A 72,089-nucleotide genomic window follows, 5' to 3' on the forward strand; every position below is an offset into this window, starting at 1 on the left:
TTTCAATACACCGATGGGTCATTTCGAATATCTGGTGATGCCGTTTGGATTGACCAATGCTCCTGCAGTGTTCCAGAGCATGGTTAATGACGTATTGAGAGATATGATCGGTCTGTTCGTGTTTGTTTACCTGGATGACATTTAGATTTTTTCCAAGGAGCATTCCAGCCGCGTCCAGCATGTCAAGCAGGTTCTGCAGCGATTGCTGGAGAACCGCCTGTTTGTGAAGGCCGAGAAGTGTGACTTTCATGCCCACACTACATCCTTCCTCGTGTACATCATCTCCCGGGGAGAGATAAAGATGGACCAAGAGAAGGTTAGGGCAGTTCTGGATTGGGCCCAGCCTGATACGAGATTGCAGCTCCAGAGGTTTCTGGGGTTTGCGAATTTCTATCGTCGGTTTATCTGAGACTACAGCCGTGTGGCCGCTCCATTAACTGCTCTGACTTCTAGCACCAGGACCTTCAGTTGGAATCCGGAGGCAGATCCTGCGTTTCTGGAACTGAAGAGTCGATTCACCAATGCCCCGATTCTCTCTCAACCTGACGCTGCCCGACAGTTTGTCGTGGTAGTGGACGCGTCTGATGTGGGGGTTGGCACCATCCTCTCCCAGCGAAGCTCCACTGACGGCAAACTCCATCCCTGCGCTTTCTATTCTCGTCGTCTGTCGTTGGTGGAGAGGAATTACGATGTGGGTAACCGGGAGCTTCATGCAGTGAAACTGGCATTGGAGGAGTGGCGCCACTGGTTGGAGGGAGCGGAGCAACCGTTTATTGTCTGGACTGACCACAAGAATCTAGCGTACGTGCAATCGGCTAGACGTCTCAACCCGCGTCAGGCCAGGTGGGCTTTGTTTTTTGGAGGTTTTACTTTTCCCCTGACATTCCGACCTGGATCTAAGAACGGCAAGGCGGACGCCTTGTCCCGGATGTTCTCCAAGACGGAGGAGAGTGGGGCCAAGACCGGGACGATTCTTCCCCAGAACTTCGTCGTGGGAGCTGTCACTTGGAGGATTGAGGAGGAGGTTCTGGCAGCCCTTCGGACACAGCCGGTCCCGGTAACGGTCCACCCGGTTGGTTGTTTGTGCCTGAGTCTGTCCAGTCTGCTGTCCTCCAATGGTCCCACATCAGTAAGATGGCTTCTCACCCTGGTGTGGCTCGGAGATGGCGTTACTACGCAGACGATTTTGGTGGCTTGTCATGGGAGAAGATACCCGGAGGTTTGTTGCTGCATGCCCAGTATGTGCACAAAATAAGTGTGCCAATCGGGCCAGTTCTGGACTTCTTCACCCCCTACCTATACCCCGGCGACCATGGTCGCATCTGGCTCTGGACTTTGTTATGGGATTGCCCTTTTCTGAAGGGAACACGGTCATTCTGACTATTGTGGAGAGATTCAGCAAGTTTGCCCACTTTGTACCCATCTCCAAGCTTCCCTCTGCCTCCGAGATGTCCGAGATCCTGGTTAGGGAGGTTTTCAGGGTCCACGGGTTGCCCAGTGACATTGTTTCCGACCGTGGTCCTCAGTTTACCTCTGCTGTCTGGAAATCCTTCTGTTGGCCATTGGAGCTACAGTCAGCCTGACATCTGGATTTCACCCCCAATCTAATGGTCAGGCGGAGAGAGCCAACCAGAAGATGGAATCCACGCTGCACTGCCTTGTCTCCTCCAACCCCGCCTCTTGGGCCTCTCAGTTGCCGTGGGTCGAGTATGCCCATAATACTCTCCCTACATCTGCTACTGGGATGTCTCCCTTCCAGTGCCTGTATGGTTACCAACCTCCCTTGTTTCCTTCTCAGGAGAAGGATCTCGCGGTACCCTCGGTCCAGGCCCACATTTGTCGTTGCCACCGGACCTGGCATAGGGCCAGAAAGGCTCTCCTTAGAGTTTCTGACCGTTATCAGCTCCAGGCGAATCGTCGCCGGATTCCAGCTCCAGTTTATGCTATTGGAGAAAAGGTATGGTTGGCTACACGGGATCTTCCTCTGCGGACGGAATCAAGGAAACTGTCACCTAAGTTCATTGGTCCGTTTGTGGTGGAGAGGGTGATTAATCCCGTTGTGGTTCGACTTAAGTTGCCTAGAACTCTCAGAGTCCACCCCACCTTTCATGTGTCCTGCCTCAAGCCTGTGCACCTCAGTCCTCTGCTACCCCCTCCTCCTCCTCCACCTCGGATGATCGGAGGTGGTCCAGTCTACACGGTGCGCCGCATTATGGATGCCAGACGGCGGGGTCGGGGTTTTCAGTATCTCGTGGACTGGGAGGGGTATGGTCCTGAGGAGAGGAGTTGGATTCCTCGGCGTCAAATCCTGGACAATACCCTCCTTACTGACTTCTACCGCTTCCATCCTGGTGCTCTGGGTTGTCCGCCCGGTGGCGTTTGTCGGAGGGGGGGTACTGTCAGGAATCCCGCTTCCTGAGTCTGTTTCTGCCTGAGATTACTGTTTTGGTTTAAGGGTTGTCTAAGGTTCCTGTACGCACCCTGTCTGGTTGCCAGGCAACGAGGTTAGGCGGGAGATCTATTTATTACCCGCACCTGCATCTCATCAACCTTCTGCACACCTGGTCCTGATCTTCACCTCTTCTTAAACCCTGAGCTGACATCCATTCCCTGCCGGATCATTAGCAACGAACAGTATGTTGTGCCGGCGTATCAGCCTCATGTTTCCTGAGATAGTTTTGTTGTTTTGTGCTTGTTACTGGTTACTCACTCCCGTTTACTCTGTCTACAGTCATTCTCCCGGAACATTCAACTCCCTTGCCTGGCCGTCGGTGGATTCAGTGACTTCATTGGATCAACTCATTTACTCTCATCAACTCACCTCCGCTGCCGCTCTGTTTCCTGGATCACTCAAATTACACATCAAGACTACCAATAAATACTCACCTTAATTTTACTCACCGTGTCCTGGTCTGCTTCTGGGTTCTGTCTTAGAGAATCGTGACAAAGAAGACTTGACTTGTTAGATAGTTATAGAAACAAACTGAGAAAAAAGTAACTAAACTGAACATGTTTTACTATCAACGGAAACTGAAATGCTTCTCCTGTCTGGAATGAAAAGGTCAGGTTTTGCAATCTGTCAAAGTAAATGTGATCTCAGATGAGAGACAAGGCTTTCCCACCATCTTGTATTTCATTGTGAGACCATATACTCTCCGGCCAGAAGCGGAACGAAATTCAATGAATTTGACTTACGGCATAATGAAATATGTCACGATGAAAAAGGTGGCATTATGCCCACATTCGTGTATGTTAGTAAGCTAGCTATTTACACATGTAATTGTTTATTACTGAACAATAATATAACGTGTTACCGGAAGGTGTTCGGTGAATGAGGAGAGGAGAGTAGAGTTGCTGTCCACGGAGTTGTTCATCTCTTCTCATTCGTTGGGGTCTGTGAATATACAAGAAAAATATTATTCTTGGAGTGATACATCCGTACGTTTTCTTATTGGATATACGATCACACACTACAGTAAACGGTATACTTTGGCTAGTTGAATAACCATTGGAATTGCCAGTCTAGCACTGTATATGGCGATAAATATATGGTACTTAATCTAATCACTGCATCTTAGATATATGGTACCATAAATATATGGTACTTAATCTAATCAGCTCATCATAACAAAACTTTAGAAACCTTCCTAATGTTGAGTTGCACCCCCTTTTGCCCTCTGAAAAGCCTCAATTTGTAGTAGGAATGGACTCTTATAAGGTTCCACAGGGATGCTGGTCCATGTTGACTCCAATGCTTCCCACATTTGTGTCAAATTAGATGGATTTCCTTTTGGATGGTGGACACACACGGGAAACTGTTGAGAGGTCAAAAACCCAGCAGTGTTGCAGTTCTTGACACAAACCAGTGTGCCTGGCACCTACTACTATACCCCGTTCAATGGCACTTAATTATTTTGTATTAACCATTCACCCTCTGAATGGCACGCATATGCAATCCATGCCTCAATTGTCTCAAATTCTTCTTCAACCTGGCTCCTCCCCTTCATCTACAGTACACTTATTGAAGTGGATTCAACAAGTGACATCAGTAAGAGGTCATAGATTTCACCTGGATTCACCTGGTCAGTCTAGGTCATGGAATAATCAGGTGTTCCTAATGTTTTGACACTCAGTGTACGTGGTACTTAAACTAATGACTGCGTTACAAATCATGCTACTACAGTACAAAGACACTCTGGATAAGTGTGTCTGCTAAATGATTGAAATGTAATGTAATTGTACATGAAGAAAAACACATATTTCAAAATGTAATATAGACATTCACCATATATTAGACATAAACAATTCACTCTTTGTTCGTATTCCAGTTATCATTACATTTATATTTGCATTGTATATCATTACATTTACATCTGTACTTTACTGTATGAGCTTTTCTATTTTTCTATTATTTGTTTATATTTTAAAGAACAAAGAAAGAGGGAGAGCTACAGAGAAAGAGAGAGAGCTACAGCGAAGGGGAGTGAGAGAGAGGGGAAGGGAGAGGGAGAGGGAGAGGAGAATTGTTCTACAGCCAACAGGATCAAATGTTTCTCACACTATAATTGCAGTCTTTACTCATTTTAAAACATGCACATATAATCATTATGTAACCACAGCAATGGGGTTTTAATCTGGTAAAGACAGTTTTTACCCTGTTTAAAAATGTAATTTTAAATGCTGAGTACCGTAGGTGTGCAGCTAGGTGTGCAGCTGTGCTAACATCACAATGAAGCATACAGTAAACCTGATGAAGCTAAATTTAAATGCTCTCTTACAATCCTTTGTAGGTAATATATGAACTACACATGATCCCTTTGTAAATCAGACAAAAAATAAAAATGTATCCATATGTTTTCATAAATTGCCAAATATGTATATAAAAACAAAATTTTTTCATATTATGTTTTTGTTCACCAGCTATCTATACTGCTCAAAAAAATAAAGGGAACACTTAAACAACACATCCTAGATCTGAATGAAATAAATAATCTTATTAAATACTTTTTTCTTTACATAGTTGAATGTGCTGACAACAAAATCAAACAAAAATAATCAATGGAAATCCAATTTATCAACCCATGGAGGTCTGGATTTGGAGTCACACTCAAAATGAAAGTGGAAAACCACACTAGAGGCTGATCCAACTTTGATGTAATGTCCTTAAAACAAGTCAAAATGAGGCTCAGTAGTGTGTGTGGCCTCCACGTGCCTGTATGACCTCCCTACAACGCCTAGGCATGCTCCTGATGAGGTGGCGGATGGTCTCCTGAGGGATCTCCTCCCAGACCTGGACTAAAACATCCGCCAACTCCTGGACAGTCTGTGGTGCAACGTGGCATTGGTGGATGGAGCGAGACATGATGTCCCAGATGTGCTCAATTGGATTCAGGTCTGGGGAACGGGCGGGCCAGTCCATAGCATCAATGCCTTCGTCTTGCAGGAACTGCTGACACACTCCAGCCACATGAGGTCTAGCATTGTCTTGCATTAGGAGGAACCCAGGGCCAACCGCACCAGCATATGGTCTCACAAGGGGTCTGAGGATCTCATCTCGGTACCTAATGGCAGTCAGACTACCTCTGGCGAGCACATGGAGGGCTGTGCGGCCCCCCAAAGAAATGCCACCCCACACCATGACTGACCCACCGCCAAACCGGTCATGCTGGAGGATGTTGCAGGCAGCAGAACGTTCTCCACGGCGTCTCCAGACTCTGTCACGTCTGTCACATGCTCAGTGTGAACCTGCTTTCATCTGTGAAGAGCACAGGGCGCCAGTGGCGAATTTGCCAATCTTGGTGTTCTCTGGCAAATGCCAAACGTCCTGCACGGTGTTGGGCTGTAAGCACAACCCCCACCTGTGGACGTCGGGCCCTCAATCCACCCTCATGGAGTCTGTTTCTGACCGTTTGAGCAGACACATGCACATTTGTGGCCTGCTGGAGGTCATTTTGCAGGGCTCTGGCAGTGCTTCTCCTGCTCCTCCTTGCACAAAGGCGGAGGTAGCGGTCCTGCTGCTGGGTTGTTGCCTTCCTACGGCCTCCTCCATGTCTCCGTATGTACTGGCCTGTCTCCTGGTAGCGCCTCCATGCTCTGGACACTACGCTGAGAGACACAGCAAACCTTCTTGCCACAGCTCGCATTGTTGTGCCATCCTGGATGAGCTGCACTACCTGAGCCACTTGTGTGGGTTGTAGACTCCGTCTCATGCTACCACTAGAGTGAAAGCACCGCCAGCATTCAAAAGTGACCAAAACATCAGCCAGGAAGCATTGGAACTGAGAAGTGGTCTGTGGTCCCCACCTGCAGAACCACTCCCTTATTGGGGGTGTCTTGCTAATTGCCTATAATTTCCACCTGTTGTCTATTCCATTTGCACAACAGCATGTGAAATTTATTGTCAATCAGTGTTGCTTCCTAAGTGGACAGTTTGATTTCACAGAAGTGTGATTGACTTGGAGTTACATTGTGTTGTTTAAGTGTTCCCTTTATTTTTTTGAGCAGTGTATATCAATTGAGATATAATTCAAAATGAAAAGGTATTATTTAACTTTTTTAACTCACCTGTAGCCTATTGATTCAGTGTCTCTGTCCTCTGAGGTGTGGTGGGTTGTGTCTGTCACAGGTGCTGGACCCGATGACCTCATACTAAATATCCAAATACCTGCCCTGCTCTGCCACACCTGAGTGTCGTGTCAGGTCAACCTGGTGATGTAGACCACAGTGTATCTACAATGGCATCATATTCCCTATGAAGTGAACTACCTTTGACCAGAGCCCTTTGTACCCTGAACAAAATAAGTGCACTTTATTGGGTATAGGGTGCATTTCAGATGTCGACCAGAACACCAACAAGAGGAGTGTCAGATTGTAGAAAAATAACAAGTATACATGTTTTGTTAAGCTTGCATTCAATTGTCCCTCCCTGCTGCTCACAACAAGCTTCCTTTCACAAGCAGAGTTATGGCTGATATAAGATGAAATGGTCCACCCTGTTACAGACAACCCTGTTACTTTCATTGTCACATTTTATTGCCATTTGTTAAATTTAACCTCTGCAGATTGGAAAACATGTTTTTGTTTATGAATGTTAACATTTGTTCATTATGACAGAATATTACAATTTGGTTTTAATAAATTATGATTTTGTACAAGTGCCCCAGTCCTGTGGAAATAAAGGGCTGCAGAAACCCAGTGATCACAATGATAGAGAAAGACATGGATAGTTACAAAAACAACACTGTACAAAGATACACAATCATAGGGAGGTAGTTCACCATCATAGACACAAGGATAATCACAATGTTATTTGTCCTTTCCCTGTTCCTGTCCCCTTCCCTCTGTCAGGGACATTTCAGAGCCCTGAGAACTCACAGGCAGCAGAATGACATCGCGGACATCATGATACGGTAGTCAACCAAGAAAGTCAGGCAGTATGTTGAAGTACCAAGCAAATGTACCCCCTCCCTCCCTCCCTCCAGTCTGTAAACTGATGCTGCCCATAACCTGGCTTAATGGACCACACCTGACATGCAAATGTTTTCCACTGGTTATGACAACACTAAGTGATGTTTAGTATGGTTGAAGAGTATATGCAGTGCTGTGTAGAATGTGTTATGGATGGATAGGGCCCTGAGTTTTTCCAACCAGGTCAGTTCAAAAGGTAAGGAAAAACTCCAGGACCTAGTTTCACAATATGGTGGTCAATGCAGAAGCATTAAATACAAATGTTCTGAGACCATTATAGCTAGAACTGTCCATTCATTTCAAGGATACAAATATTGAAACATTATTATTTTACTGCCACCACAATGAAATTGGGGAGTGGTCTGTGAATCTGCCTCCGTCCGTCCCATAAGGTTCTCCATTATGGATTTTAAGCCATTAAGAATTTTGTGAAAAACACTTACTCTACTCCTCTGGCACCGAATGATCGATCAGCAAAAATGTTAATATGTGTCATCTACGGACGAAGGTCTCTCAACAATTTTTTTCTTCAGAATAGTACATAAAACAACATGGGTGCTATTGACCAATAAACATTCACATGGGCATGGTCTGACACATAAATAACTCTAATTCATTTAAGGATATTCATATTGTAACACAATTTGTTAGACATGTTACGAACACTGTCAAGACTCAACATATGCAAGAACATTCCTATCGACCAAATTATGACACATGACCCCATGGCGGCACTATTAACGGGCACATATTTATATCTCTTGAACAGTTTGACTCAGAGTGCTGAAATTTGGCACACGTGCTCAGGGATTTGAGTCTAGTTCACACAAACAATATCTCAGACACCAGTATAATCAACTGAATTTTCAATATATCCTGTCCCAATTGAGTTTGAATTGTTTTAACAAATTGCTTGGCTTGAGGCACTGGGCATCTTGTTTTATGACATGCATTATCTGAATTATCCCACAGAATTATACCTACGTAGGACCGGCATCTATGAAGAAACTTTGAATGTCATTGAAATTCCAAGATTTAGCTTAATGTTGGACCAGCTAGCTAGGTTAATCCATGAATCTGTAATAAAAAATATCGCTCTCTAATTTCTGAATCACACTTGTAACTTCAGTAGTAGGCAAGTAGAATAGACTTTGGAGGTGGAGGGGAAGCTTGCCTACACACTCACTGGCAGGCAGGCAACACTGGAATATGTTTCTGAGTGATAGAGTGAGGGATTTGCAAAAGCCATTTGCTGTGTTTTTTGTTAACCTGAAAGAAAATTCCTGGAACAAAAAATAATACTATTAACTGGTTCCCATGTATTTACAATAATGGTTCTGTTCCGGAATAGTATAGATCACTTTCATCTCCGGTTTTTATTCTGTTCCTCGAAAAATTTTGTTCTTTAAATTTTTTTCTCTTCTGTTCCCTGAACCGGTTCCTAACTCTAGTTTGTAGGCCACTGACTACATTGGAAATACATTCAAACATCAAGAATGGGAAAACAATAAAATACCCCTTTTCTCCCCAATTTTGTGATATCCAGTTGGTAGTTACAGTCATGTCCCATCAATGTCGAGAGCCAACGGTCCTCTGAAACACATCCCGCCAAGCCACTCTGCTTCTTGACACACTGCTCTCTTAACACAGAAGCCAGTCACACCAATGTGTTGGAGGAAACATCATACAGCTGGCTACCAAAGTCAACGTTTATGCGCCCAGCTGCACAAGGAGTCTCTAGAGCACGATGGGACAAAGACATCCCAGCCAGCCAAACCCAGATCTCCTCAGCCAATGTGAGCAAGACCTTTAAACAGGTCAACATTCACAAGGCCGCAGGGCCAGAGTCATTACCAGGACGTGTACTCCGAGCATGCGCTGACCAACTGGCAAGTGTCTTCACTGACATTTCAACCTGTCCCTGACTGAGTCTGTAATACCAACATAATTCAAGCAGACCACCTTAGTCCTTGTGCCCAAGAACACTAAGGTAACCTGCCTAAATGACTACCGACCCATAGCGCTCACGTCTGTAGCCATGAAGTGCTTTGAAAGGCTGGTCATGGCTCACATTAACATTATCACAGAAAACCTAGACCCACTCCAATTTGCGTACCGTCCCAACAGATCCACAGATGATGCAATCTCTATTGCACTCCACACTGCCCTTTCACACCTGGACCAAAGGAACACCAATGTGAGAATGCTATTCATTGACTTCAGCTCAGTGTTCAACACCATAGTTCCCACAAAGCTCATCGCTAAGCTAATGACCTTGGGACTACATACCTCCCTCTGCAACTGAATCCTGGACATCTTGACGGGCCACCCCCAGGTGGTAATAGTAGGCAATAACAAATCTGCCATGCTGATCCTCAACTCCGGGGCCCCTCAGGGGCGTGTGCTTAGTGCCCTCCTGTACTCCTTGTTCACCCACGACTGTGTGACCAAGCACGACTCCAACACCATCATTACATTTGCTGACGACACAACAGAGGTGGGCCAGATCACTGACAACGATGAGACAGCCTGTAGGGAGGAGGTCAGAGAGCTGGCAGTGTGGTGCCAGGAAAACAACCTCTCACTCAACGTGAGCAAGACAAAGGAGCTGATCATGGACTACAGGAAAATAGACTTAGCCTCATTTAGTACAACATAGACTTACAATTTTAACAATTATTTAATTGAACCTTTATTTAAGCAGGGAGTCATCTTGAGACCTCGGCCTCTTTTGCAGTTGAGCCCTGCATGAACACATCAATTAAACAACAATTACACTATGCATTTCTACACATCAATTACACAACTCTCCCTTGGAATCAGATGGTAGACCTACAGAACTAGATAAAGCCTATTATCTATCCTCTATTATCTCTTAGAGACCTCTGATACAGGGAAGTTTCCCAGCCCTGTGGAGGTAGAGGAGGGGCTGCACCAACCCAGTAATCACATTGATGGTGAAACAAATGCTTAAGGCTGACAAACACTCTTCAAAATTCAAGTAACATTTGAAAGGTATTGTTATCTCATAAGGAAGATAATTCACCATCATAGCCACCATGATAATCAAAATTATCCTGAAGGCCCTCATCTTCATGTTATTTGTCCCCTCCCCCTCCCCTCCCCTGGCCCGGGACGTTTCAGAGCCCTGAGAACTGAGAGGCAGCAGAATAGCTTCAACAAAAACAACATCAGAAACTCACACCAGTAAACATGAAATACAAAATGTTTTTCACTCCCAATCATAAAGAACAGACAGGACCCAAGCACCATCAGCCAGACAACACTACAACACCCCACCCTGTATCTCAGGGGTTTGTACTTCAAGAAGACCACAGGGTGGACCACTGCCAGGTAGCGCTCTACACAGATACAGCACTGGAACATTGGGCGGCCTGTCATTAGAAAACCGTAAGAAAATTCCATGATGTACGAGACAACGATTGTGGGGTGGTTTAGCCAGACAAAATACAAAATGGAAAACAGGCAGAAGAGGATCTCAGACACGGCCAGGTTGAGAGCGAAGACCTCTGAAGTCATTGTCCCTCCCGCTCCGGTCAGTATCAGCCACAGGATGTAGATATTGGTGGGGAGGCCCAGGATGAAGTTGATTGCATAGGAAGCAGTGCTGATTGATTGGTCTTGGGACAAGTAGGCAGCAAATTGATTTTCAGGCAGGGAAGAGTTTGTAGCTGAGGATGAAGTATTCATCTCTTCACATGGTGCTGTTCTGATGTGTAACATGGTGCTGTTCTGATGTGTATCTCCTGATGTGTAACAGGAGATATAGACAGAGAGATAGATTAATGCTTTAAAACACCATTATGAACAGACAATCATAAAGTATTGATGCAATTGTGGAATATTACAATTACAATGTAGTACTACGATATTACCTAAAGCCCAATACATTCATTTTCAGCAATCCAGAATTTCAGAACTTGCATTGAAAATAAAGGAAATTGTATTACTTTTGTATAGGGTACACTCCCTTGACCCCCCAAGAAACTCAAAAGTAACTACAGCAATAATTCTGATTTTTAGGACAAAATACCTTGACTGATGGACCTCTTCTCTCTCCTGGAAAGTTTCTGTGTCAAGAAGTGAATGCTTGGTCATACACAACAGACACAACATAACAGGGGTGAAACATATGGAAATGAAGGAGGTACTTCCTAACCTTATCCAATGAGAATTCTCGTCTTTGTTTTTTAACCCCATTCAAAACCTTTTCCAATTGCTGTGTCCTGAACACAAGCCAGGTCTATGGGGCCCAGCTTGTACACCTGTGCGTCACAAACAGGTGCAGCAGGTCATTACACCTATGCAAATTATTGTGTTTGTCAGGACCTAATGTACATGCACAGTCTATGATTGATTGAAGAATTTTGTAAGTGACCACACCTACACAGTAGCAATGGACAGGAGACTTCATAACCATGTGACGTGATCGGAATAATACTGAATAAATATATAAACCTAACATGCAACAATTTCAAAGATTTTACTGAGTTACAGTTGTCCGTAGCTTACACCTGACTATACCATAACCCCACCGCTACCAATGGACACACGGTTCAAAATGTTGACATCAGCAAACCGCTCACCCACATGACGTCCTACACGTGGTCTGCACTTGTCAGGACGGTTGGACATACTACCATATTCTCTAAAATGATGTTGGAGGCAGCTTATGGTAGAGAAATGAACATTCAATTCTTAGACTCTGGTGGACAGTCCTGCTCTCAGCATGCCATTTACACGCTCCCTCAAAACTTGAGACATCTGTGGTGTTGTATAGCGTGACCAAATTGCACATTTTAGAGTGGCTTTTTATCTACCCCAGCACAAGGTGCACCTATGTAAAAACCATGCTGTTTAATCAGCTTCTTCTTCAGGGCTAAGCTGCCTGCCCTCCAGGACCTCTACACCAGGCGGTGTCAGAGGAAGGCTTTAAAAACTGTCAAGACCCCAGCCACCCCAGTCATAGACTGTTCTCTCTACTACCGCATGGCAAGCGGTACCGGAATGCCAAGTCTCAGACAAAAAGGCTTCTCAACAGTTTTTACCCCCAAGCCATAAGACTCCTGAACAGGTAATCAAATGGCTTCCCGGACTATTTGCATTGTGTGCCCCCCAACCCCTCTTTTTACGCTGCTGCTACTCTCTGTTTATCATATATGCATAGTCACTTTAGCTATACATTCATGTACATACTACCTCAATTGGCCCGACCAACCAGTGCCCCCGCACATTGGCTAACCGGGCTATCTGCATTGTGTCCCACCACCCACCACCCACCACCCACCAACCCCTCTTTTAGTCTACTGTTACCCTCTGTTCATCATATATGCATAGTCACTTTACCCATATCTACATGTACATACTACATGACTAACCGGTGTCTGTATGTAGCCTCGCTACTTTTATAGCCTCGCTACTGTTATAGCCTCGCTACTGTATATAGCCTCGCTACAGTTATTTTTCACTGTCTTTTTACTGTTGTTTTTCTTTCTTTACTTACCTATTGTTCACCTAATACCTTTTTTTGCACTGTTGGTTAGAGCCTGTAAGTAAGCATTTCACTGTAAGGTCTACCTACACCTGTTGTTTTCGGCGCACGTGACAAATAAACTTTGATTGATTTGATTCTTGATATGCCAAAACTGTCTGGTGGATGAAATATTTTGTCAAAACAGAAATGCTCAATAACAGGGATGTGAACAAATTTTTTGAAATAAGCATTTTGTGCTTAATAACATTTTCAGGGATATTTTATATCAGGTCATGAAACATGGGACCAACACTACGTGTTGCATTTATATTTTTGTTCAGTATAGTTTAGTTTAGGGATGAGGTTAGGGGTTAAGTTTATGCTTAGGCGGATGGGGTTAACTTTAGGTCTAAGGTTAGGGTAAGGTTTAAGGTTAGCGCAAGGGAACAGTTTGGGCTATGCAGGGTTTGTGTAACCGCGATTCTGAACCACAGTATAGTTATGTTGTCTCTTCATTACACATACTGTTTAGCCTTGGCAAGTCCTGTTGTTTTGGATTTTGCGCCCCATTGGCTTAAAGGGATAGTGCAAGATTCTGGCAATAATTAGGTCTTTTCGAGAGTTAAGGCGTATGCATGCTTCCCATCCGTAACAGTACAGAACTGTTTGTGCAGATATTAAATCAAAGCAAATCACATTTTATTGGTCACATACACATGTTTAGAAGATGTTATTGTGGGTGTTGCGAAATGCTTGTATTTCTTGCTCCAACAGTGCAGTATTATCTAACAATTCACAACAATACACACAATACACACAAACCTAAAAGTAAAAGAATGGAATGAAGGAATATACAAATACTAGGACGAGCAATGTCGGAGTGGCATAGACTAAAATACAGTAGAGTAGATTACAGTATATACATATGAGATTAGTAAAACACAAATATGTAAACATTATTAAAGTGAACAGTGTTCAATTATTAAAGTGGCCAGTGATTTTAAGTCTATGTATATAGGGCAGCAGCCTCTAAGGTGCAGGGTTACATAACTGGGTGGAAGCCGCCTAGTGATGGCTATTTAACAGTCTGAAGGCCTTGAGATAAATGATGTTTTTCAGTCTCTCGGTCCCAGCTTTGATGTACCTGTACTGACCTCGCCTTCTGGATGATAGCAGGGTGAACAGGCAGTGGCTCGGGTGGTTGTTGTCCTTGATGACCTTTTTGGATTTCCTGTGACATTGGGTGCATTAGGTTTCCTGAAGGGCAGGTCGTTTGCCACGGGTGATGCATTGGGTAGACTGCACCACCCTGTGGAGAGCCTTGCAGTTGCGGTCGGTGCGGGATGCTCTCAATTGTGCACCTGTAAAAGTTTGTGAGGGTTTTAAGTGCCAAGCCAAATGTCTCCAGCCTCCTGAGGCTCTTGCGCCTTCTTCACTACACTGTCTGTGTGGGTGGACTATTTCAGATCTTCAGTGATGTGTACGCTGAGGAACTTGAAGCTTTCCACCTGGTCCAATGTGGTCCCTTCGATGTGGAAAGGGGTGTGCTCCCTCTTCTGTTTCCTGAAGTCCGCGATCAGCTCCTTTTTTTTGTTGACATTGAGTCAACATTGAGTTTTTTTCCTGGCACCACACACCCAGGGCCCTCACTTCCTCCCTGTAGGCTGTTTCGTCATTGCTGGGAATCAGGCCTACTACTGTTGTGTCATCTGCAAACTTGATGATTGAGTTGGTGGCGTGTGTGGCCACACAGTCATGGGTGAACAGGGAGGGAGTACAGTGAGGGGATCCCTTGCTGATTTTGTATGTTTGCCCACTGACAAAGAAATCATCAGTCTATAATTTTAATGGTAGGTTTATTTGAACACTGAGAGACAGAATAACAACAAAAAAATTCAGAAAAACGCATGTAAAAAATGTTATAAATTGATTTGCATTTTAATAATGGGCTATGTACAGGTGCATTGATCTGTGAGCTGCTCTAACAGCTGGTGCTTAAAGCTAGTGAGGGAGATATGGGTCTCCAGCTTCAGTGATTTTTGCAGTTTTTTCCAGTCATTGGCAGCAGAGAACTGGCAGGAAAGGCGGCCAAAGGAGAAATTGGATTTGGGGATGACCAGTGAGATATATCTGCTTGAACACATGCTACGGGTGGATGCTGCTATGGTGACCAGTGAGCTGAGATAAGGCGGGGCTTTACCTAGCAAAGACTTGTAGATGACCTGGAGCCAGTGGGTTTGGCGACGAGTATGAAGTGAGGGCCAGCCAACGAGAGCGTACAGGTCGCAGTGTTGGGTAGTACATGGGGCTTTGGTGTCAAAACAGATGGCATTGTGATAGACTGCATCCAATTTGTTGAGTACTTGAGGATCGGTAGGATGGTCAGCTTTACGAGGGTATGTTTGGCTGCAGGAGTGAAGGATGCTTTGTTAAGAAATAGGAAGCCGATTCTAGATTTGTTTTTGGATTTGAGATGCTTAACATGAGTCTGGAAGGATAGTTTACAGTCTTACCAGACACCTAGGTATTTGTAGTTGTCCACATATTTTAAGTCAGAACCGTCCAGAGTAGTGATGCTGGATGGGCAGGCAGGTGCAGGCAGTGACCGGTTGAAGAGCATGCAGTTAGTTTTACTTGCATTTAAGAGCAGTTGGAGGCCACGGAAGGAGAGTTGTATGGCATTGAAGCTCGTTTTGAGTTTAGCTAACACAGTGTCCAAAGAAGGGCCAGAAGTATACAGAATGGTGTCATCTGCGTAGAGGTGGATCAGAAAATCACCAGCTGTGAGAATGACGTCATTGATGTGTACATAGAAGAGACTCAGCCCGAGAATTGAACCCTGTGGCATCCCCATAGAGACTGCAAGAGGTCCGGACAACAGGCCCTCCGATTTGACACACTGAACTCTATCAGAGAAGTAGTTGGTAAACCAGGTGAGGGTATCATTTGAGAAACCAAGGCTGTTGAGTCTGCCGATAAGAATGTGGTGATTGACAGAGTCGAAAACCTTGGCCAGGTCGATGAATACGGCTGCACTGTAATGTCTCTTATCGATGGCGGTTATGATATCGTTTAGGACCTTGAGAGGGGCTGAGGTGCACCCATGACCAGCTCTGAAACCGGATTGCATAGCGGAGAAATTACGGTGGGATTCGAAATGGTCGGTAATCTGTTTGTTGACTTGGCTTTCGAAGACCTTAGAAAGGCAGGGTAGGATGGATATAGGTCTATAACAGTTTGGGTCTAGAGTGTCTCCCCCTTTTGAAGAGGGGGATGACTGCGGCAGCTTTCCAATCTTTGGGAATCTCAGACGATACGAAAGAGAGGTTGAACAGGCTAGAAATAGGGGTTGCAACAATTTCGGCAGATCATTTTAAAAAGAGAGGGTCCAGATTGTCTAGCCCGGCTGATTTGTAGGGGTCCAGATTTTGCAGTTCTTTAACCTCTTACAGCCCTTTAGGGATAGGGGGCAGTATTGACAATTTCGAAAGAAATATGTGCCCATATTAAGCTGCCTCCAACTCAAACTCAGAAGCTAGGATATGCATATTATTAGTATTATTAGATTTGGATAGAACACACTCTGAAGTTTCCAAAACTGTTTGAATGATGTCTGTGAGTATAACAGAACTCATATGGCAAGCAAAAACCTGAGAGAAATCCTACCAGGAAGTGGAAATCTGGATGCGTGGGCTCTCTTCAAGTCAAGAACATCAGCTATCTAGATTTGGGTGAAGGAGAAATGGGGGAGGCTTGAGCGAGTTGCTGTGGGGAGTTGTGGTGGTTCATTTCTTTACTATCAAATGAAGAGAGACAAACTTATCACACAAGTCAGAGTTACACTTAAACTAAATCTTTAATAGTGAGAGCTTTGCAATAGCAATGACTTGTCAACGATTCACCAACACAATCACTACTGAGATCTTTTATAGCAAAGATCCACTCCCTAGTCGACATAACAAACCACAGATACAGTGGGGCAAAAAAGTATTTAGTCAGCCACCAATTGTGCAAGTTCTCCCACTTAAAAAGATGAGAGGCCTGTAATTTTCATCATAGGTACACGTCAACTATGACAAACAAAATGAGAAGAAAAAAAATCCAGAAAATCACATTGTAGGATTTTTTATGAATTTATTTGCAAATTATGGTGGAAAATAAGTATTTGGTCACCTACAAACAAGAAAGATTTCTGGCTCTCACAGACATGTAACTTCTTCTTTAAGAGGCTCCTCTGTCCTCCACTCGTTACCTGTATTAATGGCACCTGTTTGAACTTGTTATCAGTATAAAAGACACCTGTCCACAACCTCAAACAGTCACACTCCAAACTCCACTATGGCCAAGACCAAAGAGCTGTCAAAGGACACCAGAAACAAAAGTGTAGACCTGCACCAGGCTGGGAAGACTGAATCTGCAATAGGTAAGCAGCTTGGTTTGAAGAAATCAACTGTGGGAGCAATTATTAGGAAATGGAAGACATACAAGACCACTGATAATCTCCCTCGATCTGGGGCTCCACGCAAGATCTCACCCCATGGGGTCAAAATGATCACAAGAACGGTGAGCAAAAATCCCAGAACCACACGGGGGGACCTAGTGAATGACCTGCAGAGAGCTGGGACCAATTTAACAAAGCCTACCCTCAGTAACACACTACGCCGCCAGGGACTCAAATCCTGCAGTGCCAGACGTGTCCCCCTGCTTAAGCCAGTATATGTCCAGGCCCATCTGAAGTTTGCTAGAGAGCATTTGGATGATCCAGAAGAGGATTGGGAGAATGTCATATGGTCAGATGAAACCAAAATAGAACTTTTTGGTAAAAACTCAACTCGTCGTGTTAGGAGGACAAAGAATGCTGAGTTGCATCCAAAGAAACATCATGCTTTGGGGCTGTTTTTCTGCAAAGGGACCAGGACGACTGATCCGTGTAAAGGAAAGAATGAATGGGGCCATGTATCGTGAGATTTTGAGTGAAAACCTCCTTCCATCAGCAAGGGCATTGAAGATGAAACGTGGCTGGGTCTTTCAGCATGACAATGATCCCAAACACACCGCCCGGGCAACGAAGGAGTAGCTTCGTAAGAAGCATTTCAAGGTCCTGGAGTGGCCTAGCCAGTCTCCAGATCTCAACCCCATAGAAAATCTTTGGAGGGAGTTGAAAGTCCGTGCTGCCCAGCGACAGCCCCAAAACATCACTGCTCTAGAGGAGATCTGCATGGAGGAATGGGCCAAAATACCAGCAACAGTGTGTGAAAACCTTGTGAAGACTTACAGAAAACGTTTGACCTGTGTCATTGCCAACAAAGGGTATATAACAAAGTATTGAGATAAACTTTTGTTATTGGCCAAATACTTATTTTCCATAATTTGCAAATAAATTCATAAAAAATCCTACAATGTGATTTTCTGGATTTTTTTTCTTCTCATTTTGTCTGTCATAGTTGAAGTGTACCTATGATGAAAATTACAGGCCTCTCTCATCTTTTTAAGTGGGAGAACTTGCACAATTGGTGGCTGACTAAATACTTTTTTGCCCAACTGTATTAGGAACAGTTCACAAAGTGAGACTTTAGAAATGAGAAAGGAGTATCCCGTAGCCAGATAGCATTCGCTATAAATTATCGTTTAGTTTTGCCCCTAAGACGAGGTTGCTATCTTGTTCATGTTACTCCTAGCACACAACACCAACTCATCCAATGGCATAAATCAATTGTCAACTCTAGACATTACGACACACATCCACCAAGGCCAAAGGAGGGAGTGACTGGTGCACAGACATTGTGGAAACCAGTAATTGGTTCCCCATTAATCACACCATCCCTTCACATGATTTAACAGATACATTCACATATGAAGACAATGTTCCCTCCAGTCCTCTTCCCTTTCTGATATTCTGCATAGCACCAGGGACATGTGAATGACAAGCCTGACCGCTCCCCTCTCTGGGCCCCAGGTGACTGAACCCCAGCTGAGGGAAGAAGTGCAACTGCCAACACCAGAGTCCGAAGGGATACATTCTAATAACAAGTATATCACATAAGCATACAGTATTATGCAAATAAGACATCTTAATTATCTATGTTACCCAACTAATTCTGATTCATCCACCACAGGTGCAGGGCTGTTGACCGGGGTAGGGGTAGCCAGGTGGAACGCATGGCCAGCCGTAGTAAAATGCTTATTGAAATTCTCAATTATAGTGGATTTATCGGTGGTGACAGTGTTTCCTAGCCTCAGTGCAGTGGGCAGCTGGGAGGAGGCGCTCTTATTCTCCATGGACTTTACAGTGTCCCAGAACTTTTTTGAGTTTGTGCTACAGGATGCACATTTTTGTTTGAAAAAGCTAGCCTTAGTTTTCCTAACTGCCTGTGTATATTGGTTCCTAACTTCCCTGAAAAGTTGCATATCACGGGGGCTATTTGATGCTAATGCAGAATGCCACAGATGTTTTTTTGCTGGTCAAGGGCAGTCAGGTCTGGAGAGAACCAAGGGCTATATCTGTTCCTGGTTCAACATTTTTTGAAAGGGGCATGCTTATTTAAGAAGATGAGGAAGGTACTTTTAAAAAATGGCCAGGCATCCTCTACTGACGGGATGAGGTCAATATCCTTCCAGGATACACCGGCCAAGTCGATTAGGAAAGCCTGCTCGCTGAAGTGTTTTAGGGAGCGTTTGATAGTGATGAGGGGTGTTCGTTTGACCGTAGACCCGTTACGGATGCAGGCAGTGATTGCTGAGATCTTGGTTGAAAACAGCAGAGGTATATTTGGAGGGCAAGTTGGTTAGGATGATATCTATGAGGGTGCCCGTGTTTATGGATTTGGGGTTGTACCTGGTGGGTTCATTGATAGTTTCTGAGAGATTGAGGGCATCAAGCTGAGATTGTAGGATGGCCGGGGTGTTACGCATGTCCCAGTTTCGGTCACCTAGCAGCATGAGCTCTGAAGATAGATGGGGGCAATCAGTTCACATATGGTGTCCAGGGCACAGCTAGGGGAAGAGGGTGGTCTATTGCAAGTGACAACTATGAGAGACTTGTTTCTGGAGATGTGCATTTTTAAAAGTAGAAGGTCGAATTGTTTGGGTACAGACCTGGATAGTAAGACAGAACTCTGCAGGCTATCTCTGCAGTAGATTGCAACACCGCCCCCTTTGGCAGTTTTATCTTGTCAGAAAATGATATAGTTAGGAATTACATTTTCAGGGTTTTTGGTGGTCTTCCTGAGCCAGGATTCAGACACGGCTAGGACATCCGGGTTGGTAGAGGATGCCTGGTACCTTCCTCATCTTCTTAAATAAGCATTCCCCTTTCAAAAAATGCTAGGGCAGTGAATAAAACAAACTTAGGAAGGAGGCTTCTAATGTTAACATGCATGAAACCAAGGCTTTTACAGTTACAGAATACAAATGCTAGCGCCTGGGGAATGGGAGCGGAGCTTGGCACTGCAGGGCCTGGATTAACCTCCACATCACCAGAGGGACAGAGGAGGAGTAGGATAAGGGTACGGCTAAAGGCTAAAATAACTGGTCGTCTAGTGCGTTCAGAACAGAGAGTAAAAGGAGCAGATTTCTGGGCATGGTAGAATAGATTCAAGGCATAATATACAGACAAAGGTATGGCAGGATGTGGATACAGTGAGGGTAAACCTGTGCATAGAGTGACGATGAAAGAGATATTGCCCTTAGAAATATAATTTAAACCAGGTGATTTCACTGCATGTGTGGTGGGTGGAACTAAAGTGTTAAATAAGGCGTTTTGAGCAGGGCTAGAGACTCTACAGTGAAATAAGGCAATAAATACTAACCAAAAATGTTAGCGACAGGCATGTGTAGCCGAGTGATCATAGGAGTCCAGTGAGTGGCTTCAGGTAGCTTGAGGGCCGGGGTTAGCAAGATAACAGAAGGGCCTCGGAGGGACGTCGCGACGGATGAAAGTCTGTTGTGGCCCCCTCGTGCTGTAACATCGGCAGATGGATCAGCATGGCTCCGTGTGGTAAACCAGGCCAATTGGCAGAGTAGGTATAGTGGCCAGAGAACATGTCCGGTGGGCCTCTTAATAAATCCTGTTAGGGACAGACGTCCCACTAGCGGAACGCCTCACCAATATCAAATGGTATAGCGTGGCGCTAATTACAAATACCTCAAAAATGCAAAAACTTCAATTTCTCAAACATGTGACTATTTTACACCATTTTAAAGACAAGACTCTCCTTTATCTAACCGCATTGTCCGATTTCAAAAAGGCTTTACAACGAAAGCAAAACATTAGATTATGTCAGGAGAGTACCCTCCCAAATATAATCACACAGCCATTTTCATGTCACAAAAACCAAAACCACAGCTAAATGCAGCACTAACCTTTGATGATCTTCATCAGATGACACTCCTAGGACATTATGTTATACAATACATGCATGTTTTGTTCAATCAAGTTCATATTTATATCAAAAAACAGCTTTTTACATTAGCATGTGATGTTCAGAACTAGCATACCCACCGCAAACTTCCGGTGAATTTACTAAATTACTCACGATAAACGTTGACAAAAAAACATAACAATTATTTTAAGAATTATAGATACAGAACTCCTTTATGCACTCGCTATGTCCGATTTTAAAATAGCTTTTCGGTGAAAGCACATTTTGCAATATTCTGAGTAGATAGCCCGGCCATCACAGGCTAGCTATTTTGACACCAACCAAGTGTGGTACTCACCAAACTCCGATTTACTATTAGAAAGTTTTGATTACCTTTGCTGTTCTTCATCAGAATGCACTCCCAGGACTTCTACTTCAATAACAAATGTTGGTTTGGTTCCAAATAATCCATAGCTATATCCAAATAGCGGCGTTTTGTTCGTGCGTTCAAGACACTATCCGAAGGGTAAAGAAGGGTGACGCGCCCGACGCATTTCGTGACAAAAAAATTCTAAATATTCCATTATCGTACTTCGAAGCATGTCAAACGCTGTTTAAAATCAATTTTTATGCTATTTTTCTCATAAAAAAGCGAAAATATTCCGACCGGGAGTCGTTGTTTTCGTTCAAAGAGAGAAAAAGTAAACATGGTGTCGGCTCGTGCACACGCCTCCAGTCTCATTGTCCTCTGATAGACCACTTAGCAAATGTGCTAATGTTTTTCAGCCAGGGCTCCAAAGACATCATTCAGCTTTTTCCCACCTTATGGGAGCGTTAGAAAATGTCACGTTATGCCAGAGATCCCGTTTTGGTTAGAGATGATCAAGAAGGCCAAGATATAGTCAGAGAGAGCGCTTCCTGTTTGGAATCTTCTCAGGTTTTGGCCTGCCAAATGAGTTCTGTTATACTCACAGACACCATTCAAACAATTTTAGAAACTTTAGGGTGTTTTCTATCCAAATCAAACAATTATATGCATATTCTAGTTACTGGGCAGGAGTAGTAACCAGATTAAATCGGGTACGTTTTTTATCCGGCTGTGCAAATACTGCCCCCTATCCCCAACAGGTTTTAAGACAGACAGAGAGACAGACAAACAAGGAGACCCATAAATATGCATTTAATTTCATCAACCCAACAATATCCACATTGTAACTTTCAAGCACAATCATCATCCATAATTTCAATAAAAAACGCATGTGAATGGCAGTAAAATAAAATCATACTAATGACACCATTGACACCAGGTCTATTTACATACAAGGATTTAGTACAAAACCATACTATATCACGCTTGACATTTAAAGGCAATTTCCAATGTAGCCGACACGTGCAGCATTTACCTTGAATGCTATCTCCACAATTTTTTTCCTGTTGCCTTTAAAAGCCGCATTGTCTACAAGCGCGATCGGTTTAAATCCTGGCCCAAATTACTATATGTGTACGATTTGAGGAGTTCTTAGGTTGGTTTACACTGTATGTGGGTACATAAACGGAATAACCAATATTATCAAAAGATAATCTACAGGGGGGAGAATCAATCCAACACTTTCTAGGCTACTGATTACTATGAAAATACATAAATTGGGAAGCAAGCAAATCAAATCAAATGTTATTTGTTACATGAGCCAAATACAAAGGTGTAGACCTTACAGTGAAATGCTTACCTACAAGCAGTTAACCAAGAATGGAGTTTTAAGAAAAATACCAAAAATAAATAAATAAAAGTAACAAATAATTAAAGAGCAGTAGTAAAATAACAAGAGCAAGGCTTTTCCACATGGAAAGAAAAATCATTAATTCATGTAAATTCCCTAATTAATATGAAAAAAAAGAACATGGAAATAGTAATATATACTACTTTTTAAAACACTGACGGGTTAACGAGATTTTGTCTATTTGTCTTAGACCTCTCATGAAGGGCAGCTTCCCCAGCTTTCCAACCCTGTGGAGGTAGAGGAGGGGCTGCACAAACCCAGAGATTACAATGATGCAGAAACAAATGGACATGGCTGAAAAAAAGTCCACATATGGAATGTAAATTTTAGTAGATATCACCAGTACTATTGGGAGTTGAGACAAAGTAGCATACACCAGGAATATCAAAATGATCTTAAAGGCCTTCATCTTAATGCTGTGTGTCCCTTCCCTGTCTCCATCCCCTGGCCCTGGACGTTTCAGAGCCCAGAGAACTGAGAGGCAGCAGAATGACATCAGCAAAAAATAGATCAGAGACTGGCCAAGAACAGAGTAGTGTGACACTAGTGAAAAGTTATCAAACATACGTAGAAAGCATGACCCAAGAACCATCAGCCAGACAACACTACAACACACAACCCTGTATCTCAGGGCTTTGTACTTGAGGAATACCACAGGGTGGACCACCGCCAGGTAGCGCTCCACACAGATACAGCACTGGAACAGGGGACGACCGGTGTTCAAGAAACCAAGAGAAAATGCTCCAAGGTATGCAAGTGCAGTTTTAGGGACATGCCGGTGGACAAGGGCAAAAACAGAAAATAGGCAGTAGAGGACCTCAGACACAGCCAGGTTGAGAGAAAAGAACTCTGAGGCCATCGTTCCTCCTGCTCCAACCAGGATCAGCCACAGGACGTAGACATTGGTGGGGAGACCCAGGATGAGGTTGATTGTATAGGAGGCAGTGTAGATGGATGTGATTTGTGCATTGAGAGCAGCTACTGAAGAACTGTTTGTCAATGAGATGTTCATGTCTTCACCTTATGTGCTGGTGTGATGTGCTTCAGTATTCTATAACAATAAAGAGGTTTCACAAGGATTTGTTCTGTTGCAATGCAGCAGTAAAACTTGAAACAATCAAAGGTATCAAGGTTGGGTTCAATTCCATTTCAACTCAGTTAATTCAGGAAAATCATCAATACCAGCACTAAATAAGTGACTTTGGGTCCTTGAAAAGTACTATAGAAGTATCATGTATTATTATTATTACTAAAATGACATGTTATTAACTCAATGTCTTTTTAATGACATCGAATGATATTGTCACATTTTAGTAAATCTAGCATATATTCTCATTGGTTCTTAAATCAGAGATACAGTCAGAGACAAAATGAACAAACCTGAATAGACGGTGTTCTCTTCTTGTCTGAAGGTGAAGGGATGACGTTAGGTTGACAAGCTGAAACAGGAGTGCAGACATTAACACACCCTCACTCAGTCTCTCAGTGAGTTAATTTTGCATCACCTGGTGCCCTGGTGGGTGGAGATTTCACTTTAGGACCAGTAAAATGGAAAAGGTACTCACCAAGTCACCCCGTCTCTCCCCTTCCCTCAGCCACAACCACACCCTCAGCCACGCCCACCAAGACACCTGCGTTGCTCAGGTCTGTAAACTGACGCTGCCCATTACCTCACTAGGTGGACCGAACCTGACATGCAAATGTTTTTCACTGGTTGTGGCAGCACTAAGTGATGTTTAGCATGGTTGAAGAGAATATACTGTGCTGTGTAGAATGTGTTATGGATGGATAGGTACCAAAATTCACCCAACTTATTGTGGGAAGCTTGTGGAAGGCTACCCAAAACGTTTGACCAAAGTTAAACAATTTAAAGGCAATGCTACCAAATACCAATTGAGTGTATGTGAACTTCTGACCCACTGGGAATGTGATGAAAGAAATTAAAGCTATTTCTCCTGACAGAGCAGGTGTAACTGAGTCCAGTTTGTAGGCCTCCTTGCTCCACACGCTTTGTGATGGTCACTCCAATACCTTGACTTTGTTGTCCTTAAGCCATTTTGCCACAACTTTGGAAGTATGCTTGGGGTCATTGTCCATTTGGAAGACCCATTTGCGACCAAGCTTTAACTTCTGACTGATGTCTTGACATGTTGCTTAAATATATCCCCATAAATTTCCTCCCTCATGATGCCATCTATTTTGTGAAGTGCACCAGCCCCTCCTACAGCAATGCATCCCCACAACATGATGCTGCCACCCCCGTGCTTCACGGCTGGGATGGTGTTCTTCAGCTTGCAAGCCTCCCCCTTTTTTCTCCAAACATAACGATGGTCATTATGGCCTAACAGTTCATTTTTGTTTCATCAGACCAGAGGACATTTCATCAAAAAGTATGATGTTTGTCCCCATGTGCAGTTTCAAACCGTAGTCTTGCTTTTTTATGGCGGTTTTGGAGCAGGGGCTTCTTCCTTGCTAAGTGGTCTTTCAGGTTATGTCGATATAGGACTTGTTTAATGTGGACATAGATACATTTGTACGTGTTTCCTCCAGCATCTTCACAAGGTCCTATGCTTTTGTTTTGGGATTGATTTGGACTTTTCGCACCAAAGTACGTTCATCTCTAGGAGACAGAACGAGTCTCCTTCCTGAGCGGTATGACGGCTGCGTGTTCCAATGGTGTTTATACTTGCATACTATTGTTTCTACAGATTAACGTGGTACCTTCAGGCATTTGTAAATTGCTCCCAGGGATGTAACAGACTTGTTGAGGTCTACAATTGTTCTTGGATGATTTGTTTTTATTTTCATATGGTGTCAAGCAAAGATGCACTGAGTTTGTAGGCCTTGAAATAAATCCACAGGTACACCTCCAATTGACTCAAATTAGCCTATCAGAAGCTTCTAAAGCCATTACATCTTTTTCTGGAATTTTCCAAGCTGTTGTAAGGCACAGTCAATCTTCTGACCCACTGGAATTGTGATCCAGTGAATTATAAGTGAAATAATCTGTCTGTAAACAATTTTTGGAAAAATTACTTGTCATGCACAGAGCAGATGTCCTAATCGACTTTGCAAAACTATATTTTGTTAACAAGAAATTTGTGGAGTGGTTGGAAAATGAGTGTTAACGACTCCAACATAAGTGTATGTAAACTTCCGACTTCAACTGTAGGTCTTCCTTTTGTCCAGGCGTGAAAAGGCAGTGTGGATCTTTTGGGGCGGTATGCAAATTGGAGTGGGTCTAGGGTTTATGGGTTGATGGTGTTGATGTGAGCCATGACCAACCTTTCAAAGTATTTCAATAGGGACAGACTTCAGTGCTACGGGTCTGTAGGCGTTTAGGCAGGTTATCTTAGTGTTCTTGGGTACAGGGACAATGGTGGTCTGCTTGAAACATGTTGGTATTACAGACTCAGACAGGGAGAGGTTGAAAATGTCAGTGAAGACACTTGTTAGTTGGTCAGCGCATGCTCATAGTACAAGTCCTGGTAATCCGCCTGGCCCTGCGGCCTTGTGAATGTTGACCTCTTTAAAGGTCCTACTCACTTTGGCTACGGAGAGTGATCACACAGTCGTCCCGAACAGCTGATGCTTTCACGCATGTTACTTGCCTCGAAGCAAGCATCGAAGTTATTTAACTCATCTGGTAGGCTCGTCTCACTGGGCAGCTGTCGGCTGTGCTTCCCTTTGTATTCTGTAATAGTTTGCAAGCCCTACCACATCCGACGAGCATCGGAGACGGTGTAGTACGATTCGATCTTAGTCCTGTATTGACTCTTTGCCTGTTTGATGGTTCATCGGAGGGCATAGCAGGATTTATTACAAGCTTCGGGGTTTGAGTCCCTCTCCTTGAAAGCGGCAGCTCTACCCTTTAGCTCAGTGCAAACGTTGCCTGTAATCCATGGCTTCAAGTTGTGGTATGTACGTACAGCCACTGTGGTGACGACATCCTCAATGCACTTATTGATGAAGCCAGTGACTGATGTGGTGTAACATCGGAAGAATCCAGGAACATATTCCAGTCTGTGTGTCACGAATACTGCCGAGGGTAGTTCCTCTCCCTGTTCGGGTGGCGCTCGGCGGTCGTCGTCACCGGCCTACTAGCTGCCATCAATCCCCTTTTCGTTTTTCTGTTAGTCATGTCTTTATTAGTTGCACCTGTGTTCTGTTAGTTAACCTGTTTAGGATAGGGGGCAGTATTTTCACATCCGGATAAAAAACGTACCCGATTTAATCTGGTTATTACTCCTGCCCAGAAACTAGAATATGCATATAATTATTTGATTTGGATAGAAAACACCCTAAAGTTTCTAAAACTGTTTGAATGGTGTCTGTGAGTATAACAGAACTCATATGGCAGGGCAAAACCTGAGAAGATTCTTTTTGGGAAGTGCCCTGTCTGACCATTTCCTGTCCTTCTATAGCCTCTTTATCGAAAATAGAGGATCTCTGCTGTAACGTGACATTTTCTAAGGCTCCCATAGGCTCTCAGAAGGCGTCAGAACAGGGAATGATAACTCTGCAGTCCCTGGGCGAAAAACAGAAGGGGTTTTGGAAAGTGGTCATTCTGAGAACAATGACACTGGTGCGCGCATGCATGTGAAGACTCCATTTTCTATTTTCAGTGTTTGAATGAAAACAAGGTCTCCCAGTTGGAATATTATCGCTATTTTACGCTATTTTGTGTGATTATTTTTGGCAGGGTACTCTCCTGACATAATCTAATGTTTTGCTTTCGCTGTAAAGCCTTTTTGAAATCGGACAATGTGGTTAGATTAAAACCTGTTTGGTCTAGGGGGCAGTATTGAGAATTTTGGAAAAAATATGCCCATTTTTAACTGCCTCCTACACCAACTCAGAAGCTAGAATATGCATATTATTGTTCAGGTTTGGATAGAAAACACCCTAAAGTTTCTAAAACTGTTTGAATGGTGTCTGTGAGTATAACAGAACTCCTATGGCAGGCAAAAACCTGACAAGGTTTCATGCAGGAAGTGGCCTGTCTGACAAGGAGTCGTGCGTCTTGCATCTGTTTATTGAAGAGTAAGGATCTTAGCTGTAACGTGACAATTCCTAGGCCTCCAATAGACTCTCAGAACCCGGGAAAAACCTGAAGGATGACGAGGCGGCCTCTGGCTGAAACAGATTATCGCCTTTGCCAAGTGGCCGATCAGAGGGTCATTGAATGAGGCGCATGCACGATTCGCCCCCGTGGAGAAATTTCATTCGGCTGTTTAGGCGGGGGGTATGCTTTTTCTGAACGTCACATGCTAACGTAAAAAGCTGTTTTTTGATATAAATATGAACTTGATTGAACAGACATGCATGTATTGTATAACATAATGTCCTAGGTGTGTCATCTGATGAAGATCATAAAAGGTTAGTGCTGCATTTAGCTGTGGTTTAGGTTTTTGTGACATTCTATGCTAGCTTGAAAAATGGGTGTCTGATTATTTCTGGCTGGGCACTCTCCTGACATAATCTAATGTTTTGCTTTCGTTGTAAAGCCTTTTTGAAATTGGACAGTGTGGTTAGATTAAGGAGAGTCTTGTCTTTAAATAGCTGTGAAATAGTCATATGTTTGAGAAATTTAAGTAATAGTATTTCAAACGATTCAAAAATTGCGCCACTGGATTCAGGTGGCTGTTACGTAGGTGGGACGAATTTGTCCCACATGCGCCAGAGGTTAACGAGAGTCTTGTCTTTAAAATGGTGTAAAATAGTCATATGTTTGAGAAATTGAAGTTATAGCATTTTTAAGGTATTTGTATTTCGCGCCACGCTTTACCATTGGATATTGGTGAGGCGCTAGCGGAACGTCTGTCCCTAACAGGTTAATCGTGTAACCAGAGGGAGAAAACTCCAGACTACCTTTACTCCACACACAGAGATGCGTAAAAAGCTCTCCCTCGCTCTCCATTGGGCAAATCTGACCATAATTATATCCTCCTGATTCCTGTTTTTAAGCAAAAATTAAAGCAGGAAGCACCAGTGACTGGGTAAAAGAAACGTGGTCAGATGAAACAAATGCTAAACTACAGGACTGTTTTGCTAGCACAGTGTAACGCTTGGATGTCGTGGGTGTGGAGTGAGGTGGAGAGGCAGAAAAATGTTTGGTACAATATACACTGCTCAAAAAAATAAAGGGAACACTTAAACAACACAATGTAACTCCAAGTCAATCACACTTCTGTGAAATCAAACTGTCCACTTAGGAAGCAACACTGATTGACAATAAATTTCACATGCTGTTATGCAAATGGAATAGACAACAGGTGGAAATTATAGGCAATAAGCAAGACACCCCCAATAAAGGAGTGGTTCTGCAGGTGGAGACCACAGATCACCTCTCAGTTCCTATGCTTCCTGGCTGATGTTTTGGTCACTTTTGAATGCTGGCGGTGCTTTCACTCTAGTGGTAGCATGAGACGGAGTCTACAACCCACACAAGTGGCTCAGGTAGTGCAGCTCATCCAGGATGGCACATCAATGCGAGTGGAAAGAAGGTTTGCTGTGTCTGTCAGCGTAGTGTCCAGAGCATGGAGGCACTACCAGGAAACAGGCCAGTACATCAGGAGTCGTGGAGGAGGCCGTAGGAGGGCAACAACCCAGCAGCAGGACCGCTACCTCCGCCTTTGTGCAAGGCGGAGCAGGAGGAGCACTGCCAGAGCCCTGCAAAATTACCTCCAGCAGGCCACAAATGTGCATGTGTCTGCTCAAACGGTCAGAAACAGACTCCATGAGGGTGGTATGAGGGCCCGACGTCCACAGGTGGGGGTTGTGCTTACAGCCCAACACCATGCAGGACATTTGGCATTTGCCAGAGAACACCAAGATTGGCAAATTCGCCACTGGCGCCCTGTGCTCTTCACAGATGAAAGCAGGTTCACACTGAGCACGTGACAGACGTGACAGGGTTTGGAGATGCCGTGTAGAACGTTCTGCTGCCTGCAACATCCTCCAGCATGACCGGTTTGGCGGTGGGTCAGTCATGGTGTGGGGTGGCATTTCTTTGGGGGGCCGCACAGCCCTCCATGTGCTCGCCAGAGGTAGCCTGACTGCCATTAGGTACCGAGATGAGATACTCAGACCCCTTGTGAGACCATATGCTGGTGCGGTTGGCCCTGGGTTCCTCCTAATGCAAGACAATGCTAGACCTCATGTGGCTGGAGTGTGTCAGCAGTTCCTGCAAGAGGAAGGCATTAATGCTATGGACTGGCCCGCCTTTTCCCCAGACCTGAATCCAATTGAGCACATCTGGGACATCATGTCTCGCTCCATCCACCAATGCCACGTTGCACCACAGACTGTCCAGGAGTTGGCGGATGCTTTAGTCCAGGTCTGGGAGGAGATCCCTCAGGAAACCATCCGCCACCTCATCAGGAGCATGCCCATGATGTCCCCAATGTGCTCAATTGGATTCAGGTCTGGGGAATGGGCGGGCCAGTCCATAGCATCAATGCCTTCCATCAATGCCAAATCGGCATACTCGGGGGGAATGCGCACAATGGAAACCTGGTCTGGACTCTCCACCGACATGGCATCGATGGAAACACCCAGACACCTACCTGAACACTCCTCTGACCATCCCTGGAGAATCCTCTGTTTCCACAAAATCTTGGGATTGTGAATGGCTAGCCAGGGCACCCCCAGCACCACTGGAAACACAGGTGAATCAATAAGAAAAAAACTAATTCACTCCTTATGATTCCCCTGCTTTACCAAGTCCAGTGGCACCGTGGCCTCCCTGACCATCCCTGACCATCCCTGACCCTAATGGTCAGCTATCTAAGGAGTGCACGGGGAAAGGGGAATCTAGCGGTACCAGCGGAATTCCCAACTTAAGGGCGAGTCCGCTATCTATAAAGTTCCCAGCTGCACCTGAATCGACTCTTGCCTTATGCTGGGAAAAGGGAGCAAAATCAAGAAAAAAAAGACAAACATGTGACCAACAGAGTATTCTGGGTGAGTTTGGTGCTGACTCACCTGGGATGAACAAGGAGTGTTCTGCCTGCCTTCTCGACTCCCAGAGGGACCCCCACAGCACCCGTCGGCCGTGTGTCCTCGGCGACCACAAATGGTGCAGGAGAGGCGCCCTCCTCCGGTTCCCCTTGACGCAGTTCCCCCTAGCTCCATAGGAATGGGCGTAGGTAGGCTAGGAGATGATACTGACAGGACCCTTTCTGAACGCCCGCGGGCAGCCAGCAGATTGTCCAGTCATATAGACATGTCGATGAGTTCATCTCGGGAGAGTGTAGTATCCCGACACGCTAGCTCCCTGTGGACGTCCTCCCGGAGGCTACACCTGTAGTGGTCCATTAGGGCCCTGTCATTCCACCCAGCCCCAGCCGCCAAGGTCCGGAACTCTAGGGCAAAGTCTTGCGCGCTCCTCATCTCCTGTCTGAGGTGGAACTTCGTCCTTCTGGGGGGTGATTGAATACAGCCCTGAAACGGCGGGTAAACTCAGGGTAGTTATTCCTTAATGGGTCTGGTCCATTCCAAACAGCGTTGGCCCACTCCAATGCTCAACCCTTCAGGCAGGAGATGAGGAGGCTCACACTATCCTCCCCCGAGGGAGTCGGCCTCACGGTCGCCAGGTATAACTCTAGTTGTAATAGAAATCCCTGGCACCCTGCCACTGCTCCATCGTACTCCCTCGGAGGCAAAAGACGCAGTGCCCCAGATCCAGATGGGGAAGGGAGTGGAGGAGGTGAACTCGTCGGGTGAGCCGGAGGTGAAGGGAGGAAACCACTCCTCTCCCATCGATCCATCCTCTCCATCATCTGGTCCATGGCAGACCCATGGACCAGACGGTGGTGTGGTGGAGGACCCATTCTTCCATTGATGGTAGAGGAGTGGTGGCTGCTTCTGCTGACTCCATGTTGGTGCGGGCTTCTGTAACACTTGGACGTCATGGGTGTGGAGTCAGGCGGAGAGGCAGAAAAATGTTTGGTACAATATATATATATTTAATAAGTACCACAAAAGAGGAAAAAATGCCCAAACATAACAGGGCGTAACATATCCAAAGTCCAACATGATACACAACACGAACACAGTGAAAACACGTAACAAGCCCGCACACAGAACAGATGGAAAGGCGGGCTTAAATAATATCACTAATTAAAAAATAAATGTTAGTCTAAAAGAAATGTGAGATAATGTCTAGATGCTTTTTATAGTGGAGATCAAGTTCATAAAGTGCCTGACTGGGCTGATGAGTCAGTGGATTGCGTAGTCAGATGGAACAGAGTAAATAGGCATTTTAACGTCATAGATTTAGCCGGTGGTATTTTGTAGAATAGACACTGTCTGGAAATGCAGTTCTAACCAATAATCATTAAGGATTAGGCCCCTCGTTGTATAATGGCACGTAAATCCCAGTGTCCAGATGAATAGGAAGAGGCAAGTTACAATCCCTCCATGGACTTTTTTTCAGGCATGGCCATTTGTTATAGCTCTGGATTTGTGCAGCACATAGCTCTACCTCCACAGGGTTGGAAAGCTGCCCTGTATCAGAGGTCTGTAAGAGAAAAACTATAATGTTCTAAATCCATTAGTGCCTTAAAAATGTTGTACTGTATATCATTATATTTATGTTCTATGTTTTTCCATAATCATTTGTGAATTGAAGTGTATGATTTTTTTCCATATGGATTTTATTGTTTCCCAATTCCTGATGTTTGAATGTATTTCCAATGTAATCAGTGGCCTAAGGAGCAGGGGTTGGAACCAGTTTAAAGAACAGACCTGAGATCTGGAAAACAATACATTTTTCAAGCAACAGAATCCAAACCGGGAACGAAATGTAGCTATACTGTTCCGGAACAGAACTGTAATTTTAAAAGCATGAGAACTGATTAATTGCACCCTCTTCCCGAGCATTCGGTTTGCATAAAACGCATGAAACCGCTTTTGCAAACCTGTCAATCTGTCACTCAGAAATGTATTCCAGTGTTTGTCTGACTGCCAGCTGAAAATCATTGCCAGTGAGTCTGTAGGCAAGCTGCCCCTCCCCCTCCTAAGCATAGTCTAGTAGTTTACCGATGTTGCAAGCGTGATTCAGAAATTAGGGAGAGAGATGTTTAATTAGAGGAAGAAAGGATTAACATTTTCAATGCTAGTTAAGGATTTCTGAAAATCATTGGATTTACAAACAACAAAAAGATAAGACGTGTTTTTATTTTAATTTGTGTACCACTTTGCAAACACAAGTTTGTTAGCTAACTGGTGAAACATTAGGCCAACTCTCAAATTTTCTCCAACCTTTCTCACTCTCTCCTATCTCGCAAATTGTAGTCGCATCCCGCATCCTACACTCTTCTGTCCAATGCATGTAAATATCATGCCCGCTCCATAGTAAGCTGCTCTATCTGCACTGATTGGTCAGGTAATTTAATGTCGAGTTAAATGTAAAAAATATATATTTCAGAAGTTTAAAAAAGGGATAACAAATCTCATTATTTTGTTTTTGGTTCAAAAGGTTTTTTAGTTTTGCCTGTTGGAGCAGTGGAACAGGAGCTAAAAAGTTATGGATCCGTTCAGAACGAAACATTCAGTAAATTATTTTCGTTCCAATCCCTGCTATGATTTTGTTTTGATAATAATGGGTTTGCAGTACCCACATAACTTCTCAAACTGTTAAAACTTCTTAAGGCTAGGGGGCAGTATTTTGACGTCCGGATGAAAAGCATGCCCAAAGTAAACTGCCTGCTACTCAGGCCCAGAAGCTAGCATATGCATATGATTAGTAGACACTCTGAAGTTTCTAAAACTGTTTGAATAATGTCTGTGAGTATAACAGAACTCATTTGGCAGGCGAAACCCTGAGCACAACCCATCCAGGGGAAAAAAATGCAATTTCCGTTTTCCATTTGTTTTCTATGGGAAGCCCTTTTTAATAGGAATATGGTTGCAGTTCCGATGGCTTCCACTAAATGTCAACAGTCTTTATAAATTGGTTGATGTTTTTCTTTTGAGAAATGACGAAGTAGTCCTGTTCTTTCCATGTGTCACTCAGAGTGACTCAAATCTTCTGGTGTGCGCAGCCTGGAACGCGTTTCACTTTGTTTTCATCCTGTATTGAACACAGTATATCCCTTCGTAAATTTTAACGATTATTTACGTTTTAGGGTACCTACGTTTGGAACAGGAAAGTTGTTTGAAATGTTTGGACCAAGTTTACAGGTAACTTATTAGATACTTTGTAGGCATGTTGGGCGAGTTGAAACCGGTGTATTTCTGAGTCAAACACGCCAAATAAATTGACATTTTGGGGATATAAAGAAGGAATTTATCAAACAAAAGGACCATTTGTGATATTTCTGGGACATTTTGGAGTGCCAACAGAAGAAGATCTTCAAAGGTAAGGCATAAATTATATAGTTATTTCTGACTTTTGTGTCGCACCTGGCTGGGTGAAATATGACTTTCGTGTGTGTGTATGCGGGGTGCTGTCCTCAGATAATCGCATGGTCTGCTTTTGCCGTAAAGCCTTTTTGAAATCTGACACTGCTGCTGGATTAACAAGAAGTTAATCTGTATTTTGACATATAACACTTGTATTTTTTCTGAATTCTTATTATGAGTATTTCTGTTTATGAATTTGGCGCGCTGCAATTTCACTGGATGTTGTCAAACCAATCCCGTTAACGGGATTCGAGCGGGAATGGGGGTGAAGGGATCCTTAAGAGGTTTTAACCACATCATTCCAACACTATCTACAATGTAACTTTCAAGCACAATCATCATCCATGATTTCAAGAGAAAACACATGTAAATGTTTGGTGCCATTCTTTCTGCATTAGCCAGCTGAATGATCTCTGCCAATAAAATATCATGCTAAAGTTGAAACAGAAAGACACCAGGTCTATTTACAAACAAGTACATTATGGTTGGGATTCCCAGTCTATATATCAAAATGTTCTTGCGAAACTGTCTGTCTGTATTCTTCAAAGAGGACAAGGAAAGGATGTGTCTGTATATTTATAATAAATACATTATTAATAACAAATAACAAAATAATAATAGTAACTATAATAACAAATAAAATATACATATTTATCTTTGATATCAATGGGGAGTTTCAGCTGTAAATGTGTCACGAAATTGACATTGAATACTTCTGTATTGAGTACCATCTTGTGTAGCCATAGCCTGGAGTTTTTACTGACCTTTTGAACTGTTCCATAACACATTCTACACATCACTGCATATACTCTTCAACCATACTAAACACCACTTAGTGTTGTCTTAACCAGTGGAAAACATTTGTTTGTCTAGTTGTGGTCCATTAATTGACGTGATGGGCAGCATAAGTTACAGACCGGAGCAACACAGGCGTATTTGTAGGGGTATCTGAGGGATTGGTGGCTGAGGGGGTGGTTGTGAGTAAGGGAGGGAAGGAGGGAGGGACAGACATCTGCATGGTACATCAACATACCACTAGACTTTCTTGGTTGACTACCTCATCCAGATATTTGTGATTTCATTCTGCTGCCTCAGTTCTCAAGGCTCTGAAACGTCCCAGGTCAGGGGAAAGGAACAGGGAGAAGGAGGGGAAATATAACATGAATAAAAAAGTTTTATTAGCCTGTTGTCTGTTATGGTGAACTACCTCTCAATGATTGTAATTATGTCTTTATACAATGTCCTTGATCAGGTTTGGTTGTTTTGTCAGTATCCATTTATTTCTCCTTCATTGTGATCTGTGGGTTTGTGCAGCCTCTCCTCTACCTCCACAGGGCTGGGACACTGTCCTGTATCAGCCCCTCCTCTACCTAAACATGGATGGGACACTGTCCTGTGTCAGCCATTCCTTTAACATCACAGGTCTGGGACACTTGTCACGTCCTGACCAGTAAAGGGGTTATTTGTAATTAGAATTTGGTCAGGACGTGGCAGGGGGTATTTTTTTTATATGGTTTTGAGTGTGTGTTTAGGTAGAGGGGCGTTTGATTGATGTTTTCCGGGGTTTTTGGTTTAGTTCTATGTTGTATAGTTCTATGTCTGTTTCTAGGGTGTTTATTTCTATGTTTAGTAATTGGGATTGGGGCCTTCAATTGGAGGCAGCTGGTTATTGTTGCCTCTGATTGAAGGTCCTATAATTAGGAGTATGTTTGTTTTGGGAATTGTGGGAGGTTGTTTTGCACTGCTAGGGTTAGCCTGCAAACTGGTATGTTGTCGTCCGGGTTTCTTGTTTTCGTGGTTATTTAAAATAAACGTCAAAATGAGCACTCAACCCGCTGCGCCTTGGTCCAATTCATACGACGGCCGTTACAACACTGTCCTGTATCAGCTCCTCCTCCACCTCCACAGGGCTGGGACACTGTCCTGTATCAGCCCCTCCTCCACCTCCACAGGGATGGGACACTGTTCTGTATCAGGGGTCTCTGAGGAAGAGATGAATAGATTGTCTTTTGGGTTTTGTAATATATTAAAGTTTATTTCACCAAATTTGGAAATTCTGTCATAATGAACACATGTTCAACTTCACAGAAAAACTTGTTTTCCCATCTTCAGAGTTTAAATTAGAAAAATTGCTATTAAAGGTAACAATTAAAGTTGACCAGGGTGGACCATTTCATATTAAATCAGCCATGACTACCCTTGTGACAGGGGGAAGGGAACTTGTTGTGAGCACCAGGGAGTGGCAATTGATTTCAAGCTCAACAAAAAATTTGAATGTATTTGCCTACAATCTGAGACTCCTCTTGTCAGTGCTCTGGTCGACGTCTGAAATGGCACCCTATACACTATATAGTGCACTAATAGGACTCTGGTCAAGGGTAGGGAATAGGGTGCCATTTTGGATGCACAATGGTTTACATCACCAGGTTGACCTGATTCGACACTCAGGTGTGTCAGAGCAGGGCAGATATTTGGATATTTAGCATCAGGTTATCAGTTCCAGCATCTGTGAGAGACACAATCCACCACACCTCAGAGGACAGAGCAACTTCATCAAGTTGCTACAGGTGAGCAAAACAGTTTTATCTTTATATAATAGTTTTTTTTCATTTTGCATTTAAATCAATTGATGATTTATTTTTATGTAGCTTATGAGCAAAAAGTTGTATAAAAATGTCTATTTTTTAATCCGAACAGTGGCAATTTATTAAAATATATAGACACATTCTGATATTTCATAAATTTAAAGTAATCATCACTTGTGCATATATTATCTACAAAGGATTGTTAGAGATTATTTTACTTAATTTAGCTTCTTCAGGGTTTTTTTGTGCTTTACTACACACCTCGTTGACATTAGTGTTTACATAGTTTTTTTAACCCCCAACAAAATAACACTTCCCCAGGGTAATACCTAACACCCTGTTGTAGAAGTTACAGAATGACTGTATGTGAAGATAGAGAAATACTTTGCATGGTCCTGTTGCTTGTATAACTTTCATCCTCTCCTCCTCCCTTTCTGTTTCTGTCTCTCTCACCCCATTCCCTCCCTATCTCACTCTCACTCCCTCTCTCTGTCTCTCCCTCCGCTGTCTCCCCCTCCCTCCCTCCCTTACAGATCTCAAGAACTTTGACACATTATAGTTACATACATCGTTGAGATGAATTTATCTACAGTCAATGACACGTCCACATCTCCTCCTATCTCCCTAAATGAACCTAAGGGTGTCCTTGCGGCACATATTGTCCCAATGCTTACTACCTCCTGTGCAATCAACATCATCTTGGGTCTCCCCACCTATGTCTACATCCTGTGGCTGATACTGACCGCAGGAGGGACAATGTCCTCAGAGTTCTTCTCTCTCAACCTGACCGTGTCTGAGATCCTTTTCTGCCTCTTTAGTCCCTTCAGCATAGCTGACGTCTATGTCCAGTCTGATTTTGTCCACAAAGCTAATGCTTTTTCCACTGGGTTTGTTGTCACCAGCCGGCACCTGTTCCATTGCTGTATCTGTGTAGAGCGCTACCTGGCAGTGGTCCACCCTGTGGTCTTCCTGAAGTACAAACCCCTGAGATACAGGGTGGGGTGTTGTAGTGTTGTCTGGCTTATGGTTCTCGGGTCCTGCTGTCTGTCTTTGTTTGATAACTTTTCACCAGTGTTCTTCTACTCTGTCTTTGTCCAATCTCTGATCTATTTTTTGCTGATGTCATTCTGCTGCCTCTCAGTACTCTGGGCTCTGAAACGTCCAGGGCCAGGGGATGGGGACAGGGAGGGGAGAAACAGCATTAAGATGAAGGCCTTCAAGATCATTTTCATTATCCTGGTGTATACTACTATCTCTCAACTCCCACTAGTACTGATGATATCTACTAAAAGTTACATTCCATATATGGACTTTCTTGCAGGCATGGTCATTTGTTTCTGCATCCGTGTCTTCTCTGGGTTTGTGCAGCCCCTTCTTTACCTCCACAGGGTTGAGAAGCTGTCCTGTATCAGAGGTCTCTAAGACAAAAAATGTAAATCTCTTCAACCCGTTAGTGCTTTAAAAATGTATTGTCATTATATTTCATTTCATATGTTATTTCATATTAATTTGTGAATTATAATTTTTGATGTTTTTCCGTATGGATTCTTGGTTTTCCAATTCCTGATTTTTTTTAAAATGTATTTCCACTGTAATCAGTATCCTACAAAGTGATGGTAAGATTTCCCCGTCTGTAGATTTTGTTTGAATAATATTGGGTTTGCCGTTTATGTACCCACATAGGGTAAACCAGCCCAAGAACTTTTCAAATCGTCCATATTGAGTAAGAAAAATGTTTATTTATGGTCTGTGATTCAATCGGATCACTCTTGAAGACAATTCCGTTTTTAATAAAGGTAGTGGTATCGCAATGTAAACGCTGCCCATGTCGGCTCAATTGGAAATGATCTTTAAATGTCAAGCGTGATATAGAATGGGTTTGGATTGAATCCTGACCATAATGTAGCACTTAGTAAAAAGACCTGGAGTCATTTTGTTTCAACTTGAGCATGATATTTTATTAGTAGAGAGAAAGACCAGGAAGGGTTAGCATAAGTGAGAGGAGAGCACATACAGTTGTTACCGTATCACAGATACAGCTCATAGAATGCATCTCTCTGCATGTTTTCTATAGGAATGTGTTTTTTGAGCTGTTTATATTTATTTGTGCAATAAATGGGAACTTCACCAAAAAAGAGTAATGTTTGGAAAGCTGATTTTTGTGGACGTGTTATGGACAGCTCTCTCCGGTGCCAGTGGCTTTTCATAGGGAATCACCCCTACTACTACTGTCTATAGGAAGACGCCTCATTCACCCAAATTTCATCAACATCTGGCCAGTGGTATCTGAGATATTGCATGGATTAGCTATACTCATGTCCCTGAGCATGTGTGCCAAATTTCAGCACAGTGAGTCAAACAGATGAAGAGATGTAAACGTGCAGTTGTTTTGCCACTGTGTGGTCGATATGAATGTTCTTGCATATGTTGAGTCTTGACAGTGCTTCCAACATGTGTACGAAAGCGTGTTAGAATATTGTAAGAATATTTCAAAGATAAATACACAACCCAGAGGTCAATAGAGTACTAACGATCAATAGAAAGTGTTTTTTTCTGTAATAGGGTTTTAATGATCAATGGGTAAGAGACATGGGAGGAATTTCAGTCCGGGACTCATAGCTACATGGCAAGTTTTCATTGGTCCAAATTGTTTATACATTGAACCTGAAATAGGACAGTTGTTATTTGGCCATCGGCCCAGTTTTATTGCAAGGAATTCTAATTGGTCAACTACAGGCTAGGGCTGGGTTATAAAGTACATCCTGTCCCTTTCTTCTGTGGAGAAAATCACAGGAGAGAATCACTGAGGACAGGGGAGCATGGACATCAACCATCTGCTTCCAAGCATGATTTGTCCGCTTTGAATACACCCATTATCCTCCCCCTGATGTGCTTTGGGGTCTGTGTTATTGAAGAGTAACATTAACTGCTAACAATATGAATGTTCTTGACTGATTTATGTGTTTACGAGCCAGACCACGCCCATGTGAATTTTTATTAGTCAATAACAGCCATTTTCTTTTTAAAAATTGCATTGAGATACCTACACACACTAAATCTCTTTTCATAGCGCCACCATCTGGCCAATCAGAAACTTTGTAAACGAAGGGTCCCTATGGCAAGAGGCATCATTCACCCAAGTTTTGTCAAAATCGAGCCAGTGTTGTCTGAAATATTGTCTGTGACTACCGGATGTGCGGAGATAGATCCTCCACCCCACAAACACACACACTATTTCATAGTGCGGGCAAAAAATGTGTGTTTCAATGTATTAATCCTTGAAATCAATGGTCAGTTCCAGCTACAATGGTGTCTTAGAATTGCATTGAATTATTTTGCATAGACCACCATACTGTGTAACTAGGTCTTAGCTTTTTCCCTGACCTTTTGACCTGGACTGGGAAAACTCAGTGCCCTCTCCATCCATAACACATTCTACACAGCACAGCATATTCTCTTCAACCCCTTAGTATTGTCATAACCAGTGGAAAACATTTGCATGTCAGGTGTGGTCCAATAAGTACTGCCCATAAGTGATGGGCAGCATCGGTTTACAGACGGGAGCAACACAGGTGTATTGGTGGGTGTGGCTGATACAAAAGCATCAGCTACTCTTCCTGAGGTCCACAAGAAACATGACATAACACATAGGACAGAACATCATTAGTCAAGGACTGAAAAACATACATTTAACTACCTCCCTATGATAGTAATTATGTCTTTGTCCAATGTCCTTGATCAGGTTGTGTTGTTTTGTCACTATCCATTTCTTTCTCCATCATTGTGATTTTTTGGTTTGTACTCCCCTTTGATTTAAGATTTAATCTTAAATCATTCAGAACTCCCATTTTGACATGGGGAAAGTAAGCTTGTTGTGAGCAGTAGGGAGGGGCAATAGCAATGTGAATTTATTTGCATACAATCTGACACTCCTCTTGTTGGTGCTCTGATTGACGTCTGAAATGGTACCCTATACCCTATTAGGTATAAAAATGTTGATCAGGGCACTTAATCCTTTGGTGAAAGGTAGTGCCCTTTATAGGGAATAGGGTGCCTTTTTGGATGCATCATGGTTTACATCTCAAGGTTGACCTGACACGACATTCAGGTGTGGAGATTTGGATATTTAGTATGAGGTTATCAGGTCCATCACCTGTGACAGACACAATACAACACACATCAGAGGACAGAGAAACTGCACCAATAGGCTACAGGTGAGCAAATTAGTTGTCTTTTTTATTTTAAAATATACATTTTTTTATGTTTATTTACATCTCAATTGATATATATTGATGTAGCTTGTGAGCAAAATCTTAATATTGGCAATTTATGTAAACATATGGTCACATTTTGATATTTTGTCATGTGTACAAAATGATAATCTATAATTCATTATTTACAAAAGAATGTACGAGAGTATCTTAATTTAGCTTCATCGGGTTTTTTGAGTGATTCATTGTGATTCTGGCAAGGCTGCACATCTAGTTGACGGTACTCAGCATTTTACGTTTATTTTTCACCCACTGTAAAAAAAAAAGGTTTTTATCACAGCTATACATAACACCCTACCAATGTGGTTACAGAATGATTGTATGTGCATATATCTGTCAGGTGTGTGCGTACTGGTAGCGAAGTCAGGTGCAGGAGAGCAGAGAGCTGTGAACAGGGTCACACTTTATTGAGGCAGGAGAAGCCAACAGACGGACGCAACTGCGTCAAAACCTCCAGCACATAGGCTCAAGTGCAAAAAATGCGCAAAACAGTCACAATAATTTATGTTTAACAATAAACATCTTCGTGAACAACACGGTATAAGCAAACCAGTCTGGCACATCAACAATAACACATAATACAAACAATTTCACACAAAGACATTTAGGGGAACAGAGAAATGAATACATGCAGTGTGATTGGGGAATGAAAACCAGGTGTGCAGGGAATAAGACAAAACAAATGGATCAATGAAAAATGGAGCGGCTATGGCTAGAAAGCCGGTGACGTCGACCGCTGAACGCCGCCCGAACAAGGAGAGGAGCCGACCTCGGCGGAAGTCGTGACAAAATCAGATGAGAATGCAATTATAGCTATAAATACCTTGCATGATCATGTTGCTTGTATAACAATCCTCCTCCCCGCTCCCTTGCTCTTCTCTCTCTCCCTCTCCATCTCACTTCACTCGCCCCCTCCCTCCCACTGTCCCCATCTCTTTCTTTCTCTCTCTCTATTTATCTCTCTTTGTCTCTCTCTCTCATTTTATTTCTGTTTGTCTCTTTTCTTAGAGATCTCAAGAACTTTCAAACAAAGCAGTTATGTAAATCGTTAAGATGAACTTGTCTAAAGTCAATGATATGTCCACATCTCCTCCTGTCTCCTTCATTGAGTCACATTTACAGGCTGTCCATTTACTGATTCCTATTCAGTCAACAGCATCCTGGGTCTCCCCACCAATGTCTACATCCTATGGCTGATACTGACCCCAGCAGGAAGGACTATGGCCTCAGAATTCTTCTCTCTCAACCTGACCGTGTCTGAGATCCTCTTATGCCTCTTGAATGCCTTCAGCATAGCTGACGTCTACGTCCTGTCTGAGTTTGTCTCTGATTTTGCCTATGGGTTCATTTTCTCTGGTCGACCTCTGTTCCAGTGCAGTATCTGTGTAGAGCGCTACCTGGCGGTGGTCCACCCTGTGATCTCCTGAAGTACAAACCCCTGAGATACAGGGTTAGGTGTTGTAGTGTTGTCTGGCTGATGGTTCTTGGTTCTTGCTGTCTATGTATTTTTGATAACTGTAAACCAGTGTTCGTCTACTCTCTCTTTGCACAGTCAATTTTTTTGTTTGTTGCTGATGTCATTCTGCTGCCTCTGAGATCTCTGGGCTCTAAAACATCCAGGGCCGGGGTATGGGGACAGGGAGGGGACAAATAGCATGAAGATGAAGGCCTTTAAGATCATTTTGATTATCCTGTGTACGCTGTGGTGTCTCAACTCCCAGTGGCAGTGATGGCACTGGAGTTACGTTACGTGCATGGTGTTTTTTTCAGTCATGTCTATTTGTTTATGCATCAGTGTGACCTCTGTGTTTATGCAGCCCCTCCTCTGTCTCAGTCAGTATTAAAGGTGGAGACAGGGACAGGGGAGATACTAAACAGGAGGACTAAATGTCTGTCAGTATTAAAGGTGGAGACAGGGACAGGGGTTGATACTAAACAGGAGGACACACTGTCTCAGTCAGTATTAAAGGTGGAGACAGGGACAGGGGACGATACTAAACAGGAGGACACACTGTCTCAGTCAGTATTAAAGGTGGAGACAGGGACAGGGGACGATACTAAACAGGAGGACTCACTGTCTCAGTCAGTATTAAAGGTGGATTCACAGACAAGGGGTTGATACTAAGGTTGAAGGAGAGGAGGCTCAAGGGATGAAGGTTGATGGAGGGGTTCAAGCAGAGCTTCAAGAGGTGGACGAAGTGAAGGTATTCGGAGAGGTTCAAGCCACAGAGAAGGAGTCCCCAGTATTAGGACGAAAGGAGCAAGTGGAGGAGCCTGAATCGTCTTCATTATAGCCAGCATAAGTGAAGCAGAGAGAAGCTACAGACCCTAACACAGTCCAGCCTGGAGATCATAGTGGAGAGGAGGTCACAGACCCCAACACAACCTGTAGGTCAGGGTGGAAATGAGGTCACGGAACCCAACACAGATCAACCTGTAGGTCAGGGTGGAAATGAGGTCACGGAACCCAACACAGATCAACCTGTAGGTCAGGGTGGAAATGAGGTCACGGAACCCAACACAGATCAACCTGTAGGTCAGGGTGGAAATTAGGTCACGGAACCCAACACAGACTGACCTGGAGATCAGGGTGGAAATGAGGTCACAGACCCCAACACATACCAACCTGGAGGTCAGGGTGGAGATGATATCAAACACACTATCCCAGTCCACCAACACTGAAGAATGATGTTAAGTCAATGAGGAGACTAGGTTGTGTTCAGTAATGAAAAGCTTTGAAATGGAAAACAAATTATTGTTTCAAGGTAGTCCCTCCCTCATTCAGTCCATTCTTCCATGTGTTGCCTATTGAACACAACCCTGATCTGCCCTTTATTCTGAGGTAACTAGCCTCTGCCTTTCCACAGGAGGAAATACAACAGGCAAGCGAGCTCTTAGATTAGTGATTGAGATATGGTAGCCAGCCCACTGTATATATATTGTAGTGGTTGAGATGGCCACCCGCCTTTTGTTGATACGTGATCAATGAATAGTTACCTGGTTTACATAAATTAGTGGTTGTGGTCATTGTAGATGAGTGGTTGTGGTAAGGTCACATAACCAACTGTATCTAGATAAGTTGTTTATATGGTAACCGCTAGATGGCTAGATGTTAAATAGTGGAAGATATAGTAACCACAATATGGCTAGATCAAATCAAATCAAAATTAAATCAAATGTTATTGGTCACATACACATATTTAGCAGACGGTGTAGTAGAAATGCTTGTGTTCCTAGCTCCAACAGTGCAGTAGTATCTAGCAATTCACAACAATACACACAAATCTAAAAGTAAAAGAATGGAATTAAGAAATATATAAATATTAGGACGAGCAATGTCGGAGCGGCATTGGCTAAAATACAGCAGAATACAGTATAGACATATGAAATAAGTAAATGGTATGTAAACATTATTAAAGTGACTAGTGTTCCATTATTAAAGTGACCAGTGATTCCATGTCTGTGTACATAGGGCAGCAGCCTCTTAGGTGCAGGGTTGAGTAATAGGGTGAAGACTGTTGATGTTAAACAGCTGTAGCTATAGTAACAACTAGATGGCTATATGTTAAACAGTGGTAGCAATGGTATCCACCAGATAGCTAGATGTTAAACAGTGGTAGCTATGGTGAACACTAGATGGTAAGATGTTAAACTTTGGTAGAGGAAAACTCAGCCATGGCAGGTAAATCAATGGTGGTAGCAAGCTCATGTTAGCCTAAGTACCAGTCTGTTTGTGCTCTTATTCCACTCATAGCCACTCTTCGTCATGCCAAACATGGCAAGGAGTGTCATGATGGCACAAAAATGTCTGTTCTTTGAGAGGTTGTAGAAAAAGATGATTGGTTGACAACCTGAAACCACATTAGATTGTTTCCAAAGGTTCAGGGAATGTTTTTGTGACTAACGTTTTATAGATTGTTCACTTATAAACACACAAAGTCCTGACTTTATCAGCTATAATCAACTAATTGTTGTAATTGATTAGGGTATGTCAAATGATAAACTATTATATTATAGTTTATGTTAAACTTACCGCCTGCTTCTCCACTCCCAGTGTCTACGTTACACTGACTGATTCATTCCTGTCTTTTAACTCTTTCCTCCTAATTTCCCACTCCCTTGTTTTTGTTTTTCTTGCAGATGGGTCCAAAAACACTTCACATGATCATTTTGCTTGTATAACAATCACCCCCCCATTTATTTTCTCTCTTTCCCCTCCCTCTCTCCTCTCTTCCCCTCCCTCTCTCTTCTCTTTCTTCCTCCTTCCATTCCATTCCTCACTTCTTCATTCTCTCTCTCGATCTCTGTTTTGAGATCTTTTCCCATGATACAGAACAGAAGTGACCCCAGAGCGATTTTAATATATAAACCAGTGTACAGTGAAAATAAAGTATTTATTTATTCAATTGACTTATGCAGCATCCTTCTGATTTGAATACTGCTAGTTCAGCAGTGTGGTTTCCTCTCGGCCACCATGCGCAACAAGGGAAATGTACTGATTTCCATGTTTAACTCATGCATGGCCATTATCTTCCCCCAGCAATAGCTACTGTGCTAAAACAGCTACCCTTCTGTTAACATGGAAAGTATAAGGTGTAAGGTTCTGCTTTTCTTTTCTTAGTTAACTCTGTTATTTTTCTTTGTGTTATTGAAAGTAGCCCTGTTTCTTTGTGTTCTGGAACGTAGCCCTGTCTTTCATTTTTGTTCATTGATTTCACCTGTGTTCATTTCTCATCTGGTCTCATCATCTCCCTATTTAGTTCAGTTTTTTTCTGTTTGTATAGTTGTGAGGTATTGTTTGTTTTTGACTGCCTACCTGTGTTTGAACATTGCCTGCCTGTGACCACAAGTCCTGCCTTCTGCGAAGTCGTAATAAACATCTGCCGCGCTCTGCATGTGAATCTACACATTTTTCTCCCTGAGTATTCATTACATAAGGCTTGGCTTGAGTTAAGGGGTCTTGCTCTTTCATGTACAGTAGCTATTTAAAATATACTGTATACATTTCAATGACTAACTACTTAACTGCAACAGTTGATTTCTGTAAAAGGGAATTCTCAGTCAACATTAAAAACAATATTAAAATAATAATACATGTATTGATAATACATAATGGGATAAGCAACATTTAATAATAATATATTGAATCCATACAGTGCTTACACTACAATAAGATTCTCAACAACTCTATTTACCTAAATTATCCCTTGACTTCTGTGACACACCCAGAGTTTTACATCACAGCTCCAGTCATTTGCATTAACAGCCTCAGCTGCTGGCCATGTTTGTTTCTCCTTGTAGCTCAGCCACTTTGACTGTCTAATCAGAACACATTTGGAGCAGCACTGACCTTGGTTGTCTCCTAAATGGCACCTCATTCCCTTTTTAGTAAACTAATTTTGAGCAGGGCCCAAAGTACTCTGATTGAAAACAGTGAACTGTATAGTGTCGTGTCTTTGGGCACCATTAAACTGAAGACATGTTTATCAAAATAACTCCCTGTTATTATTATTATGCGATTAAACTGATTAATCGTTTAACTGTAATTAACTAGGAGATCGGGGCACCAAGGAAAATATTCAGATTACAAAGTTAAAATTTTCCTAATATAACTTTCCTATATTATAACATTATATATTGTATTATAGTATAGGCCGATTATCTTCTGGTTTAAATGGTGTATTTTACCTCGTGTCCAGTCTCATTCCAAACGTCGTAAATTGTTGTATCTGCACGAATCCAGCCTTTACTAAAGGTCATCCATACATCAATTGTCTTAAAATAATTATTTACTAAACTAAGTAATTCACAGAAAGTATACAAACAGTGATTATCGTCACAAAGAATTGGTAGAATAATGTACCCTAGTGGGCTAAACAGGCATGGCTGGTGTCTTGTTAAACAAAGGGTCATAAAGGGCAGCTGAGAAGACACTACAGAGTTGATAAATATTAACAATTGATATGCTAATCCTTTGCACATGAACACTCACTCATTCGGGAACAATTGCAATCAATATATATTTACGCTCAGTGTGTCGTCGGGATCCTTGTTGGAGAGTTTTTGTCCTGTTCTCTCTCTCTCGGTTTGAATGGATCTTTCAAAGCGACATTCATTAATGTCGTTATAGAATGGATGTTTTGTCGGTCTTCGCGTTCAATGATATAATTTACTTAGCTGCAGACTAATAATTAATATCAAAGACTTGTTCTTATTCTGTCGGTATCGATAGTCTAAAAGTTTAACCACGTGGTATAGTTAACTTTCAGTAGAGGATTTGGATGGTCAAACCTTGGCTCTCTCTTCTGAGGTAAGCTGGTCTGATGAAAGAAAATCAGGGTGGGGGTTTTATACGTGAACATAGAACAGGCTTGTCACATGACGTCTGGTCCTGTCTGTGTCCCTGGGGGCGTGCCGATGACTGATTTAAGCTTTGAACAGAAATACATTCTATCACATTAACATCAGTACATAGCATCTCAACGTATTCCAAATAGCTTTATCCTTATTAATACATTTTATACAACCATTTAGATGCAAGTCCCATAGCTGAGGCTATTATATAAACAGTTTTATGGTAATATGGCTATATTGTCTCTTCTGAGTATCAAACAATTGTACCAAGCGGACCAGTTCGTAGCTGGATTCTTCACCAATCTTTTATACCTTCTCCAGAACATAAATGTCGTTCGGTTCCCCAATTCTGTGAGTTGGAAGAATTTCCTTGTCTCTCTATGAAACCCCTCTCTGTCTCAACTGGGCCTGTTAGGCAGGACATTTCCTTTGGAATTTACGACCGCCTTGACAGGGCCTGAGTAGGGAGAGGTAGGTAGGGGGATGGTGCAAGGGGGAGGGGGTCAACTGTGCTCCCTGTTCCCAGAGAGAGGGCAACGTCATGACGATAGGGAATAGGGTGCCAATTAGGACATCACTGCTTTTACCTTCAAACAAAGACCTAAACTAAAACTAAACCACATTGCCACATACGTTTAAATCACTGTTCAGATTTGCCGTGTCATTAGGAATGATAGTGAAAACATTTAAACATGTTGTTGAACCTTTGATATGAATGGGTGTAATGCATCAATAACATTACTGAAACATTATGTAGATACAGTATTATATGTTTCACGGAAACATGGCTGACTCGGGATACGTCATCAGAGTCGGTACAACCACCTGGCTTCTTCACGCATCGCACCGACAGAAACAAACATCTCTCTGGTAAGAAGAAGGGAGGGGGTGTATGCCTTATGATTAACGAGACGTGGTGTGATCATAACAACATACAGGAAGGCAAGTCCTTTTGTTCACCTGACCTAGAATTCCTTACAATCAAATGTCGACCGCATTATCTACCAAGAGAATTGTCTTTGATTGTAATCACAGTCGTGTATATTCCCCCCCAAGCAGACACATCGACGGCCCTGAAAGAACTTCATTGAACTCTATGTAAACTAGAAACCACATATCCTGAGGCTGCATTTATTGTAGCTGGGGATTTTAACAAGGCTAATCTGAAAACAAGGCTCCCTAAATTTTATCAGCATACGAATGTGCGACCCGGGCTGGCAAAACCCTGGATCATTGTTATTCTAACTTCCGCGATGCAAATTAAGCCCTCCGCCACCCTCCTTTCGTAAAATCTGACCACGACTCAATTTTGTTGCTCCCAGCCTATAGACAGAAACTAAAACAGGAAGCGCCCATGCTCAGGTCTGTTCAACGCTGGTCCAACCAATCGGATTCCACGCTTCAAGATTGCTTCGATCACATGGACTGGGATATGTTCCGCATAGCGTCGGAAAATAACATTGATGAATACGCTGATTCGGTGAGCGAGTTTATTAGCTAGTACATCGGTGATGTTGTACTCACAGCGTCTATTAACCTGTTTGGGATAGGGGGCAGTATTTTCACGGCCGGATAAAAAACATACCCAATTTAATCTGGTTACTACTCCTGCCCAGAAACTAGAATATGCATATAATTAGTAGATCTGGATAGAAAACACTCTAAAGTTTCTAAAACTGTTTGAATGGTGTCTGTGAGTATAACAGAACTCATATGGCAGGCCAAAACCTGAGAAGATTCCATACAGGAAGTGCCCTGTCTGACAATTTGTTCTCCTTCTGTGGCATCTCTATCGAAAATACAGCATCTGTGCTGTAACGTGACATTTTCTAAGGCTTCCACTGGCTCTCAGAAGGTGCCAGAAAGCGTAATGGGGTGTCTGCAGTCTCTGGGCGAAAAACAGCAGGAGTTTTTGTGAGGGGTCAGGCTGAGAACAGTGACACTGGAGATGCGCGTCCACGAGACGACTCCATTTTTTTCTTTCATCCTTTGAATGAATACAACGTCGCCCGGTTGGAATTTTATCGCTATTTTATGACAAAAATAGCATAAAAATTGATTTTAAACACTGCACATGTCGGACCAATTGGAAATGACCTTTAAATGTCAAGTGTGATATAGCATGGTTTAGTATTGAATCCCAGACATAATGTTCTTGTTTGTAAATATACCTGATTGTCACGCCCTGATCTGTTTCACCTGTCCTTGTGATTGTCTCAACCCCCTCCAGGTGTTGCTTATTTTCCCCGGTGTATTTATCCCTGTGTTTCCTGTCTGTCTGTGCCAGTTCGTCTTCTATGTTCAAGTCAACTAGCGTGTATTTCCTGTACGCCTGCTTTTTCTATTTTCTTTTTGCTAGTCCTCCCGGTTTTGACCGTTGCCTGTTTCTGGACTCTGTTACCTGCCTGACCATTCTGCCTGCCTTGACCTCGAGCCTGCCTGCCACTCTGTACCTCCTGGATTCTGAGCTGGTTTTGACCTTTTGCCTTTCCACGACCATTCTCTTGCCTACCCTTATGGATTCTAATAAATATCAAAGACTCAAACCATCTGCCTCCCGTGTCTGCATCTGGGTCTCGCCTTGTACCCTTATACCTGATGTAATTTTGTTTAAACTTTAGCAAGATATTTTATTGGCAGAGCGAGAGATCATTCAGCTGGCCAATGCAGAAACAGACTGGCACTAAACATGTATGTGTGTTTTCTCTTGAAAGGATGATTGTGCATGAAAGTTACAGTCTAGATATTATTAGGTTGATGTCATTCAATACATTCAACACAATACCAATACATATGGAGCTCCCTGTCTGTCTGTATTCTTTAAAATGGAATATATGTCTGTATATTTATTATAAATAATGACAATAACTATAATAAAGCTATAATGGTGTCATAAAATGTACATACTTCTGCACTGACCACCATATTGTGCAACTAGAGCCTGGAGATTTTCCTGAGATTTTGACCTGACCTGGTCTGGAAAAACTCAGTGCCCTATCCATCCACAACACATTCTAAACAGCACAGCATATTCTCTTCAAACATACTAAACATCACTTAATGTTGTCATAACCAGTGAAAAACATTTGCATGGCAGGTGTGGTCCTACAGGCGAGTTCACTGGCAGCGTCGGTTTACAGACCAGAGCAACACATTTGTCTTGGTGGGGATGCCTGAGAGTGAGGTTGTAGTTGAGGGAGGGAGGGAGGGATGAACATCTGCTTGGTATATCAACATTCCACTGGACTTACTTGGTTGACTACCTCATCCTGATGTTTGTGATGTCATTCTGCTGCCTCAGTCCTCAGGGCTCTGAAATGTCACAGGCCAGGGGAAGGAGATAGGGAGAGGGAGGGGACAAATAACATGAAGATAAGAGTGTTTAAGTTTATTTTGATTATCCTGGTGTCTGTGATGGTGAACTTCCTCTCTATGATCGTAATTATGTCTTTGTACAATGTCATTTATCAGGTTGTGTTGTTTTGTCACTATCCATTTATTTCTCCATCATTGTGATCTGTGGGTTTGTGCAGCCTCTCCTCTACCTCAACAGGTCTGGGACATTGTCCTGTATCAGCCCCTCTTCTACCTCCACAGTGCTGGGAAACTGTCCTGTATTAACCTCTCCTCTACCTCCAAAGTGCTGGGACACTGTTCTGTATCAGCCTCTCTTCTACCTCCACAGTGCTGGGACACTGTCCTGCATTAGCCTCTCCTCTACAGGGCTGGGACAATGTTCTGTATCAGCCCCTCCTCTACCTCCAAGGTGCTGGGACACTGTCCTGTATAGACCTCTACTCTACAGGGCTGGGACACTGTCCTTTATTAGCCCCTCCTCTACCTTTACAGGGCTGGGACACTGTCCTGTATCAACCCCACCTCTACCTCCACAGGGCTGGGACTCTGTCCTGTATCAGCTCTTCCTCTACCTCCACAGGGCTGGGACACTATCCTGTATCAGGGATCTTTGAGGAAGAGGTGAATAGATTGCCTTTTGGTTGTTGTAATATATAATAATTTATTTCACCAAATTTGAAAATGCTGTCATAATGAACACATGTAAAACTTGACAAAAAAACTGGTTTTCCCATCTCCAGAGATTTAATTAAGAATAATTGCTATAAAAGGTAACAATTAAAGTTACAGGTTTGACCATAACAAGGTGTACCATTTCCTATTAAATCAGCGATGACTACCCTTGTGACAGGGGGAAAGGAAGCTTGTTTTGAGCAGCAGGGAGGGGCAATTGAATTCAAGATTAACGAAAAATGAGAAGTTACAGTCTGAAATGGCACCCTATACCCTATATAGTGTAAACATGTTGATCAGGGCCCTTTGTCCTCTGGTGAAAGGTAGTATGTTTTCTAGGGAACATGGTGCCTTTTTGGATACACCATGGTTTACATCACCAGGTTGACTTGACATGACACTCAGGTGTGGCAGGGCAGGGCAGAGATTTGGATATTTAGTATGAGTATCAGGTCCAGCACCTGTGACAGACACAACACAACACACCTCAGAGGACAGAGACGCTGAATCAATAGGCTACAGGTGAGCAAATCAGATTTATTTAAATGTTATATATATATATTGATGTAGTTTGTGCACAAAATCAGAATATTAGTAATTTCTGAAAACATATGGACACATTTTGTTATTTTGTCATGTTTACAAAGTGATAATCTCTAATGCATGTATTATCTACAAAGTATTGTAAGAGAGTATAATCATTTAGCTTCATCTGTTTTTTTGAGTGATTCATTGTGATTCTAGCAAGTCTGCCCACCTAGTTGACGTAACTCAGAGTTTTACGTTTATTTTTCAAACAGGGTAAAAACATATTTTTATCAAAGTAACATCCCACTGCTGTGGTTACAGAATGATTATATGTGCATATGTCAGATGAGACTTCAATTATAGCTAGAATAAATACTTTGCGTGATCATGTTGCTTGTTTAACAATCCTCCTCCCCGCTCCTCTCTTCTCTCTCCCCCTCCTCTCTTCTCTCTCCCCCCCCACTCTGTCCTTGTCTCCCTCTGTCCCTGTCTCTCTCTCTCTCTATCTCTCGCTCTCTCTTTGTCTCCCTCTATCACTCTCGCTCTCTCTCTCTTTCTCTCTTTCTCTATTTGTCTCTCTCTATCTCCCTCGCTCTCTCGTTCTCTCCCTCTTGCTCTCTATCTCTGTCACCTCCTTCCTTTCTCTCTCTCTCATTTTATTTCTGTTTGTCTCTTTTCTTAGAAATCTCAAGAACTTTCACACATTACAGTTACATACATCGTTGAGATGAATTTATCTACAGTCAATGATACGTCCACATCTCCTCAAATCTCCGTCATTGAGACACGTTTTCAGGGTGTCCATGTGGCACATTTTGTCCCCATGCTTACCGCTTCTTATTCAATCAACATCTTCCTGGGTCTCCCCACCAATATCTACATCCTGTGGCTGATACTGACTGAAGCAGGAAGGACGATGGCCTCAGAGTTCTTCTCTCTCAACCTGACCGTGTCTGAGATCCTCTTCTGCCTCTTGAATGCCTTCAGCATAGCTGACGTCTACGTTCAGTCTGATTTTGTTGACAAAGTCTCTGATTTTGCCTATGGGTTCATTTTCTCTGGTCGACCTCTGTTCTAGTGCTGCTTCTGTTTAGAGCACTACCTGGCGGTGGTCCACCCTGTGGTCTTCCTGAAGTACAAACCCCTGAGATACAGGGTTAGGTGTTGTAGTGTTGTCTGGCTGATGGTTCTTGGGTCTTGCTGTCTATGTGTTTTTGAGAACTTTACACCAGTGTTCGTCTACTCTCTCTTTGCACAGTCAATTATCTATTTTTTGTTGATGTCATTCTGCTGCCTTGCAGTTCTCTGGGCTCTGAAACGTCCAGGGCCGGGGGATGGAGACAGGGAGGGGACAAACAGCATGAAGATGAAGGCCTTTAAGATCATTTTGATTATCCTGGTGTATGCTGTGGTGTCTCAACTCCCACATGTATTGATGACACTGACTCAAAATTACGTTACGTACATGGAGTTTTTTTCAGTCATGTCCATTTGTTTCTGCATCAGCATTATCTCAGGGTTTGTTCAGCCACTTCTCTACCTCCACAGGGTTGGAAAGCTGCCCTGTATTAGAGGTCTCTAAGACAAACAAATCTAATCTCTTCAACCAATTAGTGCCTTAAAAACATAGCATATGTGATTGCATAGTGGTTAGAGCGTTGGTGGTTAGAGTGTTGGACTAGTAACCGAAAGGTTGCAAGATCGAATCCCCGAGCTGACAAGGTAAAAAACTGTCAGTCTGCCCCTGAACAAGGCAGTTAACCCACTGTTCCTAGGCCGTCATTGAAAATAAGAATATGTTCTTGACTGACTTGCCTAGTTAAATAATGGTAAAAATAATTTAAAAAAATAATTTGTTATTTTAAATGTATGATTTTTTCCCATTTGATTATTTTCCAATTCATGATGTTTGAATGTGTTTCCAATGTAATCCTAGAAAGTGATGGTTTGATTCCCCCCCTGTAGATTTTGTTTTGATAATATTGGGTATTCAGTTTACGTACCCAAACAGAGTGTAAACCAGAACATCTCAAATCATCCATATTTAGTAAGAAAAGTGTTTATCTGGAATCAATCTGATCAAGCTTATAGACAATGAGTCTTTTAATAAAGGTAGTGTTTATGTGTTTGCAGAGATGGCATTCAATGTAAACACTGCACATGTCGGTTCCATTGAAAATTACCTGGAAATGTCAAGAGGGATTTTGCACGGTTTGTATTGAATCCCGGCCATAATGTAGTTGTTTGTAAATAGACCTGGTGTCATTCTGTTTTAACATTAGGCTGATGGCTTATTGGCAGAGAGACAGACCATTCAGCTGGATAATGCAGACAAAGACTGGCACCAAACATTCATTTGTTTCTCTTGAAATGATAGATGATTGTTTTTGAAAGTTGCAATGTAGATATTGTTGGGTTGATGAGATTAAATATATTCTTAACAAGGATCTCCTTGTCTGTCTGTCTTCTTTAAAGAGAAAAAATAAAGGATATGTATGTACTGTATATTTATACTAAATAATAACGATAATTTCAATGACAACAAAATATTTCAATACACTTATCCTTAAAACCTGTTGGGGCTAGGGGGCAGTATTTGCACGGCCGGATAAAAAACGTACCCGATTTAATCTGGTTACTACTCCTGCCCAGTAACTAGAATATGCATATAAACTAAACTGTTTGTTAGTGTTATCATAACCAGTGGAAAACATTGCATGCCAGGTGTGGTCCATCTAGTGAGATATGCATTTCTAAAACTGTTTGAATGGTGTCTGTGAGTATAACAGAACTCATTTGGCAGGCCAAAACCTGAGAAGATTCCTTACAGGAAGTGGCCTGTCTGACCATTTCTTGCTCTCCTTGATCATCTCTTCTGTAGCGCCTTACTTTCAGATGCCGAGCAGCTGCCATACCAGGTGGTGATTTAACTGGTCAGGATGCAACTGTAGCACTTTTTGAGGATCTGGGGACCCATGACAAATCTTTTCAGTCTCCTGCCCTCTTCACGACTGTCTTGGTGTGTTTGGACCATGATAGTTCGTTGGTGATGTGGACACCAAGGAACTTGAAACTCTTGACCCGCTCCACTACAGCCCTGTCGATGTTAACGGGGGCCTGTTCAGCCCGCATTTTCCAGTTCATTCTTCCATGTGGTGCCTAATGAACACAACCCTGATGTACCCTTTATTCTGAGCTAACTTGCCTCTGCCTTGCCATAGGATGAAAGACAACAGTCAAACTCTTCTGTAGAAAAGTGATTGAAATATGGTAGCCAGCACACTGCATATGCATAGTAGTGGTTTGGATGGCCACCCGCCTTTTGTTGTTATGTGGTCAATGAATAGTAACCTGGTTTACATAGCTTAGTGGTTATGGTCATTGTAGATGAGTGGTTGTGGTGAGGTCAGATAACCAACTGCATCTATAGAAGTTGTAAATATGATAATGTAAGAATATTTTAAAGACAATACACAACGCAGAGGATGAGAAGTCAGTGGAGTACTAACGATCAATGGAAATAGTGTTTTTTCTGTAATATCAATGGGTCAGAGACATAGGAGGAATTTCAGTCCGTGACTCATAGCTACATGGCAAGTTCTCATTGTTCCAAATTGTTTATACAATGAACCTGAAAGAGGATACTTGTTTTTTGGCCATTGGCCCAGTTTAATTGCAAGGAATCTAATTGGTCAACCACAGGTAAGGGCTGGGTTATAAAACTACATCATGTCCCTTTGTTCTGTGGAGAAAATCACAGGAGAGAATCACTGGAGAATCACTGGAGACAATCACTGAGGACAGTGGAGCATGAACATCTATCATCTACCTCCCCGCATGATTTCTTCTCTTCGAATAAACCTATAATCTCCTCCTGATTTGCTTTGGGGTCTGTGTTATTGAAGAATAACGGCAACTGCTAACTGTAACCACTAAATGGCTAGATATTAAACAGTGGTAGATATGGTATTAACTAGAAGGCTAGATGTTAAACAGTGGTAGATATTTGACCGATCGGCTCGATTCTGTCATATGTGGCAACATTTGAAATCGTGTTTTTTACATTTGATAAAAGTAGAGACTCAGAGCTTGAAAATGGTTTATCATACACTACAGTTGAGGACCCATGGGAAAGTAATTCTGCTTTGAAAGTTGATAAACTTGTAATCTCAATTTTGAGAAAATGAACCTTGAATATTTTGGTACCTACTCGAGAGCCCTTCTTTGTCTACATCCATTCAGCATTGTTCACACCCTTTTAAGCTTTAGCCCCACCTATCTCTTTAAGTATTCACATACTATGTACTAAACAACCAAAGACTAAAGCCTGGCTTATACTACTGGTGTTCGTACATTTAATCTGGAGTGCCAGAGTGTGCTCTGGGCGTTCGTAAACTCAGAGCGTTGTCAGATCGGCCATTCGTAAATTCAGAGATTTTCACTCTCGGGGCGTTCAAATTGCACACTGGACGCTATGACCGAAAAGTAGGTTTGATACGAGCCTTCTGCCTAACAACAGCAGTCAAGCACCCAAGCTAACTGGCAAACGTTGGCTAGCTTGCTAGCTACTTCCAGACACAAATGAGAGAACAGCTCACTGACCATTTTACTTGCCCTAGCAGAGCTGATTAGGCTGTTTTTATGTTATCCAGAACATTGGTGACTGCAACTGTGCTGCTGCCAACAATTAAATTACACTTTTTCGCCAACATTTACTGACACCAGCCATATTCAATTGTTGTTGAGCATTTGTAAATTTGTCAGTTATTTACCAGCTATGACTATCGACAGTTCTCGCAATGACATCGCAAACAATCTATTGAAATAGTTACTTGCATAGAGGAGTCTTTTGTTTAGACATGTACTGTAGCTAGCTAAACAATGAACCATAAGCCCAACTCATAACGTTACTACTGTCATGACGTTGCCCTCTTTGAGTACAGGGAGGACAGTTGACCCCCTCTCCACTTGCACCATCCCCCGACCTACCTCCCCCCACCCAGGCCCTGTGTGAAGGGGTTGTAAAATTCCAGAGGAGAATCTCCTGCCACATGGTTCATAGAGAGACACAGGAAATTCTTCCAACTCACAGAATTGGGGAACCGAATGACATTTATGTTCTGGAGAAGGTATAAAAGATTGGTGAAGAATCCAGCTACGAACTGGTCCGCTTGGTACAATTTTGTGATACTCAGAAGAGACAATATTACCATAAAACTGTTTATATAATAGCCTCAGCTATGGGACTTGCATCCAAATGGTTGTATAGAATGTATTAATAAGGATAAAGCTATTTTGTAATACATTGAGATGCTGTGTACTGATGTTAATGTGATAGAATGTATTTATGTTCAAAGATTAATCAGTCATCGGCACGCCCCCAGGGACACAGACAGGACCAGGCGTCATGAAGACAAATAATGTATACGAAACGCTTCAGTCTGGTTTTAGACCCCATCATAGCACTGAGACTGCACTTGTGAAGGTGGTAAATGACCTTTTAATGACGTCAGACCGAGGCTCTGCATCTGTCCTCGTGCTCCTAGATCTTAGTGCCGCTTTTGATACCATCGATCACCACATTCTTTTGGAGAGATTGGAAACCCAAATTGGTCTACATGGACAAGTTCTGGCCTGGTTTAGATCTTATCTGTCGGAAAGATATCAGTTTGTCTCTGTGAATGTTTTGTCCTCTGACAAATCAATTGTAAATTTCGGTGTTCCTCAAGGTTCCGTTTTAGGACCACTATTGTTTTCACTATATATTTTACCTCTTGGGGATGTCATTCGAAAACATAATGTTAAATTTCACTGCTATGCGGACGACACACAGCTGTACATTTCAATGAAACATGGTGAAGCTCCAAAATTGCCCTCGCTAGAAGCCTGTGTTTCAGACATAAGGAAGTGGATGGCTGCAAACTTTCTACTTTTAAACTCGGACAAAACAGAGATGCTTGTTCTAGGTCCCAAGAAACAAAGAGATCTTCTGTTCAATCTGACAATTAATCTGGATGGTTGTACAGTCGTCTCAAATAAAACTGTGAAGGACCTCGGTGTTACTCTGGACCCTGATCTCTCTTTTGAAGAACATATCAAGACTGTTTCAAGGACAGCTTTTTTCCATCTACATAACATTGCAAAAATCAGAAACTTTCTGTCCAAAAATGACGCAGTTAAATTAATCCATGCTTTTGTTACTTCTAGGCTGGACTACTGCAATGCTCTACTTTCCGGCTACCCGGATAAAGCACTAAACAAACTTCAGTTAGTGCTAAATACGGCTGCTAGAATCCTGACTAGAACCAAAAAATTTGATCATATTACTCCAGTGCTAGCCTCCCTACACTGGCTTCCTGTTAAGGCAAGGGCTGATTTCAAGGTTTTACTGCTAACCTACAAAGCATTACATGGGCTTGCTCCTACCTATCTTTCCGATTTGGTCCTGCCGTACATACCTACACATACGCTACGGTCACAAGACGCAGGCCTCCTAATTGTCCCTAGAATTTCTAAGCAAACGGCTGTAGGTAGGGCTTTCTCCTATAGAGCTCCATTTTTATGGAATGGTCTGCCTACCCATGTGAGAGACGCAGACTCAGTCTCAACCTTTAAGTCTTTACTGAAGACTTATCTCTTCAGTAGGTCCTATGATTAAGTGTAGTCTGGCCCAGGAGTGTGAAGGTGAACGGAAAGGCTGGAGCAACGAACCGCCCTTGCTGTCTCTGCCTTGCCGGTTCCCCTCTTTCCACTGGGATTCTCTGCCTCTAACCCTATTACAGGGGCTGAGTCACTGACTTACTGGTGTTCTTCCATGCCGTCCATGGGAGGGGTGCGTCACTTGAGTGGGTTGAGTCACTGACGTGGTCTTCCTGTCTGGGTTGGCGCCCCCCCTTGGGTTGTGCCATGGCGGAGATTTTTGTGGGCTATACTCGGCCTTGTCTTCGGACGGTAAGTTGGTGGTTGTAGACATCCCTCTAGTGGTGTGGGGGCTGTGCTTTGGCAAAGTGGGTGGGGTTATATCCTGCCTGTTTGGCCCTGTCTGGGGGTATCATCGGATGGGGCCACAGTGTCTTCTGATCCCTCCTGTCTCAGCCTCCAGTATTTATGCTGCAGTAGTTTATGTGCCGGGGGGCTAGGGTCAGTCTGTTTCATCTGGAGTATTCTCTTGTCTTATCCGGTGTCCTGTGTGAATTTAAATATGCTCTCTCTAATTCTCTCTTTCTCTCTTTCTTTCTTTCTCTCGGAGGACCTGAGCCCTAGGACCATGCCTCGGGACTACCTGGCATGATGACTCCTTGCTGTCCCCAGTCCACCTGGCCATGCTGCTGCTCCAGTTTCAACTGTTCTGCCTGCGGCTACGGAACCCTGACCTGTTCACCAGACGTGCTTGTTGCACCCTCGACAACTACAATGATTATTATTATTTGGCCATGCTGGTCATTTATGAACATTTTAACATCTTGACCATGTTCTGTTATAATATCCACCCGGCACAGCCAGAAGAGGACTGGCCACCCCTCATAGCCTGGTTCCTCTCTAGGTTTCTTCCTAGGTTTTTGGCCTTTCTAGGGAGTTTTTCCTAGGGAGTTTTTCCTAGCCACGGTGCCTCTTTCACATGCATTGCTTGCTGTTTGGGGTTTTAGGCTGGGTTTCTGTACAGCACTTTGAGATTTCAGCTGATATACGAAGGGCTATATAAATAAATTTGATTTGATTTGACGTGTGGTATTCTCATTTACCGGAGCAGGGACCAGGTCACCATGGCTCATAGACCGCGTCACTGCACCCGCAGAGAACACCGCTGGGAAACTCTGCGCACTCGCATCAGGAATCCCTACAATTGACGGTTTAGTGGAAACCACTAGAAATGGAAACACGACAGGCAACACACGCTCACCAGCCAAGTTATTCCCAAGGATAACGTCGATACCCTCAATAGGCAACGAAGGACGCACCCCCACAACAACCTCACCTTTCACCAGTCCACAATCCAATATCAGTTTATGCAAGGTAACTGACAATGGAACTGACAGATTGTTCAAACCTATTCCCCTAATTAGAACACTATTCCCAGAATCAGTCTCAGCAGAGAAGGGTAACACAGATTCCAACACGAACGATTCCGAGGCACCTGTGTCTCGTAGGATCTTCACTGGCACTAGGTTCTTACTTCCTAACATAGACACAAAACCCTCCGTAATGAAAGGTAAATAGCCTGGGTCAATATGGACTTTCACATGCCCCTGGGCCTGAGACAATGTGTCAGGAGTAAACTGATGTGGAACAGACGCAGCGAACGCCGTAGGTCTAGATTTAACGTTAACACACGTACTGAAGTTACTCCTAGACCTGAGAACCGGACATTCGTTTTTCCAATGACCTGAGCCTTGACAGTAGTGACACTCTTGACCAAAGTCAGTTTTACCACAGGAGTCAGGCTCAACCCTAGTTGAATAAAACTCTGCCCGTGAACCAGAGTATCTCTGTGAGCGAGGCCCAAATCTCTCCGAACGCCCCCACTCACTCCAAGTACGGGGTTCTACAAAAACACTTTTGTGAGTCAAAACATATTCGTCCGCCAAAACCGCAGCTTCAGCGACAGTCTTTACTTTTCGTTCGTTAATATACGTCGCTATATGATCAGGGATTGTGTCCTTAAATTGCTCTAGCATAATCAGATCACACAGCCCTTGAAAAGTCATAACCGCAGAGGCGGAACACCAGCGATTAAACTGTGAAGATAATTTTCGCGCAAACTCAACATGAGTCTGCTTATCATCCCTTTCTAAAGTTCTAAATCGTTGGCGGTAAGCCTCAGGAACCAATTCGTAAATCTGTAACACCGCCATTTTAACCTTATCATAACTGACACTGTCGGCTACACTAAGAGCTGAATATGCTTCCTGCGCTTTACCAGTCAGCACACACTGCAACATTAAAGTGCGATCAGAATCAGGCCAACTCCTAGCGTCAGCAACACGCTCAAACAACGAAAAGAATGTCTCAGGGTCCTTTTCATTAAACTGAGGCAACAACCGTAAATTCCCAACAATATCAAATGTGTCCGGGGCACGACCAAAAGAGGAACGACTCCTAAGTAAATCTGCATCACCTTCTCAGAGCAAACTCTCCCCTGACAGCTTTCCTTCCCTAACCAACTCTAGTCGCTCTTGTTGCAGCTTGATTTTAGCACGCTCCATATCCTGTTTAAATTCCAATTCCTTCTCATATTTTACACGATCGTGCTCTAGCTGTAACAGAGCCTATGGGAGCGTTAGAAAATGTCACGTTATGCCAGAGATCCCCTGTTTTGGTTAGAGATTATCAATGAGGCCAAGAAATAGTCAGAGAGAGCGCTTCCTGTTTGGAATCTTCTCAGGTTTTGGCCTGCCAAATGAGTTCTGTTATACTCCCAGACACCATTCAAACAGTTTTAGAAACTTTAGGTTGTTTTCTATCCAAATCAAACAAGTATATGCATATTCTAGTTACTGGGCAGGAGTAGTAACCAGATTAAATCGGGTACGTTTTTTTTCCGGCCGTGCAAATACTGCCCCCTATCCCCAATAGGTTAAATACTCGCACACCTCATGCCAAATGTGGATCAATCGTTCATCTGCTGATCGTTCAGTGCACAGATTTTTTTAGGGAACACCCGATGTAGACGTCTAACTGCCGAAAATGTTCAACCTATTCTACATGTAAAAATGGTGCGTACTTGGTTCGCAAATTACCCTCATATTTTTGCTTCTGAGCCCCAATGTATATTTAAGGCAACGGTGCCCAAGATCCAGAACAACAGGACTTTAACCCATCCACTGGGCACAGATGTCAGTTTGTCGTCTTGATTTCCATTTTTTGATTTGTTAACAAACTTGAATTCAACTTGAAATCAACAACAAATTTCACCATGTCATTGTATTTAGTTAAACAAAGGAAACAAAAAAGTCCTTATGTGATTAGTTTTTGCAATTTTCCACGTTGATTCAACTTCATCACAATGATTTTGGGGGTTGAAATGACGTGGAAAAAACATTTATTCAATCAGTTGTTGCCCAGTGGGCATGTACTGGTTGAATAAATACTTGACAATGCTAAACAGTGTGTGGAATTAAGAGATAATTCCAATATACTGTAGGTAGTGAATATATGACTGGCAGATTGTGCATGGTTCAGAATGGCAGGCACACTAACCCTGCTTTGCCTAACCTTAACACTTAAGCTAACCTTAAGCCTAACCTTAACCCCTAACCTTAGCCCTAAAGTTGACCAATTCTAACCCCTGGTCCTGTGTGGCTGAGTTGGTAGAGCAGATAACCTGCAATGCTGTCCCATGAGTCCCATGGGGAACCAGTATAAACAAAAAAGTATGGACTCACTCCTCTAATCGGTCTGGAAAAGAGAATCAACTCAACTCTTTTCTGTTGTGTTTTTTATGGCCACGTCACATGGTTAGGAAGTCTCCTGTCCCTAGCTACTGTATAGCTGCTGTCACTTAAGCCTTGTTCACATTGGCAGTTTGAAGTGACTCAAATCCATTTTTTTTTGCATATCTGATTTGAATCAGTTAAATTTAGCCAAATTTTAGACCACCATCACAAGTGTTTTAAAATCAGATACAAATCTAATTCCTGGCCATGCAACTTGTGTCTGAATGATCAAATTGTATTTATTGGACTCAAGTGTTTTTTAGACTGTTATTTGGCATATCTTGTTGCTTGCTAACCTACTCTATTGACAGTTTTGACAAGAACATATGGTTGCTAACTCAAATCAAACTTTATTTGCCATATGCTCCGAATACAACAAGTGTAGACTTTACCATGAAATGCAGTTTAAGAAAAATGAAGTATTTACCAAGTAGACTAAAATAAAAGTAATAATAAAAAGTAACACAATAAGAATAACAAAAACAAGGCTATATACAGGGGGCACCATTACCGAGTCAGAGTGCAGGGGTACAGGCTAGAGGTAGTCTGTACATGTAGGTGGGGGCGAAGTGACTATGTATAGGTGACAAACAAACAGCGAGTAGCAGCAGTGTACAAGAGGGGAGGGGGTGAATGTAAATTGTCCCGTGGCGATTGTTATGAATGGTTCAGTAGTTTAATGGCTTGGGGGTAGAAGCTGTTGAGGAGCCTTTTGGTCCTGGACTTGGTGCTCCGGTACCGCTTGCCGTGCGGTAGCAGAGAAAACAGTCTATAACTTAGGTGACTGGAGTCTCTGACAATTTTATGGGCTTTCCTCTGAAACCGCCTATTATATAGGTCCTGGATGGCAGGAAGCTTGGCCCCAGTGATGTACTGGGCCGTAAACACTACCCTCTGTAGCTTCTTTCGGTTAGATGCCGAGCAGTTGCAAAGCCAGACAGTGATGCAAAATGTTTAGTCGTGCCCTCTTCACGACTGTCTTGGTATATTTGGACCATGATAGTTCGTTGGTGATGTGGACACAAAGGAACTTGAAATTCTCGACCCGCTCCACTACAGCCCCGTTGACGTTAATGGGGGCCTGTTCGGACCGCCTTTTCCTGAAGTCCATGATCAGCTCCTTTGTCTTGCTCACATTGAGGGAGAGGTTGTTGTGGCACCACACTTCCAGTTCTCTGACCTCCTCCCTATAGGCAGTCTCATCATTGTCGGTCATCAGGCCTACCACTGTTGTGTAATCAGCAAACTTAATGATGATGTTGGAGTCGTGTTTGGCCATGCAGTCGTGGGTGAACAGGCAATACAAGATGGGACTAAGTACACACCCTGAGGGTCCCCAGTGTTAAGGATCAGCGTGGCAGATGTGTTGTTGCCTACTCTTACCACCTGGGAGTGGCCCATCAGGAAGTCCAGGATCCAGTTGCAGAGTGAGGTGTTTAGTCCCAAAGTCCATAGCTTAGTGATGAGCTTCGCGGGCACAATGGTGTTGAACGCTGAGCTGTAGTCGATGAACAGCATTCTCACATAGGTGTTCATTTTGGCAAGGTGTGAAAGGGTGGTGTGGAGTGCGATTGAGATTGTGTCATCTGTGGATCTGTTGGGGCGGTAGTGTTAGTTGGAGTGGGACTAGGGTGTCCGGGAGGATGCTGTTGACCAGACTTTCAAAGCACTTCAAGGCTACCGATGTGAGTGCCACGGGTGGTAATCATTTAGGCAGGTTACCTTCGCTTCATTGGGCACATGGACTATGGTGGTCTGTTTGAAACATGTAGGTATTACAGACGCGGTCAGGGAGAGTTTGAAAATGTTGGAGACTTATATCTCCCTCACTAACTTTAAGTGTCAGCTGTCAGATCAGCTTACTGATCGCTGCAGCTGAACTCAGCCCATCTGTAAATAGCCCATCCAACCAACTACCTACCTCATTCCCATATTTGTTTTTGTTTTTCTGCTCTTTTGCACACCAGTATTTCTACTTGCACATCCTCATCTGCACATACAGTTGAAGTCGGAAGTTTACATACACTTAGGTTGGAATCCTTAAAACTCGTTTTTCAACCACTCCACGAATTTCTTGTTAACAAACTATAGTTTTGGCAAGTCGGTTAGGACATCTACTTTGTGCATAACACAAGTAATTTATCCAACAATTGTTTACAGACAGATTATTTCACTTATAACTCACTGTGTCACAGTTCCAGTGGGTCAGAAGTTTACATACACTAAGTTGACTGTGCCTTTAAACAGCTTGGAAAATTCCAGAAAAATATGTCATGGCTTTAGAAGCTTCTGATAGGCTAATTGACATCATTTGAGTCAATTGGAGGTTTACCTATGGATGTATTTCAAGGCCATACCTTCAAACTCAGTGCCTCTTACATGAAATCATGGGAAAATCAAAATAAATCAGCCAAGACCTCAGAAAACAATTGTAGACCTCCACAAGTCTGGTTCAGCCTTGGGAGCAATTTCCAAATGTCTGAAGGTACCACGTTCATCTGTACAAACAATAGTACGCAAGTATAAACACCGTGGGACCACGCAGCCGTCATACCGCTCAGGAAGGAGATGAGTTCTGTCTTCTAGAGATGAACGTACTTTGATGCGAAAAGCACAAATCAATCCCAGAACAACAGCAAAGGACCTTGTGAAGTTGCTGGAGGAAACAGGTACCAAAGTATCTATATCCACCGTAAAACAAGTTCTATATCAACATAACCTGAAAGGCCGCTCAGCAAGGAAGAAGCCACTGCTCCAGATCCCCCATAAAAAAGCCAGACTATGGTTTGCAACTGCACATGGGGACAAAGATTGTACCTTTTGGAGAAATGTCCTCTGGTCTGATGAAACAAAAATAGAACTGTTTAGCCATAATGACCATCATTATCTTTGGAGGAAAAAGGGGATGCTTGCAAGCTGAAGAACACCATTCCAACCGTGAAGCACTATGGGTGGCAGTTCATGTTGTGGGGGTGCTTTGCTGTAGGAGGGACTGGTGCACTTCACAAAATAGATGGCATAATGAGGAAGGAAAATGTTGTGAATATATTGAAGCAACATCTCAAGACATCAGTCAAGAAGTTAAAGCTTGGTCACAAATTAATCTTCCAAATGGACAATGACCCCAAGCAAACTTCCAAAGTTGTGGAAAATGGCTTGAGGACAACAAAGTCAAGGTATTGGAGTGGCTATCACAAAGCCCTGACCTCAATCCTATAGAAAATTTGTGGGCAGATCTGAAAAAGTGTGTGCGAGCAAGGAGGCCTACAAACCTGACTCAGTTACACTAGCTCTGTCAGGAGGAATGGGCCAAAAATTCACCCAACTTATTGTGGGAAGCTTGTGGAAGGCTAGCCAAAACGTTTGACCCAAGTTAAAACATTTACAGGCAATGCTACCAAATACTAATTGACTGTATGTAAACTTCTGATGCACTGGGAATGTGATGAAAGAAATATAAGCTGAAAAAAAAGAATTCTCTCTATTATTCTTATATTTCCCATTCTTAAAATAAAGTGGTGATCCTCACTGACCTAAGACAGGGCATTTTTACTAGGATTAAATGTCAGGAATTGAGTTTAAATGTTTTTGTCTAAGGAGTATGTAAACTTCTGACTTCAACTGTATATCACTCCAGTGTAAATTGCTAAATTGTAATTACTTATTTATTATTTATTGCCTTACCTCCTCCATTTGCACACACTGTATACAGATTTTGGTATTGCGTTATTGACTGTACGTTTGTTTATCCTCTTACATCTAGACGTTCCTCTAGCGGAACACCTGCTCCAATATCCAATGATGGGCGTGGCGCGAAATACAAACTCCTCTAAAATCCGAAAACTTCAATTTTTCAAACATATTACTATTTTACAGCATTTTAAAGACAAGACTCTCGTTAATCTAACCACACTTTCCGATTTCAAAAAGGCTTTACAGTCACGTAACAGCAGAGATCCCTTGTAAAAGATAGAGAGAATCAACAAGGGCAAGAAATGTTCAGACAGGGTACTTCCTGAACAGAACCTTCTCAGGTTTTTGCCTGCCATCGGAGTTCTGTTATACTCACAGACACCATTCAAATAGTTTTAGAAACTTTGGAGTGTTTTCTATCCAAAGCTAATAATTATATGCATATTCTAGTTTCTGGGCAGGACTAATAATCAGATAAAATTGGGTACGTTTTTTATCCGGCCGTGCAAATACTGCCCCCTACCCTAGAGAGGTTAACCTGTTAGGGCTAGGGGGCAGTATTTACACTGGTTACTACTCCTGCCCAGTAACTAGAACATGCATATATTTATTGGCTTTGGATAGAAAACACCCTAAAGTTTCTAAAACTGTTTGAATGGTGTCTGTGAGTATAACAGAACTCATATGGCAGGCAAAAATCTGAGAAGATTTCATGCAGGAAGTGGCATGTCTGACAAGGTGTTGTTGTTTTTGCCTCTGTTTATTGAAGACTCAGGATCTTAGCTGTAACATGACACTTCCTACGGCTCCCATAGGCTCTCAGAGCCCGGGAAAAAGCTGAACGATATCGAGGCAGCCTCTGGCTGAAACACATTATCGCCTTTGCCAAGTGGCCGATCAGAGGACAAAGGGCTTAGGCGCGTGCCCGAGTCGACCCCATGCTGTATTTTCTTTCGTCTGTTTACCTAATTGCAGATTCCCGGTCGGAATGTTATCGCTTTTTTACGAGAAAAATTGCATAAAAATTGATTTTAAACAGTGTGTTTGCTGTTTACATGCTTCGAAGTACGGTAATGAAATATTTAGAAATCTTTTGTCACGAAATGTGCCGTGCGCATGACCCTTATTTACCATTCGGATAGTGTCTTGAACGCACTAACAAAACGCCGCTATTGGAAGATAACTATGGATTATTTTGGACCAAACCAACATTTGTTATTGAAGTAGAAGTCCTGGGAGTGCATTCTGACAAAGAACAGGAAAGGTAATCCAGCTTTTCTAATAGTAAATCAGAGTTTGGTGAAGGCTAAACTTGCTGGGTGTCTAAATAGCTAGCCCTGTGATGCCGGGCTATCTACTTAGAATATTGCAAAATGTGCTTTCACCGAAAAGCTATTTTAAAATCGGACATATCGAGTGCATAGAGGAGTTCTGTATCTATAATTCTTAAAATAATTGTTATGCTTTTTGTCAACGTTTATCGTGAGTAATTTAGTAAATTGTTAGTAAATTCACCGGAGGTTTGCGGGGGGGTATGCTAGTTCTGAACGTCACATGCTAATGTAAAAAGCTGTTTTTTTATATAAATATGAACTTGATTGAACAAAACATGCATGCATTGTATAACATAATGTCCTAGGGTTGTCATCTGATGAAGATCATCAAAGGTTAGTGCTGCATTTAGCTGTGGTTTTGTTTTTTGTGACATTATATGCTAGCTTGAAAAATGGGTGTCTGATTATTTCTGGCTGGGTACTCTGCTGACATAATCTAATGTTTTGCTTTCGCTGTAAAGCCTTTTTGAAATTGGACAGTGTGGTTAGAGTAACTAGAGTCTTGTCTTTAAATAGCTGTAAAATAGTCATATGTTTGAAAAGTGGAAGTTTTCGGATTTTAGAGGAGTTTGTATTTCGCGCCCCGCTCATCATTGGATATTGGAGCAGACGTTCCGCTAGCGGAACATCTAGATGTAAGAGGTTTTAACACCCGTTGAATATGTCCGTTATCAGTCAATGTCGGCAACAAAGCGTAATTCAATTGTTGCCAGCAGCACAGTTACAGTCACCAACACTCTGGATAACATGAAAAAAGCCTAACCAGCTCTGCTAGGGCAGGTAGAATGGTCAGAGTGGGGTGTTTTTCATTATGTGTCTGGAAGTAGCTAGCCAATTAGCCAGCTAGCTTGGTTGCTTGACTGTAGTTGTGAGGTCAGAGATTTCGGAACAACCCTTCTTATTTGACCGAAGTAAAGACAGATTAAGGTTGGATATTCGATGGACATTCGCTTGTAGTTTTCCTTACGTCCACCGACAGCAGTTAGGGACTGTCAACATAGTGACAAATCACATTTTTCAAATTTCAATAGCCTTTTAACTTCTTACATCTAGGTGTTCCGCTAGCGGAACCCAGTTCCGCCAGCGGGACACCTAGCCAACAGCCAATGGGATCGCATGGCGCGAAATACAAAAACTACTAAAATACCACAATTCTATTTTCTCAAACAATCATCTATTTTACACCATTTTAAAGATAAGACTCTCGTTAATCTAACCACATTGTCCAATTTCAAAAAGGCTTTACAGCGAAAGCCAAACATTAGATTATGTTAGGAGAGTACATAGACACAAATAATCACACAGCCATTTTCCAAGCAGGGAAATATGTCACAGAAACCGAAAACACAGCTAAATTATGCACTAACCTTTGACGATCTTCATCAGATGACACTCCAGGACATTATGTTACACAATACGTGTATGTTTTGTTCGATAAAGTTCATATTTATATCCAAAAACAACATTTTACATTGGCGCTTGATGTTCAGAAAATGTATTTCCAACCAAAAATGTCCGGTGAATTTACAAAAATACTCATCATAAACGTTGACAAAATAAATAACAATTTGTTTTAAGAATTATAGATGGACTACTCCGTTATGCAACCGCTGTGTCAGATTTTAAAATAGCTTTACGGAGAAAGCACATTTTTCAATATTCTGAGTATATAGCTCAGCCATCACGGCTAGCTATTCAGACACCCGCCAACTTCGGGGTCACCTAAACTCAGAATAAGTATTAGAAATATTTTATTACCTTTGCTGATTTCGTGAGAATGCATTCCCAGCACTGCTACTTCCACAACAAATGTTGTTTTTGTTCGAAATAATCCATAGTTATGTCCAAGTACCTCCGTTTTGTTCCTGCGTTCAGGTCACTATCCAAAGGATAATGCGCGAGTGCATTTCGGGACAAAAAAAGTCTGAATGTTCCATTACCGTACTTAGAAGCATGTCAAACGCTGCTTAAAATCCATTTTTATGGTATTTTTCTCGTAGAAATGCGATAATATTCCAATCGGACAATAGTGTGTTCATTCAAGGAGGAAAAGAAAAAACACTGAGCTCGTGGGAATGCTCATATCCAATCTCTTTGTCCCCAGGCAGACCACTGAGAAACTGAGCTACTATACTCTGCCCAGAGACAGGAGAAGGCTCAATCCACATTCTGAAGGCTTTAGACAGCCAATGGAAGCCTTAGGAAGTGCAACGTGACCCATAAGTATTTGAAGTTTCTCTAGGGATTCAAAAGTAGAACTACAGTACTCAGACCTGACACTTCCTGCTTGAAATTTTGTCAGGTTTTTGACTGCCATATGAGTTCTGTTATACTTAGAGACACCATTCAAACTGTCTTAGAACATTCAGAGTGTTGTCTATCCAAATCTACTAATAATATGCATATTCTCGTTTATGGGCCAGAGTAGTAACCTGTTTAAATTGGGTAAGTTTTTCATCCGGCCGTAAAAATACTGCCCCCTATACCACAACAGGTTAACCATTACTCCTAAAACTTTCACAACCAGTTATTTCTAACCTGGTGGCATAGACACACATTGCACACAGTTATTTATTGCACTATTTTAAATTATTTATTTTAACATTTCAATAGCTCCTTGGTCATGTGACCTACTGACTTTAAACAAGGTTCAGAATGTACACTAATTGGACCAACACATTACACACCATTTAGTTTGTCCATTTTCATCTCACACGTTTTTACATACATTTTTTAAACTTTCTATTTTTGACACAGTTGTAGTCAGAAGTTTACATACACTAAGTTGACTGTGCCTTTAAAAAGCTTGGAAAATTCCAGAAAATGATGTCATGGCTTTAGAAGCTTCTGATAGACTACTTGACATTATTTTAGTCAATTGGAGGTGTACCTGTGGATGTCTTTCATGGCCTACCTTCAAACTCAGTGCCTCTTTGCTTGACATCATGGGAAAATCAAAAGAAATCAGCCAAGACCTCAGAAAATAAATTGGAGAACACCACAAGTCTGGTTTATCCTTGGGAGCAATTTCCAAACGCCTGAAGGTACCCCGTTCATCTGCACCAACAATGGTACGCAAGTATAAACACCATGGGACCATGGAGCCGTCATACAGCTCAGGAAAGAGACTGCCTCCTAGAGATGAACATACTTTGGTGTGAAAATAAATTTACATTTTACATTTTTACATTTTAGTCATTTAGCAGACGCTCTTGTCCAGAGCAACTTACAGTAGTGAATGCATACATTTCATTAAAAAAATGTCCCGTACTGGTCCCCCGTGGGAATCGAACCCACAACCGTGGCGTTGCAAACACCATGCTCTACCATCTGAGCCAACTATCATTCTTAAATTAAAGTGGTGATCCTAACTGTCCTAAGACAGGGAATATTTACTAGGATTAAATGTCAGGAATTGTGAAAAACTGAGGTTAAATGTATTTGGCTAAGGTATATGTAAACTTCCGACTTCAACTGTACATGTATTTGGGATAAATAATACCGTAGTCCTTGGAGGGCTCTTCCAACCCCTACTCTGTGTGATACCTGTTTGACGGAGTCTCTCCAATGGCTAGGAGACAAACTGTCTCTGGCATGTTAGTACATGGGGGTAAGAGAGATAATGAGGTAGCCCTCTAGCAGGCTCTTCCAATCTCTCCCTGTATGTCACCTGTTTTCAGGTGTTGCTAACGATGCAAACCAAACAGGAGTTACCTCTGTACTATTGTAGTCCGGTTGCAAAGAGAGTCCTGCAGATGGTGACATCTGTTGATAGTTTACGGAAGGCGGCAGTTGGTTTGGGAATATGGGTCTTTCGGTCAAGCATGAAAATGTGAGTGCGGTTCCACCAGACTCAATGATTTTCTGCGGGGCTCTTGTGAATTAACCCTTACCTTGACAGGAAGCCAATCAGAGAATGATGGCTCGAATGCATACCTGGCTTTGGCTGGGAGGGGGCAGTTAAGTCCTGGGAGACGGTTGATGAAAGTGTACTACTGGCATCAGACTGATCACAGAACGGCTGTGGTGAAACGCTTAAACACGCGTCCCCTGTAAACTTAGCATACTCTAAACGGCGAGGGTTTGAATCTAACGCTGGCTTCAGCTGGACCCGCTAACAGTGGAGCACTTAATGGAGATGGAATGTGCTTAGCGGTTATGGATACTGCCAGGTCTCAGGTCTGCCTGGGTGTGGGACTCTACACGTTCTATTTGGGAGCTCTCCTCCCACACTCCTTGGAGCATGTAGTGGAGATGGCATGTGCCTTACCATTAGCTGAAACTACCAGACCTCAGGCTTGCCTGATTGTGAGACACCACACATTGTAGGTGGGGAGGTCTCCGCTATGCTCAC

Source organism: Salmo trutta, chromosome 11 (genome assembly GCF_901001165.1).
Source record: "Salmo trutta chromosome 11, fSalTru1.1, whole genome shotgun sequence".
NCBI classification, from domain to species: domain Eukaryota; kingdom Metazoa; phylum Chordata; class Actinopteri; order Salmoniformes; family Salmonidae; genus Salmo; species Salmo trutta.